This window comes from Dermacentor andersoni, chromosome 10 (assembly GCF_023375885.2).
Source record: "Dermacentor andersoni chromosome 10, qqDerAnde1_hic_scaffold, whole genome shotgun sequence".
NCBI classification, from domain to species: domain Eukaryota; kingdom Metazoa; phylum Arthropoda; class Arachnida; order Ixodida; family Ixodidae; genus Dermacentor; species Dermacentor andersoni.
This window is the reverse complement of record NC_092823.1, coordinates 83,461,726-83,529,335: the sequence shown is the minus strand read 5'-3', so window position 1 is coordinate 83,529,335 and position 67,610 is coordinate 83,461,726. Positions and strand designations below refer to the sequence as shown.

General features: G+C 47.6%; 1 long non-coding RNA gene across 1 annotated transcript; it reads left to right on the top strand.

Annotated features, from left to right (window-relative positions):
* The first annotated feature begins 16,323 nt into the window (after positions 1 to 16,323).
* On the top strand, positions 16,324 to 52,119 carry LOC140213536 (uncharacterized). The gene is made up of 4 exons (XR_011890396.1): positions 16,324 to 16,460; positions 39,575 to 39,651; positions 44,068 to 44,142; positions 51,888 to 52,119. It is a non-coding gene; the product is annotated as an uncharacterized lncRNA (long non-coding RNA).
* The last annotated feature ends 15,491 nt before the right edge of the window (positions 52,120 to 67,610 follow it).

Genomic DNA, 67,610 nt, shown 5'->3' with positions numbered 1-67,610 from the left:
CGTGCTAGGTTAGAACACGTTGGCGGGCTAGTTGGTTAGAATCCATGATAGAATGTGCAATTGCGTCTGCTATACCAACTAGCCCAATCCTCAATCCTAGCTAGTGCACTGAACGAGGATGTAAAAAGAAGCAGATGCACAGATACATCCCTGTCTCTGCGTGTCTGGTTCTTTCTGCGCCCTCTTTCAGTCGCGCTTACACATTCTCTCATGCATCCGTGCTAAGGCCATTTTATTTCTGATATTCATTAAATACATAATAGCCGATATTTCAGTTAAAATGAAATGGTGTGCTGATGATTGTATTATTTACTCGGAGACCAAAAGTGATTGTGACTGACACAAGCTGAATCAGGGCTTCCAGAATTGTATTGAATGGAGCATAATACTGCCAAATGGAAATCAATTTTGAAAATATTTTTGTGACTATTACTCTAAAACATTTAAAATTTAGCTGTTGTACAAATTATGTTCTTCTTGGTGAAACAATTCACTTTAAATACTTAAGGCATTGGATCACAAACACCCTGCATTGGTCAAAGCACATTGACCATGTTCAGCTAAAATCGGAAACTGTTCTTTCTTCGGAGAGCTTTAAAATTATCAATCCCTGTTGTTCGGTTGCCAGTTTACAATTGTCTTAGCACTAGCCGGCCACACTTATATAATTTGGGACCCTTTTACTAAGATTGATATTGGCAAAATTGAGAAAGTAAAAAAAAGAAGAACGTCTGCTTTACATACGACAGTTTTGGACGTTCTTGAATAACAGATCTTTTGACCAAGGGTTATTACCTATCATAATGAACCAGTAGAATCTCTCTTCCCGGCTTAATTTAGGGCGCAGCTCGTCGGCGCCCGTTCCTGCTGCGAGCGTTGGCGTTCCCGGCGTAACCTAGCGAACGAGCACCGTGAAAGATGCGCGCAGGGGGGAGGGGGACGAAAAAAAAAAGCCTGGGCGCAAGAGGAACTGACGCGCTCAATCCCGCGGGCCGTACATTACAGATGACGCCACCGATACCATATATGGAAACAAATCACTGCATGAGTGGAGGTCTGTCTGCGACGGCTGCTGTGAATCGCGCTCACGCGTCACCCACGCGCTGCCTCTCGCGATTTCCCGATCAGCGAACCTGTCGCGCCACACTTTGCTCTGTTTGCAACGTGCCCCACGAGACATGTCCCCGTCAGCCAATATATCGCGAAATGAAAGACGTGTAGATGCGCGTTCAAATTCTTCATTAGAGTATCGTAATGGTCGGTGAATTTTTGTTGTTATTTCTATCGACTTCATCATTTCTAAAGAGTGCACGAGGGACAATTGAGATTTCAACATTATTCAACCTTAAATATAGGTTGTCACGTCACTAATCGCCATTTAAGAGCGTCATTTTCACTCTTTAAGAGGAAGCTTTAGCTTGGGTGCGCCTCTCTAAATACATGTCAAAAGAGAATTCGTTTTTCTCGACAACCATTGCGCCACATTTGACGAGGTTTGTTGCATTTAAAAGACAAACTTAAGATGTAGTGACTGTTGGTTTCGAATTTTTAATTTAGGTTGTCAATCTTTTATTAAAAATTGGCAAAAATCGAAAATTTTCAGATACCAAAGCTATCAAGTTTAGAACTCTGTAACTCAGCAAGGAAAAATGATATCACAATTCTGTGAATTGCATCTAATAGTACATCTAAAGCGGACAAAATTGATATTGCTGCACGCGTTACACATGAATCTCAAAAAATTTAGTAAAATGTAGATATAGCTTCGGCAGAACCCTTGTACACAACGTAAGAAATTCGCGTGAGATATGAACTGACATATCCAATTTGTCCGCTTTGAATGATCTAATGGACGCCGTTTACAGAACTGCGATATCTGTTCTTGATGCAGAGCTGTTAGTTTATAAACTTCGGGCGTCTATCTTTTTCGAACTTGCGAATTCTTTAAAATTCGTTTTAACAAAATTCAGGCGCTAAATCAAAATTCCGCTTGCATCAGTGACTAGAATTTAACTTTCTCTCTCAAATGCAAGAAATTTCATTAAAATCGGTCCAGGGGTTATCTCATAAAAATGTTTTTGCGTTTTACACGTATTTCAATAGGCCGCATCGGAGTTGGGCCCGAGCTAAAGCTTCCTCTTAAGCCTTTATTGAAATGCATGGCTCCACGTACTAACTGCGTGTCGTTCCAATATCCCTGGACTTTGTTTAACTTTCTTCAACAAATCATTCGAACTGTATTTCCGAGCCACCAAAATCAAAACCGGCCTCGTGAAGTTTCACTTTCACACGTGCAAAACCTTCGTGACAAGTTGCGCGAGCTTGCCATTATGTCTTCTTTCAAGTTAGTTTATTGTTTGTAGCAGTTCAGCGTTACTTGGCATTACAAAAGCCGGAAGCAAAATGAAGCACGGCGAAAACACATGATTCGAGGCAAAACAGCAGCGCTTGAAGTATGGCTGGCGAGAAGTTTCGAGTTGGCAGAGAAACCGGTAAATCTTCCGCAACCTAGAAAGATAGGATAACTTGCTAGGTAGTTCAGCTAAGACCGCAAGTAGTTCTTTCTTGCCGGGGAAATCCGAGCACCCCATCGTCAGTAATGCCGAAAGCGATGGCGCGACAAATGCAATTTGTGGTGATGTGAGTCATCAGTTTCTCGGCACGTGAGTAGATTACTAGCATGCAGCAGAAGCTGCAACGATCAGAGGACAACCGTGCAGAGGCGTCAGGATGGCCAATAGATAGTCGATCATAGGATCACTTGTTTACGAGTGCAGCCAAAACAGGAAGCTCTATATTTTCCGTATACATGTGCATTCAGACGTTGTTCAGCAGCAGCGATCTGATGCAATCTGTGGCCTAACGATTCGTTTCCATTGCTTAACAACTAACGGTTCTGTCTTAGCTATAGCTGGTTCATGATTACTGTAGCGCACAGCCGAAAGTTACAAACTGGGCATGTTGTGTGACCTCTTTCATGTCCTGTTTGTAAAATTGGTTTGTGCTATGCTGTAACTATTCCAAAGCCATTCCTCCTCCCTCTGCGTCAAAAATACGAACGGCGCTTCACCGTCGTTATCACTGGGGAGTAGCCCGTCATGAACGGTGGATGGTAAGCAGTACAATAGAGCGCATAATGCATAATTCAAATAAGTAAGTGTAAGTAAGTAATTCAAGTAACCAGCTAATACAGCTTTCCTCTTTAAATGTTTCTTTCCTTTTAAAAGCTTCCCTTTTAAATGTCAGATGTTCCTTTGTGCTGAGAAACGTTTGTGCAGCCGACTGTACAGCTGCACAGATGTTTCCGTTGAGTCAAAAATAAGAGCGAGCAAGAGTGCTGTATCACCTGCGCATTTCAGCTGCTAAGGCCTTGCGATATAGCAATGTAAACAAACATGCACGAAAAGAAAAGTATTCACAATCCTAGTTGCTCCTAAGCGCGCGGATAGTGTCTCCATCGCTGTACAATAGCCATTATCCCTCCAGTGTCGGAACGTGTCGGCTGCTTGCAGAACAATGTGCTACTTCGCTCTTACCTTCTTCCTGGGACTTTACATAGATTTATTTATGGTACAGCCCTGAAACTTGTGGGTCGTTCTTAAGAGTCATGCTCCATTTCATAGTAACCCTTCTGCTGGCACTCCACATCGAAACCTCCGTGCCTCGTCGTACAGATTTAAATGACCTGTATAATGTAAGCTTGCACGCCTTCTCTTTATATCCCATACTTCGTCGCATATGAAGTATCAATATCCCGATCGAACCGTGCTTCAACATGCGCAGAATTGAAGTTACATCTTTTCACGCTTGACGTGGCATACCTCCAACGCCAAAGCATGAACTATCTGCGACCCTATCTCTGCCCATCTTGCTTCTCTGAAAGTTATAAACATTTCTTTAGAAAAGGGTGTCGAACCGAACGCGAACCCGAAACGAAAACCAGAACCGGAACTGTACCCGAATACGAAGTGAACCTGAACCGAAAAAATAAGAACTGTTACCTGTTGGGCACGAAGCGGTTTAAACATATAGGTCGACAACGGGGGCTAAAGAGAGAAGCGATTTTTCGAAAGACAGCTTCAATCGGCGCATCCCGCTACCATATTGTTAAGACCCACGAGTTGCACTGTGTACGGCAACGGGTATAGGCGATAAGGTATCTGTTGGTTACTGTACGGCCACCTTGGCAGAGATGTTTGCGCTGCTGAACTTGGCCATGCTAGTTGTGTTCTGCAGCTAAAACGTTGTTTGAGAGGCTCCACGGAGTTACCGTTCTGGTTGAAATTCCAATTTGAGCCGTTATCTCAGTATAATCCTATTACTAAATAAAACGCGTAGGCCAGGATACACAGAGAAAAAAAAAATTGGCCCCCTCTAGGAGGGAGAAGGAATAAACGTTATATAAAAGAGCACGCGAGCGTACGTAACTCCTCCGCTCTGCAGTAGGCGGTCCCCTCTGTCCAGAGAGAGAAGTCAAGCGGCCCCCGCCTTAGCCATCCTTCTCGCTCGGTTGACCAAGTTGAGCTGGGCCGTCGAGTCGGAGGTGGACAGCGCTGCCTCCCATTGCCGTGCGATGGAGTCTGTTGTGGGTGTGAACACTGGTGTGCTTGCGCAAGCCCATACAACATGGTGAAGCGTTGCACATTGATCGCAGTGTTGACATATATAGGAATACAGCGCAGGGTGTATGTTATGGCAGAGACTTAAAGGTGGATATGTGTTTGTTTGGAGTTTCCGCAATACTATGGCTTCTTCTCGCGTGAGAGCGTTATGAGGCAGTGGTAGGGTTATTCGTGAAAGGCGATAGCGTTCTATATATAGTATGCGCGTGCAGGTTAACGGTATCAGCTCGCGGTGGAACTGCTCGGCGCGTCCCTCTGACGGCTCACGGTGCGCATGCGCCGGGGCACAGGCGTGTGTCTGCTGATTGCCGCCTAAGGACCCATGCCCGGAGTCCACACGATTTGCATGCTTGGCGGCCGCTGGTCCGCTTCACTCGGAATGTGATGTGCGGTCCTGGAACATTTGGCCCGCCAAAAATTTCTGCGTGCCGTCCGAGAGTTAATTAAATTAAATTATGGGGTTTTACGTGCCAAAACCACTTTCTGATTATGAGGCACGCCGTAGTGGAGGACTCCGGAAATTTCGACCACCTGGGGTTCTTTAACGTGCACCGAAATCTAAGTACACGGGTGTTTTCGCATTTCGCCCCCATCGAAATGCGGCCGCCGTGGCCGGGATTCGATCCCGCGACCTCGTGCTCAGCAGCCCAACACCATAGCCACTGAGCAACCACGGCGGGTGCCGTCCGAGACTGAAATCAGAACTATGACGCACTCTCAGTGCGGTCTCGTAGTGATAGTTTCTCTGCCTTCGCAGCGCTCACTCCGGGAACCGACGACGCATTTATTTCGGTCCCGTAATCGCCGACTACACTGGTGACGAATGCGGTGCTACTTGCGGTGCTGGCCGCTTCTACGTGCAAGAAATTGGGGGGAGGAGGGGGGGGTCCTCATACTTCCTCGCGAGTACCTGCGCTCGGGCTTGTCGTCGTCCTATGTGGAAGGTCGGTCGTATGCTCTTGGGAATCGATGAGATTTGCATAATTTCCTGTATTCGTGTGGAGAATTTTGTCGGTGTGCTGGTTTTCCGTACAGAAAATCCAAAGCAATTTAAGGCACAGCGTTCTTCGCGATCATGCATTGTAGCCTTTCCTTCTGGCTTACCAGGTGGGGCACTATGATTTCCTGTGTCTTGTTGTACCCCCTTGTCTCCGCGAGGCGAAAAGTGGCCGTTACGCGTGGGTGTCTGAGCGCTTGCTTATACGCCTTGCGTGTCAGCCGGTCGAGTGTCTCCTCCTCCGCACTGCCGAAATTCAGATGTTTATTTATTTATTTAAAAGAAGTAAAACCAGTTCCACGGAGTCAAAGCTGTCGAAACAGCGAAGCTGGTGGTGGTCGTTTTCTAAAATTTGAACTCACTTTTAGCGCGATTTTCATGAAAGTCTTTTGTTCGTTGGCGTTATTTTGCTAGATTCGAGCTTCAGTTCCCGCTCTTCAGTTGGGTGAGGCTGTCATCAAAACACAATATATCACACACCTTGCAGCTGTGGCAGCACTTACTGTCGAGGAATTCTCGCTTGAGCCGCCCATCGGCACCCTCCGTGGGATGAATCCCTCCGTGTCGACGTCTCTGCTCGGCCTCCTACTCTAAAAGTTGGGGGTTAGGTTGCCTCTGCTGGCGCTTGGCTTGGGTTGCCTTCTCTTGAAAGGGGGGGTTGGCTTGCTTCCTCCGGCGCTTGGCTTGAACTTGCTGTTCTCGATCCTCGGCGGTAGCGGCGTCTCTCCGCTGGCGCTTTGCTTGCGCTTCTCGCTCTCGAAGCTCGGGATTTGCGTGATGTGAGCGCTGCCGCTCTCGTGCGAGCTCCCGCTGCCGCTAGCAAAATCTATGGGGCGAAAGGGCCCGCGCCGGCGAAGCACCTGCTCCTAAACCCATCTCCTCCCCGCTCCAGTAGCGCGCACTCTGATTGGTCCACTCCTACCCCTCCCCGGCGCTCCCTCTGATTGGTCCGCTCTCACCCCGTCAGGGTACGGCTCCTACCCTCGGCGCGCGCTGTGGCGGTGACCAATACGTGCTCGAGACCCGCTTCGCCGTCGCCCGAAATAAATCCAGAGAGTTCACCGTCACGGAACGGGACCTTTTTCGCAAGCTCCGCGGCAACGAAAGCGCACCCATGCCCAAAGACCTGGAAGACTGGGGCGAGCGAATCAAGAGTGACGCTGAGTCGTCCCCTAAGATCGTCATTAAACTGGAGGTAGCGAAGATGGACAGCAGGCTAGCCCATCTGGTCGAGGCCAAGCAGACGCTGCTCCTCCGATGGAAGGGAGAAAAGTTCAACCGAAGATTGAGGAAAAAGATCTCCGAGCTCAACAAGGGCATCGGAGATCACTGTCGGACCATCGGCAAGTAGCAATGGGACGAAGACTGTGACTTGACCGACGAGCAGATGCGTAACGGCAAGTCCTGGAGCATGCTCAAACATCTCCTCAACGAGGGCAGTATCAGATTCCGTCAGAGACACACGCTCGCCAGAGCCCTGCACGAAGCTACATGATCCTGTTCCGGGGACAAGCTGGTTACCAAGCTCATCCTGCCCGTAAAGCACGGAGACGAGGAAGTCCGGTTTCCTGACTACCTCGGCCCGGCCCGTCCGGAGTTGGACGAAGACTTCACCATGGGGGCAATCAAACAAGCCATTTTTGCGCTAAACGGCAAGTCTTCGCCGGTTGCCGACAGCATCACCAACAAGATGCTGCGGAACCTTTATGACCGTTCGATCGAATACCTCACCGAGAAGATCAACGAGACGTGGAAGAACGGCAGCGTCCCAGAGTAATGGAAACCACCAACTTCGTCCTGATCCCTAAACGCCGCAAGGCTCCGAACGTGGACAACCTCCGGCACATCTCTCTCACGACCTGCGTCGGGAAGGTGGCGCAGCACGTCGTCCTCAACGGACTAAGCAGATATCTCGAAGACAACAACGTCTATACTCACAACATGATTGGCTTCTGCGTAGGTCTCTCGTCGCAGGACGCCATGAAGATGATCAAGCATCAAATCAACGATGGGAGTACCAGGGCCACCAAGGCCCTGCTCGGACTCGAGCTGCAGAAGGCGTTTGACAACGTTCTCGCTGAATACATCCTGGCCTTCGTCGCGGACCTCGAGCAGGGCCCCAGAGTGTATAACTACGTCCGTTCGTTCCTGACGGGAAGGAAAGCGAAGCTGTGGATCGGTGACTTTGTCTCTGACGAGGTGCTCCTGGGCTCACGCGGCACGCCACAAGGCTCGGTCATTTCGCCCACTCTCTTCAACATCTGCATGGTCGGCCTCTCGAGGAAGCTGGCCCAAGTTGAAGGCACCAAATACACCATCTACGCCAACGACATCACGATCTGGTGCATTGGCGGCAGCGAAGGGCAAGTGGAAAGCGCCATGCAAAAGACCGTAGACGTCACGGAGCCGTACCTGCTAACCATCGGGCTCAGGTGCTCCCCGACCAAATCTGAGCTTCTGCTTTACAGAAAAGAAAGGGGGGCATACCCAAGGGCTTGAAACTGGCTTGGCAAAGTGACATTCACCTGTTCACTCGGAGCGGCGACCCCAAACTCAGGGTCGACACCATCAGAGTCCCGGGTGTGTTCGTCGAATCGGGTGGTGGCAACGGCACTGTGTTGCACAAGATCATTGCGAAGACCGACAATACTTTTTGCCTCGTGCGGAGGGTCACGAACAGACATTGTGGCCTCGTGGTGGACAACCTGCTACGGCTCATCAACGCCTTTGTGCTGCGTCACTTCACCTACACGGTCGCCATGTACAACAGGCTCAGAGCCGAGCAGGACAAGCTCAATGCCCTCATTATAAAATTCGTCAAGAGAGCCCTCGGGCTGCTCGTCAGAACGCATACCGAGGACCTCCTCCGGTTCGGCATACACAAAACCATGGAAGAGATAGCCAAGGCTCAGGGACGGGCCCAGCTACCTCGGCTGTCCACTACGCCAGCCGGCAGGCGTATCCTCGAGGAGATCGGATTCGCCCCCACCAAGAACTTGGCTGACAACACCCACATCCCCGGAGAAATAGGGGAGAAGATCGTCGTTGCCCCGTTGTCGCGCAGCGTTCATCCCGTTGACAACGCAGGTCGTCGCAAGGCAAGAGCATCGAATATACTGAAGCAAATATACACGGACCAGATCGAAGCAAGCTTCGTGGATGCCGCCGCGTACCGAGGCGGCAAAGTTTTTGTGGTTTCCGTAGTGGAGACGCTGGGAAAAGACATCAACTGTGCCTGGGTCCGAACGACGGACCCCGAGGTGGCCGAGCAAGTGGCTATTGCATGCGAGTGCAATAGCCTTTGGAAATTGCAAATTTCGAATGCAACAGCGATTCGGAAGCGGCCGTCAGGGCATTCCAGAAAGGTCGGGTAGCCCGGCAGACGCGGCGACAGCTCCATACACTCCATCCTTTGGTTCCCTGCCGACATCAGGGCGATGAGGGGGTACCTTTGAACCTCAATGAGTCTGCCACGAGGCTGCGCCTGGCTTTACCGACCGTGCTGCCCTCGGATCGGGTGACTCTCTCCTCGGACACAAAGACATTCCTATTGCGCACAATGAAATCATTGAATTCTTGTACTTAGAGAGATGGATTTTCCAGCGGCCCCATTCCAAGCTAAGCAGGCCGCAGGCGGTCACTCTCACACTTTTGGAAACGCCTACCCAAATCCGACGTCCCTTTAACAACATATATCCTGAGATTTGCCCGGATTGTTCTTGCGTGGCCTGTGGTGAGGCTGCTACTTTGTCTCACATGCTCTGGGAGTGCGGGTTGTTGGGCCCGAAGTTCACCAAGGAAGAGCGGGACGCCCTCCTGCGAAGTCCCGTCCTTGAAGACCAATGCACCATACGTTAGCCACACTGCCTCATTGTTTAGTAAACACCAACTGCTTACACTGTGGAATGTTATAAACAGAAAGATAGCGTTAGCTGGTTACATACAAATGCATTCCTATCGAACCGCTTTTTTCCATCAGTATCTAACGAAAACACACACCTATAACACCGGGCACATATGTTATAATAAGGAAAAAATACGTACGAACTACGGCACCCAAAAACTTAGCTACAGAATTTCCAGTTTTTTAAACGATCACCATCCTGCGGCAATCATTATCCAGGAAAGTAAATCATTAGAAGCTTTCAAAAATAGCATCACTATGTATCTGTTGTCACTGCAGGCATGACCACTCTTTTTGTTTTTTTCTGTTGTTTCTTACAGTATTTTCCCAATTGTACATAAATGTTCAATATGAAATAACTCCACTTTCAATGTTAACCAACCACTCTGTAAATTCATCTCGTTTAGTGTTTATTTTATGCACTGAATGTCTTGTGCTCTCGAATGGGAGCAAGAAGGGTGCAGACCCCTTGTTAGGCATCCACTTGCCTTTAGGTCTGCGCCCTAGGCAACTGTGCCATACGTTGTCTGGCTAAACTCTTTGACTCTTTGACTCTTTGAAATCATGACCGTCCGGCGCGCCCGCGATCGGGCCGACAGGCTAGACCTGTCAGTTTAACAACACCTGCATACGGGCTAGATGGTGCATTGCAGATCTACAGAAAATAAGCTTACTGGAGGACACACACAAAAGGCGAGAAAGAAACAGGACAGGCGCTGTCCTCTCAGTCCCGTCGTGTGTCCTGGCAGTCCCGTCGTGGGATTAGCCGGATGCGCTTTTTATCGCGTTTTGCTGGACCCAATAAAAGTTTATCCCCTCACTCACTCACTCACTCACTCACTCACTCACTCACTCACTCACTCACTCACTCACTCACTCACTCACTCACTCACTCGGGGGCATGCATGACGGTCGCGAGAAAAGAGGAAGTGTAAGGAAGCAGGCGTTCAGGTGGACAGCCGGCTGTCTGCTTTTATTGCAATCTATATATATATATATATATATATATATATATATATATATACGTGTGTGTAGTGAAGAAGAACACTGTAGTGAGCCATCCTCTTCAGCCCTTTCCAGTGGGTAAAGCTCTCCAGCGCTCTCCTACGGGTACGGTACTCTAGCTGAGAGTCCGTGCTGTACCGGACTTGTGTAAGAAAGTCAATGCGGCAATGTCGGAGTCCGACAAAATCAGAAATGTCCTAAAAGGCATATAGGACGATGCTTCCAACATGCTACTTGCCAAAAATCCTCAGTCCATGACAGACATCATCGCTCTATGCCAAAGCTACGAGAAGCTACGCAGGCAGCGCTCGTTGACACGTCGCCCTTCCTTGCGCGACGACCTCATTGTTGGTTTGGCTACCATCTCCGGCCAGTCAGCATTGCTTGCTGAAAAGAAAGCGTTCGTTCGGGAGGAAGTTGCACGCCAGCTCCTTGATATCCTTCGCTCAGCTGCCGCAACTTCAACAGCCTGTATTGAATTATATGCTTCCGCTCCATCTCGCGATCAAGCAGGAGGTCCCCGAGGTCTTGCCAGAACAGAACCAACATCTTCTTGCGGCTGCACCACTAAGCTACGCTGATGTCGTTGTGCCGCCCCAACAGGTCCCGGCGGCTGCACCACTCAACGGCACTGAAGTCGTCGCGGTGGCCCAGCTACTCTCTTGAAGTATGCCTCTTCGTTTCGCCGAGTTCGTGCCTAGGTCCCGACTGCCGCCCGTCGTGCAGTCATCTCAGCAGCCGCCCCGTACAACGCGTCCTGGGACATGGACGGGACCTGTCCTGGCGAGCCGGTGGCGTATTCCCGCCAACCGGCCAATATGCTTTGCATGCGGCTACGCCGGTCAAGTTCACGTTTTCATAATCGTATGCAACCGCCTAGCGCAGCACCACCCGTGACAAGCCAGTCCGACTATCCATATTACGGGCCCCCGTCGGCGATGCCGCCGACATTGCGCCTGACCACAACTACCCGCCGTTCACCTTCTCCACGCCGTCGCTCACTGTCACCGATGCGACCTCGCCCCGTAAGTCTGGTCGAGGAAAACTCGTCGAAATCGTTGAAGAAACGTCGAGGGAAATCGTCTAAGTCCAAGAGGCAAGGGCTACGACAACGTCGAAATGTGAAAGTCCTCACCGCAGTACCTCGAACGTAATCGAAGTGTTTGTTGACGGTGTTCGAGCATCTGCACTAGTGGACACAGGAGCCGCGGTATGTGTTATGAACGCTAAGCTTTGCCGCTTACGTCAGAAAGTCAGACGCCCCTTTCTGGAGCACAGCCAGTGCTCAGCATATTCACCCCTTGGCGGCTTTCACTGCTGGTGTTGTGATTGCCGACATTGTATACGGCGCAGAATTCACCCTCCTTTCCTCGTTCTCTCATGACGTTATCCTCGGCTGGGATTTTCTGTTGCGCCACAATGTCGTTATTCATTGCGCACGGGCCGAAATAGACCTCTCGCCGCTGTAATATTTGCCGCTTACCGGCAGTTCTTTGCTTTCAAGGAACCTACTTGTCCAAGCCGACACCCACATTTCTCCGAACGCCTCAACAGTCGTGCCCATGCCCTGAAGCAGAATCTCAGACGCTGTGTCACTACTGTCTCCATCTGAGCACTTTCTCACTCGGAAAGGTCTGCTGCTGCCTTTTGCAACAGTGGACATCACACAGTGCTACAGTACCATTTCGTTTGCAACCCGTTTCCATACCCTATGTTGCTGTTCCGAGGGGAATGTCTTGGCAATGTAGAAGCGACGTGCCCAATGACAATTACTGCGCTAGATCTAGTGCGCTCAGTGCTGTTTCTACGTGTGACCTGTCGCCCAGTGATGTGTTCGGTTCATCTATTGCCGATACCCTTACACAAATCCAGCAGTCTCAGCTTTTCTGCCTTCTAGAAGAATTTCGTTTTTTTTTAATGTAAGGCAATCTTCCCTGGGCCGGACGCCAACCGTTACACATTGCATCGATACTGGCCCGAAACCGCCATTGCGCAACGTCCGTATCGTGTAGTTCCTGCAGAATATCGTGTAATCAACGAACAAGTCGACGACATGCTTCGCCGCGAAGTGATACGACCTTCCAACAATCCATGAGCATCCCCTGTCGTCATAGTTATGAAGAAAGATGGTTGAGTGTGGTTTTGTGTGGCTACCGCCGTCTAAGCAAGATCATTCGCAAGGGCGCCTTGACAGACGACGCGATTGACAGACTACAAGGCGCAGAATTCCTTTCATCTCTAGATTTGCGCTCAGGGTATTGGTAAGTCCGATCGGCCGAAGACAGGTTTTGTCACACTCGACGGCTTATACGATCTTAACGTAATGCCTTTCAGACTTTGTGGCTTGAAGTGGCACAAGTGCTTCTGCTATCTCGACGACGTTCTTTTTACTCCTGACTTTACCACGCACCGTCAACGGCTCCGATTTTTTTTAACATGTTTAGCAAATGCAGGGCTACAACTAAACCTCAAGAAGTGCCGATTTGCTGCTTAGCAGCTGGCAATTCTAGGTTCCGTCGTATCCAAGGATGGAATTCTCCATGATCCAGCCAAACTTCGGGCCGCCTTCCCTAAGCCAAAGTCGGTGAAAGAATCCCAGAGTTTCATCAGTCTGTGTTCCCACTACAGAGGCTTCATTCGTCATTTCGCCGCCATCATATCGCGTCTGACGAAGCTATTCAGTGGCAACGGGCACCTCACTTCGTGGTCGTCCAAGTGTGACGAGGCCTTCACAAAGCTCTGTCGTTTGCTGACGTCTCCGCCAATTTTGTACCATTAGGACCCGACAAGCCCTACCGAAGGGCTCACAGATGCCAGCCATGTAGGCCTCGGCGCTGTTCTCGCCCAGTGCAAACAGGGGTCTCCTGAATATGTCGCGGCTTATGCAAGTCGTACGCTTACGAAAGCTGAAACCAATTACACTTTGAGAGAAAAAGAATGCCTGGCCATCATCTCGACTCTCACCAAGTTCAGGCCATATTTGTATGGCCGTCCATTTGGTGTAGTCACGTACCACCACGCACTAGGTTGGCTGTCGTTCTTGAAAGATCCCTCAGGCCGTGTTGACTGATGGGCACTTTGCCCGCAGGGCACTTTGCTCGCGATGTTGCCTCCTTCCTGCTTCATTGATTTATGCTGCCTCATGGACCACCTGAGGAAATGCTGAGTGATCGCGGACTCGTTTTCCTATCCGAAGTAGTTGAAGCCACTATTCAAGAGTGCCACGCTGTTCATCGCACAACTACAGCGTACCATCCTCAAACCAATGGCCTTACAGAACAATTAAACCGTACGCTCGGCAACATGCTTGCAATGTACGTCGCCTCCGACCACACAAACTGGGACGTCATTCTACTTTTCGTAAGCTATGCGTACAACACCACTACTCAGAGCACCACCGGCTTTTCACCCTTTTTCTTTCTGTACGGTACGCACCCGTCGCACACCATCGACATTATTCTACCATACCGACCGGATGCATCTGAATGTGCGCCCCTTTTTGCCACGGCAAGACATGCTGAAGAGTGTCGCGATCTCGCACGGGCCTTTACCTCCAATTACCATAAGCGCCAGAAGAGCATTCGCGGTGACACCACCTCTGCACCCACGTCACTTCCTGGAGCGCTTGTGTGGCTTTCCGTTCCTCATGCTGCGCCTGGGCTCTCTTCAAAATTACTCCTCAAGTATGAAGGGCCATACCGTATCCTCGAGCGGGCATCCCCCGTTAATTACGCGATCGAACCCATTGGCCGTGTTCGGACATGCGCCGTCGTGGACGAGACATTGTCAACGTCGAACGCCTCTAGCCGTAGAAGGATCGACATTTGGGCGAGTTGGTACTGGCTGAACATCTTGAAGGGGCAGCGCAAAAAGACGATGACAGAAGGCAGGAACACACAGGACAGCGTCCTGTGTGTTCCTGCCTTCTGTCATCTTCTTTTTGCGCTGCCCCTTCAAGATGTTCAACCAGTACCAACTCACCCAAATTCAGCGCTGTCCTGTGTGTTCCTGCCTTCTGTCATCGTCTTTTTGCGCTGCCCCTTCAAGATGTTCAGCCTCTAGCCGTACTATGATCAATTCATAGTGAGGAGCTGCTGGGTCGCCGGATGGCTCCCTTCGTTCTCGGGGGTGATTGTATAGAAGAAGAGGAATACTATAGTGGCCCAACCTCTCCAACACTGTTCTCGGGGAACGCCGCGCTTGTGCTGAGAGTCCGTGCCCTGCGCTGACGGTCGGCGCAACAGCTGGTGGCTAATAAACACATTTACAATATATATATATATATATATATATATATTCGGTACATCCCGGTGAACTGTCCCCTTGCAGCACACACACCCATAACACAGATGGACGCACATTTTACCTCTACACGATATTCGGGAGAGGCCGACGAAAAAGCCTAGAATATCCGATAAGGAAAGTGGAGGTAACTCGCTAAGACATTGGTTTTAAAACGTCACAAGCGCGCAAACCAGCACTACTTATGCCTAGCAAAAGTAACCATACTTCCCAACAAGTTCCACCGAAACAATATTGCAAGGTCAAGCACTTTCCACCGCGGTGGCTTAGCGGCTATGGCATTGCGGTGGTAAGCACGAGGTCGCGGCATCAACAACCGGTCGCGGCGGCCGCATTTCATTGGCGGTGACTTGCAAGAATGCCCGTGTGCCATGCAAATTGGATGCACGGTAAATATCCCCAAGCGGTCAGCGTTAATCCGGAGTCTTCCACTACGGCGTGCTTTATCACATCGAGGTTTTGGGTACTCAAAAACCGCAGAATTTCATTTCACGTTTAAGGTCAACACCTATATACCCTGAGAAAGTCGATATTTTTTTTTTTTTTTTTTTTTTTGCTGGGTAGCGCTGCCAACGCCTTGTACATGCGGCCACTATTCTTGATCTGGTATGCTTCAGCTTTGAGGCAACCTTTCTATTTCTTCTTCCTGCACAGCCCACGCGGTACATCAATACAGGCATATAGCCACACGCTGAGTAGTCTGATGTCAAATGTGCCAGACATGCGTTCTTTAATCTAGGCGAGTGTCCTTGCGATTTCTTATTAAGGCATCGACCCATTTGGCCAATGCAGAACTTCCCACGGGAAAGCGGGGTCTCCTCAGCCTTGTTGTAGCGGTAGGGTAGAAACGCAGACCTGTGTCAAGCCTCACAAGCACTGTGCGACGCTCAGCTTGACTCCTGTGCGCATGATGGCGTGGCATGGCGTACAACGGACGATTTCCTCAAACTCAAAAAGACTGCCCCTCCCCCCAACCCGGTATTATTTCGCCACACATTTTAGACGATGTGCCAACCTATGCACATAGAGAGTAACTGCTCGACTTTTTCGATCGTTATTATTCACCTTGCCTTCACCTTCGTCGGCCCCCCGCTTTCCGCAGCTTGGTCAACCTCTCAGCCAACACGCTGGTTATTTGCTAAGCATAACATTTTGCATTTAGTCCAATAACTAGTTCATTTGGTTCCTACAGATGGCCTGCTGGCAAGACATGCTTATTGCAGAAGGAAGGCAAGAAAGATATATTGCATTCCCCGATATGCCTACGTCGGCATGTATTTTGCATCAACTGCTTTAACGCGTTTTATCCGGTGTACTGTGACACAAACCTTTGTTTGCATAAACTTTATGTCATGATGTAACTCTATTCTTAACATTGCTTTATTTCTGTCCTAACCTCGAGAATTCCCGTTTTAATGTGAAAAAAACATTCGCGATATTATTGTACTTGTCGAAGTTAACTATTGCACGTTAATTTCTTTTTTCAGATGTTGAACACCTCTAATCCGATATACATAATCCAGCGGACATACGACCAAAATCCAACAGAGCGGAACAATCTGTGTGACTATTACGTGAAAGTTCGACTGAATACGACATACTACGAGTTTAATTTAACAAAGGCTAGTGGGTAAGTACTCTTGCTGTTGCATATAAAACAAGACCGTTTTATACTCACATAAGCACTTTTTGTGAAGCGTTCTTTAGTAGTGTATCCGTAATTAAGACACTTCATTTTGCTTAACCATCTATGGATGGAAACAACCTTATTTTAAATCCGGCAAAGTTTAACGACCCGGGCTCAGGTCTCCAATGAGGGGACTTCGAGGCCTTGCCTCGTCGCCGCCTCTCGGGCCTGCTGGACAGCTCACTCTTGCGTCTTAAGGTTGGAGCTGTGCAGAGCGGCGGCCCACTTCGACGCAAGAGCCTTCGGAGCTACTGCCATTGTAGCTGGTATAACACGACACTCCTACAACATGTGTGAGAGCGTCGCTCTAGTTTCCTGACATAGATTACGAAGAGCACTCGGGTATTGCGCGAGAAAAATGTGCCGCAATCGCACCGGACCGAGGAAGCTTTGTGTCTGCAGTTGTCGCCAGACGACTGCCTGGCGAGGCTTCAGTTTGGGGTGAGGGGGGAGGCAATAACCGCCTGCCTAGCTGGTAGCGCTTGGTGATGTCATTGTGTCGGACCAAGCGTTCTCGCGTGTTTTGAACCAGGAGTTCCGAACTCGAAGAGGCGGTCTCCGATTCTGCGCGGCGGGTCAGTTCTCGCGAAGAGCGGTGTGTTACCTCGTTCAAATTAGGGGGGGGGGGGGGTGCCTCGTCGGTGGGGGTGGCGACGTGCGCTGGGAACCACATGATCGCGGTACTATCGAAGTGCTCTCGACCAGCTTTCCTTAGGATCTGGAGAGCCTCGAAGGAAATGCGCTCCCGCGCGTAGTTACGAACTGCGGATTGTGAGTCGCTAAGTACTACCTCGCAGAGGGGGTCGGTAAGCGCTAGCGCAATAGCTACCTCTTCCGCTGTTTCTGGGTGTTCCGTTGCGACACTACACGCGTGTGTAAGCCGGGAGTTAACGTCTACGACTACCACCGTGAACCGGTGTTCTCGCGTGTATTCTGCGGCGACTACGAAGCGCGTAGTCATCTTCCCGCCCAATGAGAGCAGCAGTGCCTTGGGACGGGCCTGGCTTCGGCCCCGATGGTATTCAGGGTGCATGTTTCGAGGGATAGGGGCGACGATCAGCGTGTCGCTGAGGTCGGGTGGAACGACCTGTTTCTGACCGGGTTGGACGTGACAATTGAAGCCGAGTTTCTGCAGGATGTACCGGCCCGTGGCTGTCAGGGACATGCGTTCGAGGTGCTAGGCTCTTTGCGCATTCACGATTCCCTTAAGCGTGTTGTATACCCCCCGCTGTAGCAGACGAGCAGTGCTTGTGGACTCTGGTAGGCCAAGGGCAATCTTGTAAGTCTTGCGCATAAGGGTGTTGATTTTCTCTTTTTCGGTGACATTGCAGTTGTGGAAGGCAACCACATAGGTAATGTGACTGATTGTGAAAGAGCGTATGAGGCGCATGACGCTGCCCTCCATGCCCGTGTGCTTGTTTGCAATGCGTTTGATCAGGCGGGTAGCCGCTGTAACCTTGCCTTCGATTTTGTCGATAGCTTCTATGTTTGACCCGTTGGCTGCTATATGCATGCCGAGGATGCGTATATTCGGGACTCGGGGGAATACAGGAGCCGTCTTGCGTATAGAGGATTATGTCGTCACATTGGCGCGACTCGCCTGCAGGTTTGGGCCGGCGGCGCGGGTGGTAGAGGAGCAGCTCCAATTTGAGTGGAGATAGTCGGAGACCTGTGTCTTGGAGGTAGGTTTCGACTGCAGAGACCGCTGCTTGTAAGGTGGATTCTATCTGACCGTCACTGCCCTTGTCGACCCACAGGGTGATGTCATCTGCATACAAGGCGTGATGGAGGCCGTCAATCTCGTCGAGGTAGGCCGGGAGACCCAGCATCACGAGGTTGAAAAGGAGCGGGGATATGACAGACCCTTGAGGAGTGCCGGTGCTTCCTAGTGCATGTTCGTCGGATGTCATGCTGTCGACCGCGAGGGTGATTGTGCGGAGTGACAAGAAGTCTCTGATGTAGTTGTAGCTTCGCTCGCCCATGTTGAGCTTGTTTATTCGGCTCAGGATTGCTGCCTGTGCTACGTTGCCAAATGCCTTTTCCGGATGTAGGCAGAGGATCACCCGGTTGCCGCTAGTTGGTTCGTTGATAATCTGGCGGTAGAGCTGGAGCATGATGTCTTGAGTGAAGAGGCGTGACCGGAAGCCCACCATAGTGGGGGGTAGGCTCCAGTGTCCTCTAGGTAGCGGTAAATGCGGGAGAGGAACGCATGCTTCATCACCTTTCCAACGCAGGATGTGAGGGAAATGGGCCGCAAGTGATCGAGGCTGGACGGCTTGCCTGGCTTCGGTATCAGGACTGCCTTAGAGTGTTTCCACGCCTCTGGGATGTAACCTGCTCGCCAGCATTTGTTGATGTATGCCGTAAGCGCGGTTATCGAGGCATCATCGAGGTTTCGTAGAGTCTTGTTCGTAACCTTGTCGGGACCAGGTGCTGATTTGCCATTAAGGTCGTGGAGAGCTGCGCGGATCTCTGACTCATCAAATTCTTCATAGAGTGTCCCATTTGTCTCTCCAGTGTAATCTCCGTGTTGAACATCGGGTCGTTGAGCGAAGTAGTTGTCTAGAAGGCTCAGCTGCTGATCACTCGTGGTAGCCCGTTCCCTGTGCAAAAGGCGTTGCAGGTTTGCTCGCTTAGCAGACCTGCTCTGCTTTTCCCTCAAGAGGTGACAAAGGAGACGCCACGTGCTGCCATTGTGGAGCTGCCCGTCGACTGCGTTGCAGATGTCATACTACTGTTGGCGGCTTAAGGTCTGGCAATGTTCTTGTAGCTGGCGATTGATGTGTGCGATCTTCTTACGAAGCTTTCGGTTGTGCCTTTGCTTCTTCCATCTTGCGTATAGTGATGTCTTGGCTTCCCAGAGGTGGGTTAGTCGGCTGGTGATATTGTCAACCTGGACTTCGGGTGCGACCGTCTGTGTCGCCTTGTTCATGTCGTCATTGAGCGTCTCCATCCATGCCTCGATGTCGTCGATGTTCTCCTCACCTCTGTTCTACTCGCTGCTTTCGGAACACGTCCCAGTCCGTCCATTTGAATAGCTTAGGATGAGGTGGTGTACCCGCCTGAGGAATTCGTGCTTCTATGGTCATGTGGTCACTACCGAGATCTTAAAATGTATTGCACCACGTTGCTTGAGGGATGCTTCGGACCACCGTCAGGTCCGGTGTCGTGTCCCGCGCCGTTGATATGCCCGTGCGGGTCGGCGCCGTGGGATCGGTAATAAGAGTTAATTCGGCATCATGCAGGTTCGGCCACAGGCGTCGACCTTTGGCTGTAGTGTAGCCATAGCCCCAGGCCTCGTTCGGGGCGTTAGTCTCCCCCCATCAGAAACGGATTTGGGCCCGCCAAGGCAAGCGCGCCTCGAAACAGAGAGAGGAAACGAACCCGCGAGTGACCCATTGTCAGGCCGTATGAAAAGTATGGAACTTCGAAAGTCTGTATGCTGAGATTGTTTGTTACCGCAGGCGGTCGCAGATTTCTTCAGGAAGGAGGAAAACATGTTGCGAGACCGGTTAGGCAAGTTATTTTCGTTTTACTTGTAAGCAGTGCCACTTACTAAAATGAACGCCAATGAGCCATTTCTCAGTGGCGCGCCGACAGTGGCTACACGGACGCCTGCTGTGAAGCACAGCAGGCGTCCGATCGAGCTAGAGAGCACGTTAATACGTCGCGATGTCCTACGGCCAGTCACCTTCTGAGAAACAAAAGCTGTACTGATTGTAGAAGAGCTATTAAGTTTTTCAGTACGCTCCTAGACATTCCAGTTTTTTCTCGGGGGTTTAGAGGCTTAGGGCCTTCATTTAACGCAAAAGAAGAGGAGTCAGGAATATTATGTAAGTACTAGCTCCATCAACGGTTAGTACGTTCACAATTTTATTTCTTGATTTTCTGCGTTAGTACAGTGTCGTTATAAATGTTCCGGACGGGCTGGTCGCGTTTTGGTGAGCCCAGGTTCGTTTGTTCCTAGTACACAAAGCGATGAAAACTTTTACATGTCACTCATGATGACGTTACCATCCCACTACGGTCGAGCTCTCTTGCGCCCGTGATATGTGACATACCGAGCTACTCCAACGGTGTCGCAGAACAAATTCCACCATTGCTATTAAGCCATGGTATTTTCACTGCAAGAGGCGTCGTTAGCATAAATTGCACACACGCACAAGTCCTGCTGACAAACTCCAACCCTGAGTGCCGTCATGTTAGCAGAGGCATGACAGTCGCGTACGTTGGAGAGTTCATTCAGGTAATAAACTGTTTCGCCGACGAAGAAAATGGTTCAACGGTGAAGCCTGCCACCAGTGTCCGTACCCGTCGACAGCTTGCTGCCTGCCGAGAAACAAAGCCTCCTTGAGACTATGCAACAGCCTCAGGACTGCTTCTCTTCGACGTCACAAGTTTGTGAATTTAATAATTAGCGATAGAAAAACGGCCATCGGGAATTTTGGAAAGGGTAGAATCTCGCCGGAAGCTGCAAGGGCTCTGGTCAGTAGACGGCTAAACAGAAAAATTAGCCTAATTGGACCCCCGCACACACGTCTGTTCCTGGCAACGAGGCGGCCCACGAGTTAGCGCGAGCGCTCTACTTCCGGGTGGCTGTAGAACCGCCCGACTGCCGCAACATGGACGAGCGTCTGCAAAATTATACGGAGATTGTCGAAAATTGTCGCCTACGCAGGAGACTGGTGCCACCACCGGATAAAAGTCTAAACAATAGACAGGCAGTCGCATGGCGGCGCCTGCAAGCTGGGAGCTTCGTAAACCCGGTCTGGGCATACCATGTTATACATAATAGAAAAAAAAAATGATAAGTGCAAATACTGTGGGGCGAGAGGGACCCTCGACCACATAATCTGGGAATGCGTTAGCTCCCCAGGGGCTAAAGCAAGCATAAATTGCCTGGGAGGCCTGGCAATTTGTGCTAGAGAGGCCTGGGAAGCCCTGCTGCGGAGTGAGGACCCTACTTCACAGCAACACGTCATCCGCCTGGCGGAAGAAGTCGCGAGGAGTCAAGACATCTTTGCCTGCTTCTAATCGCGGAGGTCCCGTCCCCCTTCCCCAAGGCCTGTGTGCCGGGGACGGGGAGTGGGGAGCCTCCTTATCTGCCGGTACAATAAAGCTGCTATCATCATCATCCTCATAATTATCATCATCAAACGCCGTTGAGAAAACATTGAATAGCTACAGACGAGACGGCGAAGCCCATACGACAGAAATCGTACCGAGTGACTCCTAGGACAGCGAATCCATGCAAACTCCCGTACAAAAAGTGCTTCAGGGCAACGTTATTCACCGCAGAAGAGTCTTTAGAGCAAATGAGAGAGACAAGGAGACGGTATTCCAGCACTGGAGCTTAAACTCAACTGAACTTTTATATCTTCAGTTCCCAGCCAATTCAGCTCCCGCGCCGCTCGTGGCATCGCCTGACCACGTCTGCTTACCTGGGGCGATGGTGTCGATCTCGCTGGCGCTGCATAGATCCTCCTCTAGAGAGCAGCATGATCTGCGAACGATATCGGCACGTCCATGAAACTCGGTGGACTGAAAGGACGTGACCACCGACCGGAATGTTAACGTCCGTGGCGGAATTGAGGGATGCGACTGTGGGAGTCGCCTCGCAGTAGGCTGGCTTCAGCAGGTCAAGTGCGAGGGTGTCAGGTTTGACGTGAATATCCATGATGCATGTGGACTCACGTCTCTCCAGTACGGCAAAGGGTCCGAGGTAGCGTGGATAGAGAGTAGGCCGAACAGGCCCGTAGCGCACGAAGACGTGGGTTGCGTTTGCAAGGTCCGTTGAAACGTAACGTGAGCGTGCTAGAACTGGACGCGGCGGACAGTTTCTTTATATCCCAGAAGAGGCCGTGAAGAAGGTGCACATATTCGTGAGTAAACAGAGCAGCGGAATGTGGTTGTGGTGAAAAGAAGTCGCTGGGCAGACGGAGCGTAGTACCGTAGATGAGCTCCGCGCTCGAGCACCTGATCTCCGACACCAAAACGCATCGGACAACCAGAAGAGCCGTTGGTAGACGTTGAACCCATTGCGATGGCATACCATGAGCAATCAGCGCTGACTTGAGATGCCGATGAAAGCGTTGCACGAGGCCACTGGTTTGGGGATGGTAGGCGTCCGTGCGCAGGCGATTCGCGCAAAGCAAGCGCAGGAGCTCATTAAAAAGAACGGACTCGAATTGCTGTCCTCTGTCAGCAACAATTTTGGTAAGGCTTCCGAAGCGGGTAACCAATGTTGGGAAAAAAGCTGCCACGACCGTTGCAACAGATCTGTGTTGAAGCGCCGTTGCCTCTGGCCAACGGGTAACGCTGTCGATAGAGGTGAGTAGTTAGCGAAATTTGTGACACGGTAGTAGTGGTACAACTTTTACAATGTGCACAACGTCGAAACGATAATCAGGTTTGAGAAACTGGCGGGCTGGTGAACAGGATACCTATGAACTTTTGCACGTTGGCAGGATGCACATGCACGAACCCAGTCGCGTAAATCGGCGTTCATCCGGGGCCATACGCAGTGCAGTGAGATAAGGCATTGTGTGGCACGAACACCGAGGTGAGCGAGCTGGTGCAATGTATCTGAAAGGTGCTCGCTTAATGTGCTGGGGACAAATGGTCTCAGTGTGCCTGTAGAAGCGTCGCAGATGACTGTCATACCATCAAGCAGGATGTCGACCAACCGCATTGCTGCTTTCGATAAGCGAGTGTCTGCCCATCCAACGGCGCAGGACAAACAGGTAGTGTCACTGCATTCACACGGCTAAATGTGTTAGCAGGTACATTCTGGTCGCCGCTGATGTGTCGGATGTCCGTGGAGAATTTTGGTATAAACGACAGATGACAAATTTCTCGTGGCGTATGTATCGACGTCACTCTGGAAGAAGGTAAAGGGTAGGCCCTCGACGAAATGGCGGAAGTGACGGATGAGGAGGTAAATTCCAATCAACTCTCGACCGAAAATACTGTACCGAGCATCGGTTGGAGTGAGTTTCTTGGAGAAAAAGGCTAGGGGTTGCCATGAATTACAGATGGGCTGTTCGGGAACCGCTCCCACGGCTGTTCTGGATGCGTCCGCAATGAGGCCCAGTGATGCCGTGGTGTTAGGATGTGCAAGAAGTGCGGCATTTGCGAGTGCGCGCTTGATCTTGATGAAGGCGGCTTGATCTTGATGAATGCAGCAAGGACGTCTTATTTCGTTGGTAAAATGGTGATCGAGAGCGGCTACTATGGCAGCACAGTTGCTGATGAATCGGCGGTAAAGATTAACTATGCCGGGGTACTGTCGCAGCTTCGTGATCGTTGTGGGCTTGATAAGCTCGCTACTACCTCGGTTTTTGATGAAAGTGGGCGAACGCCATTGGAATTGAGGTGATGTCCTAGAAACTCCAAGTTGGCAACACCGAGCCCGAATGGCGTTTTAATTGCCGTCGTAGGTATGTCTTGCTCAGCCACAGGAATTTGGTGGTAGGCGCGGACAACGTAAATCTTTGAAAAGATGTTTTGATTGTTAGACAGTTACCTTCTTTTTAAACATTGATCACTTCTCCTCGACAGTGCGCTCATAAAAGCTGGGCATGCAGCCTTCCAAAAGGCTGTTAGTCAACCATTATTGACTGAACAATCTGCCTTCTTATAATGTCTGATGAATTTTGGTTCACTGGTGGGACGTTTAACGGTTGCTTTAATTGAAAAGTTGATAACACAGTGGTCGCTTTGTCCTGGTAAAAAAACAAGTGAATCCACAAGATGAGCTGTTAGAATAAGATCAAGTACAGTAGCTCTGCCCGAAGTAGTTCTCGTTGGAGTAGTGATTAGTTGAGTGCAGTTGAAGTCACAGCATAACTTCACGAAGGCGGAACTTTCACTTGAGGACTCTTTCAGAACAGGAAAAGGACCAGACCAATCAATGTTAGGGACAGTAAAGTCACCTAAAATAAATATGGGTGAATGAGAGAACCTAACGATAATAGCATTTCAATCAGAATAAAAATTACGCCCAGCGTAAGGTGGCTGATAGCAAACGCAAAAAAATTATATCGCAGTGGTTAATGCGCACGCATGCGCAAACAATTCTAAAGGTGCCTCAGTGGGAACGTGATAAGAGACAATCCGATCGGAAACAGTTATCAGAACGCCTCCTCCTGACCTAGAGCTACGATCAAAGCGGTCAAATTGGGACATCTTTTTTCCCAAAATATTTCGCCATCACGCACTTTGGACAATAACCATGTCTCTGTAAGCACGACAATATCAGTAATACACGTGTCAATTAGATCAGAAAGGTCATCGCACTTGTTAACAACACTACGAGCATTTCAAAAAAGAAAATTAACGTCACTAGATAAACTTCTTGGCCTAGATGATAGCTATGACAAACGATTGCTACTTGAAGCAGGTGTGAACACATCATGGCTCTGCGCAACTGGTGAACCACTGTCCTTCAGGAACCTTTGTGAGGTGGGTTTAATTCCGCTTAGCATCAGATAAATTTGAGGGATCTGTCTCGCCATTTTCGAGCGGCACATTTCAACGTGGCACATACCTATTTACCCAAGCCGGCGCCGAAGACTTTCATTGAAGAAAGGCAGATACCGAGTGCACTTGTGCCACAGTAGGCAAATGCACCGGGTTGCTGTCCCTGAGGCACCATTGTAACGTGGCATTGATTCTGCTCAGCGTCAAAGAAATTTAAAGCATCTGCTTCCTGATATTAGAGCGACACATTCACAGTGGCAGATACCTAGTTACCCAAGCTGGCGTCGAAGACTTTCATTGAAAAGCAGCAGATACACAGTGAACTTTTGGGAAAGCCTGCAAATGCGGAGGGTTGCTGTCCTTGAGGAACCCTTGAGACGTGGCTTGGATTCGGCTCAGTATCGGAGAAATTTAAAAGAACTTTTTCGTCATTTTAGAGCAGTACATTTCCAGTGCACGAACCTAGTTACCGAAGCTGGCGTCGAAGACTTTCATTGATGAGCGGCAGATAGCCAGTGAACTTGTGTGGCAGCCTGGAAATCCGCAGGGTTGCAGTCATTGAGGAACCCTTGTGGCGTAAGTTTAATGCCACTTAGCTTCACAGAAATTTGATGGATCTGTCGTGTCATTTTAGAGTGACACATTGCCATGGGCACATACCTAAGTATGTGCCCATGGTTAACCAAGTTATAGTTACCCAAGTTCGTTGAAGAGCTCATTTAGGACCTTTATTGAAGAACGGCACAGACCTACTGGCCGATACCCAGATAACCAATTTTTCATTGAACACGTTCGTTGGAGACCAGCACAGAACGGGCGGCGCATAGCCTGTGCTCCAAGTTGGCGTCAAAGAGTTTCTTCGAACAGCGGTACCTACCCAGTCCCGCGTCCACAGTGGTCCCTGTCGGCATGTAAGAGTTGCGTTGAAGAGCCACACATAAGTAAAGAATGCCACATCCTCAGTGGTGCAAGTTGGTACCCTGGTTTGGTTTCAAACCCTGTTACCTGACCACATCAGCCCGATGTGCTACCCATCCGACCACGAACAACCCATTGACCCAGGTGAGCGGGAAAGCAGATAGATAGATAGCCATCGAAAAGTGCGTGAAGTATACAAATAATGCTAATGCATTAAGATGGTTGCAACTTTGCCAGCAAGTGTATAAGAATGTGTGCGTATAATTATAATACGAAGGTAAAAGCTGGCTGAGTTTCAATTTTCAGTTGAATTTTAATCTTAATTTCAAAGAAACAAAGAACAAGAAAGGAACAATTAAATCAGCCCACTAGACTTTATTGCTAAGCACAGAGTAAGTACCCTACGTAGCAAGGTCACTTACAAAATTTCTGTTAAAAAAGCGATGCCACAAATAAAAATTGTACTTACTACAGTCGGTATATTTAAACATTTTCGTTTTAAGTGGAGTAACCGTAATAAATTTTGATGCCACCGATTCCGGAAGAACATTTCCTGTGCTCATTTCTCGAACATTCTATGCATTTTTTCGTGTGCATGCGTCAACAATAAAAAGGTGAGATTGGGCCGATCATGGAGGTGTTGCAATACCGGGCCTACGCGCGGCGGACGTGAAACAGGCTTCAAACATTCCTGCCGTAATATTAATAATGGTAACAGTATAATAAATATTAATGAATGAAATACATAAATCAAGATGAATTGTTTCCAGTCATTGGGCATGCTGGAATTGTTTGTGAACAGTACATGGAATCGCATGCAGGAGGCCTTGCAATATACCAAAAGGACAAAGTGTATGCACAACCAAACACCCATGGCTCACAAGTGGACAATGCCACCGACTAAGGGGATGTCTGCGCCGTACAAAGGAAAAACAGAATTGTGATATCCAGTGTGTATATCTCCAGGCAAACACATGTAGGATATCAAGAACTTCATGTCCAGCACTTTGCATGGGTTAGCCGTGATGACACTACCCCTTGATCATCCTTGGAGACTTCAATGTCGATATTCCAAAACCAGGCAAGAAATGGCTCACTGAGTCTGTGCTAGAATAGTTTGGTGTGAAGTGCCATGCCAATCCAAGTCGCTCAACTACTCCACAACGGTGGTGCATAGATTAATTTTGGTCAAGATGAAGTCTAAGGTTGTAACCGAACCAATGAATGTATATCGCAGTGCTCTCAAATCTATAGTCATTACGATTACGAAATCATTAGAATAAATAGATGTACCCTTGTATAACCCTGTCTCATGTGCTACAACTACGCTCGTCATCCAGCTTCACAGAGTGGAACGGCTCCTCACTTTTTTTATTCCACGAACTACCGCATATTTTACCAGATTAAAAAAAAATCCCGTGCGTGGTTGATCTCTTCGATTCATTCAAACTTTTCAAATAAAGACGTCTGATGTGAAAAGAACCCTTTCCCTCAGACCCCGTATGAAAGGTAAAAGCGCGATTACCTGATCAGATTGAAACAAAACAAATCGAAACCATCGACGCACACGTTCACTTGCCGAAACGCAGAATGAGTTGACGTTGTATACTGTTGATTTGGCATACTACAGCGGCAGTGATATATTGCCGGCCCTTGAGCAAATAAAAACTGATTTATAATGAAGCGCGTCGCTTCAGGCTTATGTTCTAATGTCCTTTGTCCTTCCTTCATTGCTGCCTTAGAATGTCTACACTCAAATGTGCGACGTGAACCGAATTGACGACTGTGGCTCATCTTTGGCGATATATGTACAAACAGGCATACTAAAGCTCGCACTTGGTAGCTAATGAGTTAAAGAGATGACCCCAGTACGCAAAAGGAGGCTTGCGAAGTCTGAGTTTAACTGCACTGTCACTGCACTAGCTTGGAGTCGGCCTCAGCTTTAATCAAGCTTCTACTAATAGAGAAGCCCTAGCATAAATGCACGAAACCAAGACATTGTAGACTGTTATAAGTTTTTTCCGAGGTATGAAAGCCCTGCGCAAGTTCTTTTCCTTTGTTCCTTTTTTTCATTCGTCCGGGAGCCCAGTGACTGATTTTCCGGTCCTGACCACAACGTCGAGGATTCGATCGTAGCTGTGGCGGCCGCGTTTCGATGGCGGCGAAATTCAGAAAAGCTTGCGTAATTAGATTTAGGTGCACGCTAAAGAACTCCAGCTGGTGGGAATTACACCCGGAGTCGGCGTGCCTCATAATTTGATCGTGCTTCTGACTTGCATTATTGGTAAATGTGACGCCAAGGTTATTTTTTTCCTAATGTTATAGAGCCTCATTCCTGCACATTGTAGAAGAAAGAAAAAAAATGCGGCAGGACCCATCCTACGACGACATTCGATGGTAATGCGCTAGCATTGAATCAATTTAGCGACAAAACGCGTTGCCATCGTCGGAACGAGTTATGTCTGAGCGGGCTCTTTCGGGTTTCGCTAGAACACATGGCGTCCTCTAGCACTGCCACCGTGAAATCGGCGCGTCACCTCCAAAATGGACAAAAAACAACAAAGTAAGAGCGTACCCAGATACATACATAGCACCTGTAAAGTTCATTTGCGGAACCACCACAAAGATTGCGTTTGAAACGTTTACGCACAAACTCGCTGGTGCTGGCGGGGCTTGGGAGAACCAGCGATCTAAATTATTTTGCTGTTGTGTTTGGCGTTGCATCTCGAACAGCAAGTCATGAAGGCGCATTTTTTCTCAACAGAAACTTTGTTGTTTGCGCGGCACTAAACCCTTAACACCTATTCCCTCCCCAAGTCTCTCCTACCCAAATGCCACGCACGTTGTTCTGTCGAGATTCGACTCTGCAGCCGGAATTGAAGTGACGCCGCGTCGAACAGCCTCCACTGTTATCAATAACATCCTGGGCTAGTTCGCCGTGCGGCTAATTATACACTCCACGCAGATGCGCGAAGTACAGCTGCACGCAGTCACGGCTTCACCGGTAGTCGGTCCACAATAAACACCACAAGGTGTTGAGACCCGCCACCTTCCATCTTCGTAGGAACAAGCGTTCATCACGTCTTGTCACGAAGCTGGTGATCACTTGATAGTTTGTGGAGGTATATATGTCTGTCGATGGCGTCAAGCGTCAGGACCAGCTTAACAGAGCGTGTTCTACATTCTCCCACGAATGGCCACACGTGCAACAATAGCATAGCTGAACGACGTATACGGTGCAAAAAGCTACCTGCATACGCCACTACAAACCTCATATGATGAATTAGGGAGTCTGTGTCACAGCCAACACCGATAGAGATCGGAAAGCTTAGATGGGGGTCAAGTTTGTACAGAAGACTGATCATAGAATTGGAGTCAAATCGATAAAGTTACCTTATAGACTTGCATAATTGTTTTATGGTAATGTTAGCGTCAGCTCTCGTGAATTGATTTAGTGGGACTGGAGCGGAATGGTGTGCTTCTGTAGCCACTTTGTCAGCTTCACGGTTTCCTGCTACACCGACAGGTCCAGGAGTCCTTTGCAGGTCCGTTTGATGTTGTGACGACGCAGCTGTAGCTAATTTAGGAAATCTGATAAATTATTATTATACTCGGATCAAGAGGAGAAAAGCGTCGCAAGTATAGAAGAGCCGACTATGACTCAGTGCGAATAGAGCACACAGTAGGCTTCTCCTGTTCCTGAATGAATTCAGCGGCCAATAGTATTGCATGAAGCTGTGCTACAATTGACGATTTCCCATGTGAAAGACAACAACTTCGACCTATTCCGAGCGAACGAATTACAAATGCGGATGTTGGCCCCGATGATGTTGTTGAACCATCAGTGTAAATGCATATGTTTCCTATGGGAAAATCATCTAGGTGACTGCGAGGTAATATTTTTTACAAGGGTGGTGCAAACAGCACTTTTCTTCTCCAGTCGCGCAATTTTGGCATTTATCTGCATTAGAGGAAAAAGCCCAAGTGGCGGATGTGAATGCACGATCAACGGCGCCTGGTCTGGAACTCAGAACGCAAGACTGCCAAGCAAGCTGTAGCAGCGGCTCTGACGTCTTGTAAATTCATGTGGTGGTGCACCCGCAGAAAAGAATTCGCAGGTTAATTAAAAATAAATGACTGCACGCTTGTTTTTCTCCAAGCGCAGCTACTGAAGGATCATGTGTTTCGGCTATCACAAGGGTGCTTGATGCTACAGCTGGCTGTACTAAGCAAATCCTCAGACTGCAAACAAGAATGAACTCAATTCGCGTTTATTGAATGGAGGCCATATTATTGAGCACTGGTTTACCGTAAGCCATGCACTGCCTCACGGGATTCGCATGCACCCGAAGAAGAGCATCTTGTTGGCCGCCCCACCGTAGGCCCCACAGCGCCTTAAAGCCGGAACATCGCAAAGTATGGCATCGTAAATCATTCCGCTTTTTCCTTGGCTATGTCCAAATGTCCTTTCCGGGAGAGCGACGCTTCATATACCATACCAACAAATTTATGGTGATTCACACGCTCAATGCTCTTTCGATCTAATGAAAGTGCGAAACTTCTTGATGGTTTGCAAGTAAGTGGCACATAGACCTACTGTTCTGGTGATAAATTCCTACTTGAAGCTCTCAGCAACTCGTCCGCAACATCAATGACAGACTGTAATCGGTGGTCAGGCATTGTCAACCATGGTCAACTTGCCATAATAAATTTGGTTTATATCAGCAGGGCATAACGTCATACCTGGGCAATGGCGTAGTTATAACCACGCAAATAGGTTGCGTAACACTCACTAGTCAAACAAAGTTTGTATCTGTCGACAAATGGTTTAAAACGAATACCCCGCCGATCAGTGTGATGATTTTCCCAATGTGTGTTGTGAATGTTAAAGTCTCTTCAAACTACTAAAGCAAGAAGCACACCTTCCAATACAGGATCTGGTGGCACCTATGGTATTAACGTTGTGGGTTGAGTGTGTACACTTACAACACTCAGGGACAGTGATCCAGAACATGCACTGTGCACGACATGCTCCAGAACCGTGAATCGCGAAGATGACAGATACGTAGATACGATGTCTTTCATCGCACGCAACCTAGCATGGCTGGGTCTGCAAGGACTGCACGAGTTAAACAAGACGTACTGGAGATCCGGAAGTGAGCTGGAACGTTATGTTCTGATACGGCTAGTATTAGAATAAGTTAGTGCTGAAGAAACAGACATACTCTGCCCATTTAGAGCGTAAGCCATTAGCATCCCACTTAAGAATAAAAGCGGTGCTATAGGAATGAAGCATCTTGAACCTCTGGGCGAAGGCTGATTTGTGAGGAAAATAATAACGGTTCAAGCGTCAGCCTAGCTTTGACCTCAGGAAGATCCGATGCCTGAGGCAGTGCGTGAATGGATGCATGGCTTATCGTAGAAAGCACCATGGGAAGCTCGAGTTGGTCAATCTTGCCTGTAGATCCGTGGACGTGGAGTTGATCTGGTTGAGTGGTCACCGGTGATTGTCCTCGTGATTGTTTCTGTGAGCGTGGAGCCAGAGTTGGAAAAATTTTGAGGGCACTTAAGCTTCGCGTTTAAGAGTGGAACGCGATAGCATTCTAAGACTCCTGACTGCTTTTCATGCTTCCCGGCGACTGCAGCTTATGTAACCGTAACGTTTACCGGGAAACCCTGGCGGCGAACGCTATGCACGAAGGCAAGCTTTCTGGTAAAAACACGGCCTCTGGCGTGGGTCTATCTCTTGTTATTGCTTCGTACTTTTATTATTTCAGTCTGGGAAGAGCTAACATAAAAGATATGCACTGTCTGTGTTCTTTTTTTTTTCATTACATTTGTTCCTCGGCTGTCGTTCTCAATACACCGAGAAATAACTTTGTAAAGAATGAAAGACAAGGTATGAGCAACTTCGGTAGTAGAAGAGTGGTTGGGTATGCGTGGTTCTGAATTTCGTTCGAAATTCTTCTTGTCAAAGCGACGTCCGATGCGACACGGTGCCCTTAACGCTCTCGCATTAATATTCACACTGGTCGCGGTGGTAGCGCAGGCTGGGATTAACACAGCTTCAGAAGACGTCTGGGCGTGGTGCTTAGGTGCACTTCTCTCGGCGGCCTGAGAACAAGAACGTAGCCTTCACTGCTCCGTAGTGGCTTCTGACAATTGAACAACATCTGAGTTTATGATACCCTGGTATTTGGCAATATTATTACAGTTTTCAAGTGATTTATTGACGTCTAGACTTCAAAGAACGACGAGGAAGGTCGAAGGTGAGCTTCAAGAAACGGCGGGCGTGAAGCGGCCAAAATCCGGGCCAACGCAAGCTCGGGTCGCGTGGCTACCACCAACACTGTGGCTTGCTTGCATGGATGCTTCGTCACCATCTTGTCTTCTTTATTACATTGGCCCCCGGGGAATAGCGTAGCCATCCTGGCGACTTAAGGCGTTGACAGTATAGCGGGGTCATAATAGGGCTTGAGGCAACTCACATGGACGATTTCACGGCCACGACCACGTAAATCTTCGGACAGTGTTAAAGGCTCAACCTCATAATTGGCTGGATATGTCCGAGCGAGGATGCGGTACAGCCCATGATATCGGGCCAGTAATGTAGAGGAAAGCCCAGAAGAAGAAGCACTCGGGGGAATCCAAAGTCAAACGAGGGCACCGGTCGCGAAAGTAAGGAGAGGTCGGTAAAGGTCGACCATTGGAACTTGCAAATAACCCGAGCGGAAGTCCAAAGACGATAAATACTCTGCCCCTTGCATACAATCGAGAGCATCATCGATGCGCGGCAACGGGTATATATTCTTTTGAGTTATCTTATTGAGGCGGCGATAGTTTACACAGAATATCACAGATTCATCCTTTTTGCGCAAAAGTACAACAGCAGAAGACCACGGGCTCGGGGACGGCTGATTGACATCACGCTTAAGCATATCATCGACGTGTTCGTTGATAACACGCCATTCTGCCGCTGAAAATCGATATGGTCGTGGGCGTAATGGCTCATGACAGCCGGTGTCAATGTGGTGTGCCGCGCTCATTGTACGACCAAAAGATTGTTGGGCGCAATTGAAGGAGGAATGGAAGGATAGAAGAAGGGCCTGGAGTTCGCTACAATGTGTTGACGATAGATCGGCGGCAGTAGAAGGGTGGAAACCGTATGGAGCTGATGGTATCGGAACAGGTGTAGTCATGGCCTTCAGTTCAAGATTGGGTCGCTCTTCAGCAAACTCCACGGAGCGCAGGGGGTCAACATCTTGTATGTGGCCTAAAGATTCCTCACCAAGTAAAGTAATGGAGGATGTGAGCCAGTTGGAAACGAACATGGTTCCAGCACTCGATTCAACCATAAGTACTGCAATCGGCAGTCGTAGGCCACTGCGACGGAGTACTTCTGACGGAGTAAAAAGAAGGGTTCCGTCTGGGGTGGCCGTACAGGACAGGAGTACAAGGGTCGACGTTTTCGGGGCGATATCTGTGTCCGCAACAATGAAAAGTTGAATGAAACAAGAGAGTCGGGAAGAGGAGCCAATGATATAGAGGTTTGCAGTGGCGTAAAGGCCACTTCTGCACGGGCGCAGTCTATGATGGCGCGATGACGTGAAAGGAAGTCCCGTCCTAGAATAACATCGTGGGAGCATGACGGCAGCACTAAGAACAGTATGACATAAAGTGCACCTTGAATAAAGACACAAGTGGTGCACGCAGCTGAAGGTGCAATGTACAATGAGCTAGCAGTGTTGAACACCAGTCCCGAGAACGACGTGGTGGCTTTTTTATGTTGCGGCATAGATTGTCGCGGATGACGGAAACGGCGGCCCCATTTTCAATAAGCGCTCGCGCTGTGGTTGTTTCAACACCGACGTCGATAACGCCTTGCGGGGAAATAGATGGAAACCTCGGACAGTTCGACTCGCATGCCTCCGGAACTGCAGCAATCAGTTTCCTTCTTATGTAGTAGGTCGGTGACGCATGGGTGACAGTGAACGTCGTCGCGCAGATGGTGACCGGTGGTTGGCATAAGGTGGCTGATCGTCAGGGGTGTACGTCGGTGTACAATACTCGGTGTACAATACTTAGCCACATGACGACCATTTAAAACATTAGACTGAAGGACCAAAGGACTTCTCCATGGGGCAGCTCATTATGTCACCCCATTGAGAGTAGACGTCACATAGCGCGCCGTATTTGTGCGAGCAGCCTGGAGAAGAGGAGTAGAGGAGAACTCTTGCGAGAATAGGACGACCTGGACAAAATGTACCAATGGACTTTGAGAGGGGAGGGGCTCACTGACACTTTCACTGTTATTCGCACAGGACACTTGTCGATTTACAGAGGTAACTCCCAACTCCTTGAGAAACTCTAGGAGTTCCATTTATAAGTACTCGAGTGGAACGTATTTAACCTTGCCAAAGTTCTTGGCGTAGGACTGAGGAACACTTGCCACAATCTCGGTGCCTGTCACAATATTTAGAGCAAGCAGTTTATGAGTGGCAGGGAGTGACGCCGCACAAACCGGCAAGCTGTCATCGTTACTGATTTTGTTAGTCGCAAGTTTTCTGCGCGTTACCGCTAGCAGCTCGTTTATAATAATGTTAGGGCTGATTTGCCAAAATGATCCATTGTGAGAGATGGCCTAAATATCACTTGTATACCAGCTGGCCCGTTCATTTTGTACGCCACTTGAAGAAAAGGGGTTTTCTCTGCAGCATCCTCGTTGTTGACAATGCCGTTGTATCCCTCGGCAAGGTTACACTCTTTCCTCTTTAAGGGAGGGTGCCTCATTTCCGCTAAGACCATTTAATTCTCACGTGACGTTTTGACGATGATTGAGTGTTGCAAGACTTGTAGGAACCTGGCCACCGTATGGTAACACGAGTCTCTCTATGTACGAGAAGCCGCATGTAGACAAGTGCAGCATTTTGACTCTAAAGTGCGCAGGGATGACATTGTGCTCCATCTAATACCTGTGCGCCTGCAATAATATCAGCGCTTTATTAAACGTCTGAAATTTGACTGTCCTGTGTCTGTTGAATAAGCTCTTGAAAAGAAGGTGGCTGTGGCGGTTTTATTCCCGTCCCTTTCGCAGAGATTAAGGGCACTTGCCTGAAACGTAGCAGTTGGCGCAGGGGGTTTGCCATTTGTCACGTAGTCTCCATTCCTGAGATCCTCGTGGGACAATACGGGAACCAGAGGACGAAGAGGGTAATGACCTCACTTGGATGTCTGGTCATCTGGATACGGACATAAGCGATTTCTGTTTAGTAAAACTAAGTGTTTGAGAAAGCGCTTATCGACGCACAAGCACCGGTAATTTTTGTTTCTACTCGGTGCAACAATTTGCTGGTGACTTTCGCCGAACATTATACCCAAGTTGCTTTATCGGGCAATAATTATTTTTTTTTCATGATTGCGAAGCAATATGCAACTGCTGATGCAGAGTTTCTAGGTCACCTTAGTGCATACTGCATTTCTTACATCACATCCCACAAAATAATACGCCTACTTGAAAGTCATGTTTACGTCCAGGTTTCATAGCATTGCTAAAGCCAGCCATATACTTGGCCAGAGCGTGCTGATATTTTGTTCTTGGAAAATAAATCTTTGTCCTTTTGCACGGGAGGCAAAGGTGGCTACGTAGAATATCTTCCTGATAGATCGCGGTTAATTTATTGGCCATTGTACAGAATTTGAAACGGAAATATTTTACCTAGTCGCATGAACACGCGACGAAGACGTTTTCTCAAAAAGCTATAGTTTCTGTGATTCCGCGTTACATGCCGAAGAATGCCTACATAACTGCCGGAAGCAAAACAGACCGACTAGTCTCTGAACCACGTCTTTAACGGTTGACTCAAAATGGAGTGGTACAATTACAGGTCTAGAAGGATTTGCTGCAGGAAGAAGTTAAAGTTACTTCACGCACTATATGGAGCCATTTTCAGGGTTTCCAGGCAAGAGTAATTTTTAATTCACATGCAACAGCGTTCAGATGTTGAGATGATCGTTTGTTTTTCACATGCCTCTCAAGGCAAAATTTTCCGTTTATAATGTCGACTGGCTTCAGGGCTTGTGTTTTATTTTAGTTTGAGGTTTATTGAGCTCACTATGGCCACAGCATTGTCAATGCGAACCGTGACACCGAACAAAATTTCCATGAAAGATGTTTTTCCAATGCAGCTGGCAGGGGCATAATAGAACATGTTGAGCGCGCACACAATAGAGCGTTGTGTTTCTCTGAATGCTGTTTCGTTCGTGCTGAACATGTCTCGTCATGACAGTTACCACCAACCCCAACTCTACGTCTTACTGAAAACCTCGAAAAAGCTGGGTGAGTTTTCAGACGTGTGGCTGGGCTTCAGGGTGGGTGTGCTACGAGCGCTTTTCTAGCTTCCATCTACTAGAAACTGCTGAGCCCTCGCCAAGGTTGCAGGTGGCGCGATGCAGGTGGCGCTGTCGCCTGTCGGCAAAAGTCAGTGCCGTGCACTGACCACCTCCTGCACTTCGAATAGAAGATTTCTTGATGACAGGGCAAGGGAGCAGCAGCATCCCGCAGTGACCATGTACCCAGACACGCTCACAGCATAACCACTTTGACGATCGATAACTCACGTGCCCAACTAGCATCTTCAGGCTTTTCTGCTCCTCTCAGTAGCGTTGGAAAGCTTGTGGATAAGAAAGTCATTCGGCGTTTATATTATTTGGGACACAATGAACTGAAACGTACACCCCGGAAGTTGTCTGGGTTTTTTAAGGGCCGCGGATGGCGAATACTGTCATTGAGCTTGCCTACTCTATTAGGTGCGAAAGTGTTATTCACTATAACACCATCACGGTGTTTCTTGACATATAAAAGGAGCAAGTGACAACGTCAGCATGAGAGATCTTCATGCTATTTCCAACTTCATCCTGCTATTCAGCAGTAGATACCTCACTAGTGTAGTAGGACAAACCGGTTCCGCAATAGTAAAGTAGATGGCCGGGATACAGTCGGTGACATTGTATGATTAAGGCACCTAGAGGACCTGACACAAGCGAAATCAAATATACACAGAGGTGTACAATGCAATCGTAAACATTTATGAACACGGTATATTGTTGCGCCAGTATCGACGGGTGCGGCCAGCATAAGTTTGCACGAGGACGACAGTTAATAAACGCTATTTTATGCTCTCTTAATAGTCTTCACCACAATTGTGTTTTATATGCCGCGCTATTTGTCATTTGGGCCACATTTACACGAGCATCTCAGTTTCTTTTTATTTAGATCTGCAAGCATGACAAGGTAGGCTATTTATTCCTTTACGCATAATATCATCACATGCATTCAAAAGGCAATGAATCCAGGAAATGAATGGGTGAAAATAACTGTTGCTTTTAATTGAAATGTAGCAGTAACGGGAGAAGGCGAAAGTGGACGAAATGAAAACTCGGCCTTGCATGGCACTGGCTAACGTCCGCAGGACTATGCCACTAGCACGCACTGTGACCTAGCAAACGTGCACAAATACCCAAGAAAGCGCACGAAAGGACGTCCACCGCAGTAGCGCAGTGGGGAGCTTCGCACGCGTAATGAGGAAAATATGCTTTCCAATTCCAACTGCAGCAAGTCGTCATTTTGTCCACTCTCGTTTCCGCGTTCTGTATTATTCGTACATTTCAACTTTAGTCGCACGCAAACGAGAAAAAAAAACAAATAAATTGAGCGGTATTAATAGAGTACTCGTCCGGAATGCTAAAAGAAACCCACTCTTGCCATGAGAAGCGGCTTGATAAGTCAGAATAGAGGAAAAGGGGATAAACAGGAGGCGACTTTGCCCTGCAATTCCCGTAGCAGCCATTGTGACGTCATGAACTTTGAGAGCGTTTTCTCGTGCCTAGGTAATGCTTTACCGGTAAAGAGCGACCTAGTTTTATTCTCAATAAACAAACAAATCAACTTGGCAAGTTTCGAGAACTTTTGCTATACCGAAACAACCCAAATAGGAGAAAGCAAATTGAATATGGTATCTTAAATAGAACTAAAAAGATAGGGACAGACATAAGAACGACAAAACACGGTATCAATACAAGGCGACAACACACAGCGTTTTCGAAGTACAGAGGGATGAAATATCGTTAGGTCAAGAAGAATCACGGCAAAAAAAAATGAAAATACAGCCGCTTACCAAGGTGATAAGCTATATAAGAGACTTACTTGAAAAACGTGACCTTACTGCCACCCCAAAAGAGAAATAAGCGAAGCGTTCCACAAACAAAATGTTGGGCGCGCAAACATGTGTGAGTGAAGCTTCGGTCCCTATCGATGATAAAGAACTTCAATTTTTTAAGTTATCATGCTAATCAAGTGTTGTTGCCCTTGTCGGGAAGGTGTGTGACTTGGCTTATGTTACGTGTATATCTTTTGTTGATATTTCACTATAAACCTTGTTATTGTTTTTGGGTGTATACGCATGCGTGGCGGAGATTTGTAGAATGTATTCCCAATAAACTTCAGTTGTAAGTCCAGCGTTGTCCTGTCCGTTTCTTCTTACTTGTGCTCGCGTTCGTACTTGCTGGAACCCCTTATACGTTCACCATGCACCAAAAGGCCCAGCGAACCACACTACTATACTAAAACAGAATTTTGAAAGTATATCAGTTTAAACAAATTTAGTGCTTCTGGCTAATGTGCCTTTAAATGCTAGACAGCTTATTTCTCTGACTACTTTTTCCTTGTTTGATGGTCTGTTGGCTTCATGCGATTGTAACCGAAAATCCATTCCTTATCCCTCCCATTCCATTTACGCTTTTGGTTACAGCGCTCTGGCCCAACAGACATGCAGTGCCAGTAACTTTGGCATCGCGGTACCTAGGATGATCCAAAGTCGAAATGGGGGCCGACAGACGTAAACACACTGCGGGATGAAAGCTGGTTGAACAGGGGTTATGTGCCCAGACAGGCTGGCCAATGTTTCGTTAGGTAGACCCATCTACGTCACAGGCGGCCTCATCAGACTTGGCGTGATAATTTACAAGGTTAGTGGAGTGACGTCACATGGTGTGGCTGTTGGTGGCTATAAGCAAAAGGAAGAAAGTTTTGTCTTAGTATAGTGCCGTCACGTACTGTTGCTGTCAGTGGCGGCTATTTTGAACGAAAGAAACTTATTCTTTTGCAGATGGCCCCCACCGACAACAACATCGCGTGACGTCTCTCTGCTAACCCGTTAAAACTAACATACCATGGATGACAAGGCCGCCTTGGAGAAAGATAGGTCCACCTATCGAAATGGCGGCCAGTCTGTTCGAGGCAATTTAGTGCTGTTCATTCAACTTTCATCACGCTGCCTTGTATTGTTACATGATGTTACTTGTATTGCTCATGAAGAGTTCATTGCTGTAGCGTGATCAAACTGTCATGTCTCACAATTTGCAACACTCCGAGTGGGAGGAAACCCATCCTTGTGAGTAATTTCGCAGGCAACGTAATTCCAGACTGATACCCGAAATCAGAATGGAGAGGCCCTGATCTTTTGTCAATATATTGTGCAGACAGCAAAAGGGCATACGTGTGTATGTACTTCGTATACATGCGGAAATAAACGGCACTGCGTAAATTTTCTTTGCACTCTCTCACTCTCATTTCTGTTTCTGTTTTTCTTTCTTATTTACAGAAAAACCAGGAATTTACAAGCAACTATAACAGAACAATTGAAAACACCGGCCTTGATAATTCACAGGGGTGCAAATGGTATGAGACGATCCAGTGCTCCAGCACATCTAATTTCAAGATGTTGACAGAGCATTTGCACTCAGTGCAACAAATTATATAGCACGTAAAAGTAATACCAATATCCTTCGATCTCTCGGAGGAGACCCAGAAAGTTCACGCGGGATTTTAATCGTAATAATTTTATTTCCAGTGTGCTGCTTGTAAGAAAATGGGGTGAGAACGTTTCCCACGTTTGGAGTAACGTACATTCTTACAAGTTTTCTTTTTCGTGTCGACTGCTACAAACGCCAAAATGCCTCGGTGAAAGTGACCTTATTTGACAATGCTATGTTCAAAACACAACTTTAATTATAGTTATGATGGTTCGGGCACATGCAGAACTTTATTATGTGGCTTGTTATTGCCACTTGTTTATTTGTGCTTTACTCATATGTGTTCATGCAAACATAGGAGATAATAGCCATAATCATTTTTATTCGTTTCCCTACATTTTATAACTATTGCGATATGTTATAATTTGTTTATGTGACAATACATTCCCTAGAAAAACATTATTCGGTGTGCGCACTAGTGCTTGCGTCGACGTACGAGGGCGAATCAGTCTTTGCGCCTATTTTTCATTCGCCAAAGCAAGATACACGCAGGTAAATACAAATATATGCACTATTCCACGTATCTTACACTATTTTTCCACACAGTCCCCACGCCGGTTAAGACATATGTACCATCGCAGCACCAAATCTGAGATGCACCTGTGGTATAGTTTGTCCCGCTGACTGGAATCACCATCAGACTGCGGTGTTAGCTTCATCGTTGCACATGAGTCGCTGTCCAGCCAGGAACTTCTTCAGCGGACCGAAACGTCTTTCCCCATTCGTGGGTTACATTCCCCGGTGGATTTCGATGGGCGCTCGCCCCCTTGCTGCATAGAAAACAAACCACACTTGGTTGTTCGTTTTCCGTAGACGTGTGAAGCACAACCGCCATCTTCAACAACTGACAGCAGCGCCGTGCCGCGGAGCTACCGGCAGATAAGGCCGGACCACTCCAAGAAAGCTCCACCGCTGGAATGTATATGTTAACTTCGCATGTACAGCCATAATGTGACTAAAAAAAGATAGGGGCAAAGACTTTATGATTCGCCCTCGTATTAGTATGTTAAGTGTGCGCTCGTCGCCACATTTTAGTGGTATGTGGCCCTTCGTTCTTTGTACTCTCTATCTTTTCATGCGTCTTGATAGGGATGCTGTGTCTATAGGCTACTGACCGTGAATAGTTCATGAGTGTTACGGTTATTGACATATGCCGATTTTTCTGGCCCTGTGCTATTAAATAAATGCCTGCCTTGTAGAGTCCATCGTAGTGGAAATTATTGATGCCTGCTGCGAATACTTGCGAAGGAGCTCTGCTGTGTCATGTTAGCCAATGTTCGTAATGAGCATCGTGATTGCGGAGGTTAGTTAATCAATGGCGATTAATGTGACTTGCACATTAAGGCATGCCTTAATCGGTTCCGCAGATTGCTTTAATGATTGCAGCCTTATGCTTTTAGCGAATCCCTAAATCTGAGCATAAGAATCTCATCATTGCCCTTGGTTCTATTAAATACTCTGCGCGGCGTGTGCAGCGCCTGCTAACCTTGGTTGCGGATATGCGGCATGGTTTGCTGCCACTCCTCCATCTTCTTTTAGAGCGCAACTCTCCCGTTACTGCGGGGAGCATTGGCGTCGGCTCGGCTTCAGCGTAACCGAGCAAACGAGCGCAACGAAAGACGAAAGCGAACGCGGAGCCCAAAGGGGGGATGAAAGACGCGAGGAGGAAAGCGCAGAGGAGGGTGCAGTGCAACAAAGAGGTGGAAAGCGGAGTAGGGTATGGAGAAGAACGTGAGGAGGAAAGCGCAGTGCCGGCACGACGAGGCTTGTGGCCAGCGCGGAAACAAAGCGATCGCGTAGGACTCTGAACCACTGTGCATGCGTTACTTCGCACGCGGCCCCACCACCGTTAGAAAATGCGCTCCGCTCGAGCCACGCGTTCCCGTGTTCACTCTTTCTTTCTGAACAAGGAGCGACGCAAACGGCGGAAATGCTTCGTCTGCCCGCTGCTGCTCAACGAGCTTCCCGAGCAGAGGCTGAGCGCCGCCGCCGAGATCACCTCTTCCTTCAGGATCAAATTTTTTGCCATAGCATATCGCCAATTAAAAACACCTCAACAGGTGCGCTCGTAATTCTTGTAAGGGAGTATCGTAATCGCCGGTTAAAATTTTCTTTCTTTTTTGTATGTGTAGGCCTAGTACAGTAAATTATAAGTAAGCCAAAAAAGGTTCATAGAAAAATGGATACTTTCACTGATAGCCTGTGAACAATGGCAGCCTCGTTTCTTAGCCTGTGTTTCGATAAGTGGACTCGTCTTGTACAGGGCAATATGGGATGTGTTAAAATTCTGGCCAACACTGAAGAATGTCTACTTTGACGGCTAAGAAGGCAGCTTAAAGTGCAGGCAATGTAACGCATTTAGAAGATGTCACCGCGGCTTGACGTCGCGTCGCGTCGAAAAGAAACAGCTAAGAGAAGCAACCCGTAGTCAACGTATTTTCACCGTTCGCGTATGCGTGCCTATGAAAAAAGTCAGTGCGCGCACCTCACATTAGGAGGCACCAGAAAGCGTTGCTACGTTCGTTTGTGTGCAGATGACCGCCCCGTTGAGTGTTCCTGCAGGCTGCTAAGCCGCCATCTTGTTTAGGCAGCAAAGTAGCCTACTTCGTTATTTTTTTTTTCAGTACTATCTTCGCGAAGTTGTCGTCCTTTCGGTTTCCTTAAACTTAAAATACCCTTAAGATTGCCGCTGAACACTTAACTGCCTTTATAGACGTCTACAGAGAGTATTGGAACGCCGCCTTGGTTTCTGGCGCAATGATATTCTTGTCTAAATGTTCGGGCCCCTCCGAGGCGTCCCATCTTCGCCCATTTTCTGTCGGTCACGTCATAATATCCCCATTTGTTCTAGTCGCGTCACGGTGCTCGGTCGGTACTAAGGGAACTCCGACTGCAGGGAACTCCGATGGCTGAAGAATATCCTTGTCGCATTGTAAAATTTAGGTGTCCACCTCAAGCGATAAAGTTACGGTGCTCACTGAAGCAAGCGTGCCCTTTCCAATACTTAGCGAGCCCATTTAATGCGACTAGCATTTCTAGGGTACTTCGCGCACTTTCTGGGGTCACAGGTATGCAACATTGCGGATGCACCTATCATCGCTTAAGCAGTTTCACGCCAACTTGTCTTTACTAAGCATGTGCCACTACTTATGTGCTGCTCTTCGACGAGCCTCTTTCACCCTATCTTCGATCACTGAGTATATGAATGTTGGTATGGGTCGTCCTACAATGAACAAGCTTATGGGATTTTGGTTAACCGGGTACGTGCAACTGAGTATGTACCGCTCTTCCATGAACCTCTTGAGCACCAACTTGAGTCATTGGGTATGTGTGCCAGGGTATCTGCCTCAAGGTATGTGCCGCTCTTCAACAAACTTGTTTTACGCAAACTTCGGCCATAGCGTATATGTCACTCTTCAGTTAAAGTTCTTTTACGCCGACTTAGGACCCTAGCTATGTCTAACCGAATATACGACGCTCACCAATCACCGAAAAATCATTAAAAATTATCCAGGGCTGGGCGGTGTCGAACCCATGTCATTCATACAATCGCCACGCGGGTACCTCGCTGCGGCGTCGCTAGATGACGCGTCGTGTCCCTAGGTAAATACGAGCGAGGAACTCGGCTGCATGCACGTCTCATACATGACGCATTTCTACAGTCTAAATATGCTGTACAGACGCATTGCTTCAATGCTAATCGTGTTAACGTCAACATCTATCGTAAGAAGAGTTCTGTCGGATTTTTTCGAGCTGCGTCTACTTCGACGGCCGCTTCACTTGGTATTCGAAAACTAAGAAGGACTGCACTACTTCATGCTCCCTAGTGTAGTCAGAGCAAGTATCGAACCTTTAGAGCGCAAATTAAGCTTTCGGAGACCGTAATTACAGAGCTACTGCACCGGTGGAGGTTACTATGTGATCTGTAAGTGTTCGGTCCACACAGTTCTCGCCTGAGATGCCCACCCGTAAATCTAAGCATCAAGCCTAATGTTACCTAATTTTAGGCTAGATTTTCGTGTATATCTCCGAATTAAATTTCGAAAGGTATTTCATGCATCACCGGGAGTGTTGCCTTAACACAAATATTCAAAACAATAACTTGGGTGCCACTGGGTGGCCTGTGAGAGAAGGAATGATCCATTTCACGACCTGGCGTCAGTTGTCATTACACGAGCAGTATACTTTCGCAGAGTCGATTCCTAATCGGTCGTATTATTTTGCACCAGAAACACGCTACGTGATGTCATTTCTGAATATTGCGCTACAAATTGTTTTCCAGGGACTAAACAAACCGTAAAAAGCTTAATTTATTGGGACAGAGATGAATATTGTGGAGTATTTACACTGCGAAAAGGTAAGTACAAAACCATCCTCATAGCCTTGCTATGCGCGTCGTGGTTTAACTAACAATTCTGTGAGCTTTAGCGCAAGAAGCCTGCAACATCGAGCGAACTGTTTGAATAGCTTGCGAAGCATTATGAAGAGAACAGTGTACTGCGAAGTGCGGTAGTATGGATAGCAATGCGTGTGATACTGTGCATAGTTGTAGTCTGCATTAAACTTCCTTGCCTATGCGACGCTTCTGTCTACTTGTTATGACACAAATATACAAAAAAAATTAGTGACGTTTCACTCCGTGAACGCGAGTTGCGAGCAAGCCTGTGAATCCTGTTCTGTTTTTGTGTTTTGCGCCTAGAATGTTTTAAAATTGCTTTGATCGTGTCTAAGAGTGCGGGATTTTTTTTTCAAGGCTTAGTTTTTATTTTGCATGTCTTATATCCATTTTCGATATTTATAAAGTGTGGAGTGCCCTTAGCGAAGATGGTAAGCCACTTTATTATTTAGCCCCCAATCTTTATTACTTCACGCAGCTTGGTAATGGGCTACTCATACCATTCATTTTCCCCTTCTTCTGGAGTCTCCTGAGCACGCCAAGGCCGTGCCGTTTGCCGGACTTGTTCAGCTCGTGCCCGGCGCTTGGCGATGAGTGCGGGACCGATCAACTCGCGCTCAGCCTGCCGCTTGCGTCGCTGCTCCATCCTTTTCGCTCGGCGTTCGCCCGCGCGATCACGAGACGAACCCGGTACGTCCATAGCGCAGGCAGAACCCGTAGCAACTGCCAGTACGCCTCCGCCTACCCTCCTCCATCGCGAAGATTCGCCTTCTTTCCGCTTCCCCGCTTCGCTTAACGCCACCAGGCCTTTGGTGTAGGTGGCGTTGCTTTGCCGTGCGTTCTGGTATCTGTACAGGAAAAACATTGATTCAGAGTGGAGGGAAAGAACTAGGAAGCTTACCAGCAAGTATGTGGCCTGTAGGGTGGGCAACACAGCAACAAAGACTGTCAAGCGGAAAGTCAGAGAGGCTGAAATAATCTCATGGGTGGCGGCAATGGAAAGGAAACCTGCCATGAGTAACTACTTAAGAGGAAAAAACGAAATAAGGAAAGGAACAATTTATGATAACTCAAAGGGAAGCTCATTACTTTTCGAAGCGAGATCAGGAGGCCTTAGAACACGCACCTATAAAGCGAGATATAAGAAGGAACAAGAAGCATGTGCTTGCTGCGGTAAAGCTAGGGAAACTATGGAGCATGTTTTATTAGAATGTGAATACGTCTACCCAGCGGGCGATTTAGGCACCACTGGCCTCCTTGAAGCCCTTTGGTTCAGCGGGAGCAGTGGAAAAGTAAACATGTCCGCAGTAGGCATTAGTAAGAGGCGATTGGAGGATTGGTGGACGAAAAGTAGGGAAACGGCAAAAAATGGAGACGTACAAAAGCACAATTAGCAATAGGGGATCAGAAAATTTGGGTGTGAGAGTTCATAGTGTGTATTTTTTATTTTTTATTGTTTAACTTAGGTAGCACCTTAGGCAGTATAATAGGAAGAGCTTGGTGGCACAACCCACCACCCTGTTCCAAAGGGGACGCTCATAACATCTATCCATCCATCCATCCATCCATCCATTCTGAAGCCCCTTAAACTTCGTGAAGTAGCGAGACTCTCCTCCTCCGCCTTCACTTCTCCTCGTTTCTCCTCTCTTTCACGTTCCCTCCTCGACGGTGACGCTGCACGCTGCCTACACTGCTCGAGCGTAGCAACGGCGCCAACATGCGCTCCTCGCCTCTCCGTAGACGCTTCTCGAGCAAAAATGGCACCGATGCACAGCTCGAGGGCCCACGTGATACTATTAGGCCAATAGCGACGCGGCGTCGGCCTACCCCTGAGCGCGCGAGGAGGCGGCATTCTTCAAAGCGTGGCAGTACTTTACGAAGTTTAAGGGACTTTAGTGGGTTCAGCGCACTATCTAGCACTTTCCCCGGCGCAACATTCTCTTCCCCACCTCCAGGCGCCTTCCTTCTGCGGTGCTCGCTTTGCTGGCGGCGACACACATAACCTCGCTGATTTTACTGACGGGTCTCGTACGCTTACGCGGAAAAACATATCCTGTACCGCTCAGCAGGTGTAATTGTGTTCGTTCTGAAAGTTGCCACTCTCTTCTGAAGGCGAATCATTGAAAGTGGTAGTAGTGCTGAAGGCGTCTCAGAAGACTGGCGTGATGAGAGGAGCACTGCTGACGGCGCTGCAGGCGTCAAAGCTCCGTGGCGTACGAGACAAGATTGAAGAGAAAGCATTGGCGTTTGTCAGCGCAGTAAGACCGATTTGCCTTAGTGGTTACTGTGTGTTCCGCTCAGACTATGCAGTGTATGCACCACGGTATTTGCGCAGTTCTGCTCAGCAGGAGCGCTGATTTGTGTGTGCACAGCGCTTCGTGCCAGCTGCGGAAGCCAGAATGCTGCCCTGCTTCCGGCAGAGCCGACTGAGCGGAGCGCGATGGTGCGTCCACTTGGTTTCGTCGCTTTTGCGGCGAAACTCACTGCGCGTCTCTAAAGACCTCCGAAACTTACAAGCTAGGGCCACGCACGCGTGTCGATGCCGGGACAGCCCGACAGCGGCAGCAGTGGCGCCGACGGCCACTTTCACGGCTGCGACGGCGCAAACGCGTCTCGAGCACCAGTATAATTCTCAATAAAGTGAACAACGCGGTTCACTGCATGTTTACTTCAGTGAACCATGAAGTTGCGCAAACGTAACTGTGGAGTTATTTATTTAATTATAACATTTCATCGAGAACATGTTATTGCAAATAGTAGCACTCATGAATGCTTCTACCGGCGTTCACAGAGGCATAGCTGGGCAGTACTTTTTCCATCCGAATGGGAGAGATCTCACTCAGGCCATAGTAGACATCACACATCAAACTAAACCCTGTGGTCATCAGGAGTTAAGAGATATACAGGTGCGCAATTTCTTGCAGGCGTTTCCCGCCTTCTCGGTTATGGTGCCCCCACGTTCGACGCGCAAGGTACAGAAATAGCGAGAAGTGATTCGGGCACCAGCACAGAGCGATGCCAATTCGGTGCCACCACATTTTACCACGGTGGGCCCACTACGAATAGGGAGCGAGCACTAATGCCAGATTACACTGTAGGACTCCTACAAGACGTGTCTTAATCATGTAAGCTTTCTAGTACGTCCATAGATGTCATGCACTTCGGTATGGTTGTGTAGAGGAGGAAAGGAGTCATTACTCGGTTATGTATGCGTCACGCCTGCTTATAGTGCCATTGTAGCTCAATTTGAGCTAAATTGAACCTTTCATACGGTGTTCATAGAAGCGTAGCTCGGTAGTACGCTTGTCCATCCGAGCGGGAATTGTCGCGTTTGAGTGAGCACATTATGCCATTGTAGGATTACCTGCCCACTCACACGATTTCTCACGGAGACTCCCGAATTTCGACCAATCCTCCCTATTGTACGAACTTGGCCATAAACCTCTCGAAAACCTACCTCAACCCCACAGCAAAAAGAAAATATATATATATATATATACAACGAGGTGTCCTGCTCCACAGCCCTTTCCTAATTATCATTATGCGCTAGGGAGCTAGCCACAGTCTCATTTATGTCCAAATCATTAGTGTATAGGCAGTACGCCTAACTCAGTTTTATTCATGTCGAGTCATCTAAATGTGCTCTTGCGGCTAAGGTCTAATATGCTTTGCATATTAGACCTCAGACCGAAACACTAATACCTGTACTGGCAGTCATTAAAAGCTGTTTTATTGTGATATACGGACGCCACAGGTGCATTTTTGCCGTGGCCGTCGCCGTGATGCTCTGTACAATTTCCAAGGTCGATAACACCGTCGCGGCACGCCATATACTGTTTGTGCGAGGGTTAGCCAACGATCGCGGCTCAATCTCACGTGCACAAGGGAAGAAAGCGCGGAGGAAACGCGCCGCCTTCCGTGGCGCGCAAGAAACCAGAAGCAGGGGAGGTAGGGGAGGCGCTGTACTTCAGCAGTATGTCTCAGCCGCACGCGGTCGCGCGGGCTTTATCTTCAAAGCAATCTGCTTTGGGGGAAAAGTCTAGGTGGGCCGACGGCTCGTAGCTTTGCGTGGGCTGTGTTCTCGCCCCTCAGATTGCGTTGAAGTCATAGACAGCACGAAGGTCGCTTCGCTCGCTGCTGCTGCTGCGCTTCCTGACGTAATCATTTTCACAGGGAGTGGCGCGGTCATCGAGTGTGATGTGTGTGTGTTTGCCTGTGGGCGCCGACACCATGTTTGTGAATTTAGTTATTAGGTGAGTGTTAACAAGTTTGTACGGCTGATAAAACTACTATCCTTATTTATTTACTTCGCACTGCGGCTCGTTATGTCTTGCAAGAAGTCTGACCCCTCCGATCGTATAACTTAAAAAACGCAAAGTGCCTCGAGCGGCCAGTCGTGGGACAATTTTGCGAGCATCTACTGGCTTCTTTTACTCCGGGAAAAACACTTTTATGTAGCACGTACTGAACAACAGAAAGCTCTATCACGAATTTTTCATGTCGCGCTACAATTTTCTCATTGACACTTTTCATCTAATTATAATATTTGATAAGTTGATGAAGACTAATTATCTAATTAGGTGGAATGAAAAAATAATTTGAGAACTTCTAAGCGACGGCAAACTACACTACTTTTGTTCTGTCTAGCTACGTGGCATTGGCATATTTTTAAACTCTGGCTAAAGTTAGCTGGAACACCTTGTATACCTGTCACCTTGCTACAGCGTGCCTCATTATGAGATCATTGGTACGCATATAAAACCATAGATTTCATTATTTTACTACGTAGAGAGTTTCACATCTGCGTGTCCTTTTCCCGGTAGTGATGGGCGGAGAAGTTAAATTGATGATTAAAAAAAAATTGCGGCAGAACCCATCTTACGACGACTGTCGGCGGCAGTGGGTTTAGCATAGAATCAATGTGGCGACACAACGTATCTTCACCGTCGAAACGAGTTATGTATGAGGCGTTTACTGCCGCGGGATTCCTGTTTCACGCTTCTCTGAGAACGCTCGGCGCCATCTAGCGCCGCCTTCACGAAGCCTGGGCGTGGCCTCCGAAATTCATGGCGCGGAGGCGCGTGCGAACGCTCGGAATTGTTCCTCGCTTGCCGCACACTCAGTGGGACATACTCAGTGACCCAAGTTGTCATGAGCTTTATTTAATAGTCGCACATACCCAGTGCACTCATGGCACAGCTCGCTACATCGTTTGCGGGAAAGTTCTTTGTTCTATCTCGTTCTATCTCGTTCTATATCGTTCTTTGTAGAGCGGCACATACCCAGTACATTTGTGGTACAGCCTGGTAATGCGCCGGGTTGCTCTCCCTGAGGAGCCCTTGTGACGTAGTTTCGATTCCGCTCAACATCGGAGGAAATGAAGGTATCTCTCCTTATTGTAGAGTGGCACATTCCCAGTGGCACATAGGTACTTACCTAATTTGGCGTCAAAGAGATTGATTGGAGAGCGGCACTCATCTAGTGGCACATACTAAGTGACCCAAATTCGCATCAAAATGGTTCAGTGAACACCCGCACAGAGCAAATGGTGCATACCCTGTGCTAGAAGTCGGCGTTAGTTTGTTCGGACAGCGATACCTACGCAGTACCATACCTACGGTGACCCACCTGTATGTCGATGTGAAAGAGGTTCCTTGAAGAGCGGTGCAAATGCACACATTACCACATACTCAGGGACCCAAGTCGGCCCGACGGTTGCTTTCGAACCCTGTTCCCTCATCACAGCACCCAAAGCTCTGCCCATTAGACAACGGACTATCCAGTAACGCAGGTAGGCGGGAAACGGGTTAGATGCAAACAGAAACATAGCCGTCGGAATGTGCGTGAAGTGCCCGAAGAAGGCAAACGCAAGAAAGTGCGGCTACAAGTTGTAGTTATCGCTGACTGAAACAGCAATGTTGGCATTACGCACTAGGGCATCGTAGTTCCAATAACACGTTCCATATTAACCCGATATCCAAGACTCGGTAATGGGGTTGTATGGTTGGTTGCATGGACTCGGTACGGCTTTCATAGAGTATGAAAAGGCATTTGATCCAGTAGATATACCAGCAGTCAAAGAGGAATTGCGTAATCTAGGTGTACAGGAGGCATACGTGAATATTTTGGGAAATATCTACAAAGATTCCATAGCTGCTTTCGCTCTCCACAAGAAATGTATAAAACTACATTTCTTGAATATGTTTGCTTGGCACCCAGATACGTATCGAGTGCTTTATCACTGGCATCAGGACTGATTCCTAAGGTTCGCACTCTACTAAGTGCTTATTCTTAGTGCTTATTAGGAATAGACTATACTTATGAAGAAAAGGCTCAGGCAAAGAAACAATTTCTTCAATGCTCTTCACTGCGTGCTTAGAAGTATTCGATCTATTAGACTGGGTATGCTTTGGAGTGAGGATCAACGGCCAATGTCTAAGCAACCTTTGATTTGTAGATGACATTGTCCTGTTCAGCGACACTAGAGATGAACTGCAAGAAATGAGCAAGGACCTTAACGGCAAAAGTGCTAGAATGGCGTTGAAGATTAATGTACAGAACACAAAGGCAATGTTCTCTAGCCCGGCAAGAGAACGAGAATTCAGGATCGCCAGTAAGCCTCCAGAGTATGTACAGAAGTATGTTTATCTAGGTTAGTTACTCAGAGGGGACCCTGATCATGAGAAGGAAATTTACAGAAGAAGAAATATGAGTTGGTGTGCATGCAGCAGGCCTTACCACATCCTGACTACGAGCTTACCGTCATTGAAAACTAAAGTGCGTTATAAATGTATTCTACCGGTGCTAACATATGGGAACCCGCTGTGGTTGCTCAGTGGCTATGGTGTTTGGCTGCTGAGCACGAGGTCGCGGGATCGAATCCCGGCCACGGCGGCCCTATTTCGTTGGGGGCGAAATGCGAAAACACCGTAGTGCTTAGATTTAGGTGCACGTTAAAGAACCCCAGGTAGTCGAAATTTTCGGAGTCCTCCACTACTACACCGTGCCTCATAATGTGAAAGTGGTTTTGGCACGTAAAACCGCGTAATTTTTAGAGTAACATATGGGGCAGGAACTTTGAGGTCGACAAAAAAGCTTGAGAACGAGGACCGTGCAGGCGTAACGTTAATAGACAGGAAGACAGCAGGGTGGATCAGAGAGCAAGCGGGAATAGCCGATATTTTAGTTGACATTATGAGAAAGAAAACGGAGCTGGGCAGGCCATGTAATGCGTAGGTTAGATAACCGGCAGACTATTAGAGTTACAGAGTGGGTGCCAAGGGAACGGAAGCGCAGTCGCAGATGGCAGATAATTAAGCGGAGTGAAGAAATTAGGAAACATGCAGGGGCACATTGCAATCAGCTATCGCAACACAGGGGTAATTGGAGATGGTAATTGGAGCTGCCTTCATCCTGCAGTGGAAATAAAAATAGGCTGATGATGATAATGAATCGGATTGCCTACGCGGTATTAGCGTCTCTTGCTGTTTCCACAACCTCAGAGACTTTTGAGCCACTCGAGTGTTTCTACAGTTTATAGGTTGCATTCTACAATCTTAATGTACCTTCTGTTAGTGAATGTGCGTATGCAAATATTGGGATGTTGGTTCTCTTGATGCCCACGACTGAAGTGCTCGTTTAAATGCTAATAGTTGCACTACTTCTATTTTGCTTTCGCCTGAATTTGAGATATCTTCTCGTTCCAGGGGACAAACTTCATTGTGAGCTTCACGCTTGGAATGAGACACTTCATGGATATTTTTCAGTTTTTTGGAATTTTTATAGCATCTGCATAGAAAAGTACGAGGAAGCTTGTCGGCACCAGAAAACGCATGTAGTTTCACTTCCTTTGGTCCCCTGCCTACAGGAAGTGAAAAATGGATTTGGGTAAAACATCGATGAGCAATACGGACGCGGAAATAAAATTGTAATGCAAGACCCCAAACGAGCTTCTTGATTATTAGTGTTCAAGCGAATAAGACCGCGGAGGCGCATATTAGATGTTGCACACAGCAGTAGCCCTTTCGCCAAGCTCCTCTTGCTTTTGTTAGTAGTTATCCTGGTCGCATTACTCAACAGAAAGTGAGAGAGGTTAAAAGGCGAGATTCGCCGAACTGCACGCACCATTAATGTATCAGACTTGGAAAAGGGAAGCCGAGTTAAAATTTAAAGAAATGGCAGAGTGCCATGTAAATACTTTTGAAAATAAATCAAAAGCAATCTAGAAAGCAAAGAAAAATATAATGATAGAGGATGGTGAGGGAACGGGAAGAAGACGCTGGAGGGAGCGGATGCACATCACGTCGGCTCCGTATTCCACGAATGTTCTTGTAGCGCAAATCGCCAAAAAGCCACCCGCTATTGCACGCCAACGGACTAAGCTCGTTCCCAGGAACAAGTGGATACCGAAAACCAGGTGGGATTTCCATTTTTCAAGCCTCTACGACAATATTTTGGCCGGACCACGTGGCTGGAGAGCCGCGAGGCCACGCGCCGGAGCCGGCTTCCTCAACAATTGCCGATCATTTTCTCAATGATGGAAGTCACCGTAGAGGGGCGCAGCATATCCCAGGAAGAAATGGATACATGCAAGGGATGGAAGGAGGTCAGACACAGAAGATCAAACCGGCGAACCTCCCAACATCGCGAGAGTACCTTGTCGCCGACGCGGCTCGACAAGCGCAACAATAACCCATGGAAAGGCAGGCTAGAGCAAATACGCAAGGCAAGCAGAATGCCACATTTGCCAAGAGAGGTTTACAAGATTGTGATCAGACCGCGTGGAGGACTCAAAATATCCGAGCACGGTATAGTTCACCTCACAGCTGCGGCACAAGATGCGGCAGGCATTCCTCGAGACGAAAGGGAGGATGACATTGTCTGTCCCAACAATTATCAAAATATCCTCACCGTCAGTACATCGGATCAAGAGCGTGCAAACAAATGTCAGGAAGTAGCACGTATCAAAATTCAAGACACATTTTACGAGACCAATGCTTACGAGACAGCGCCTGACATGACGGCGAAAGGAGTCATCAGAGGAATCCCACTCGACGAGGGCCCAAGAGACATCACAGCAGTGGTGGTTGCGAGTAAAAACCCAACGGCGATAGCAGCAAAGAGACTGAGTAATACTACCACAGGGATTGTGCTCTTTGAAGGACACAAAGTGCCCACGTACGTCCGATACAGGGCAGCGCTACTCCCTTGCTCCCTCTACAGGAAACAAGTGGATTTCTGTCACCAATGCAACAGACTTGGACACAGAGGATATGTATGTCCCAACTCTGACAACAAGATTTGTACGGGATGTGGAACACCAAACCCAGATAAAGACCACAGGTGCCAACCTAAATGTCAGTTATGCGGCGGGGACCATCCGACCGCAGACAAGACGTGCAAAGCCAAATTCAAAAAGCCCTTCATCGTTAAACAGAGACAATGGCACAGACTGCAACGAGAAACACAAGAAGAACATGAAGACGCTATCTCAAGAGAAGACAGGGCAGAGTCTCGCGGAACGCCTGGCCTCCCAAACGCCAGGGAACGACGCTCCAGATCGAGAACAAGGTCTCCATCCACCACCAGATCCATATCCCGGTCCGGCTCCAGGACACCGGGGACACGATCCAGATCCAGGTCCACAACTAGGTCATCCTCTTCAGCAAACCAGACAAACACGGTGAGCTGTGCAGACGTGGTCGATGGCGTGCGCCCGGAGGCTGGTGGGGAGACTGCCATTAATAACGAGATCAAGCAACTAAAACACGAGAACGCGCAGTTGAGAATTTTGCTAGCACGTATGAGCGATGAAATAAAAATTCTAAAGGAAGGAAAAAACCAAATAAATCAGGTAACTCCCGCTCCACACGCGAGCACGAAAGAGCCATCTGAAATCCCGGACAATAAGATGGACGAAGGGGATGGCCCCCCTCCACTCAAACGCAAGGCCCAAGCCATCAGTGATAAACAAGATAGCGCAGTGGTAGATAAAGCATTAGCCGATATTCAAAAGACCCTAGCAGAGATACAAAAGTCAAATGAAAAACGGGACGAAATGATTAATCAAATGGCCAAGGCAATAGTAGCAATTAGGAGCAGATTAGACATCCTAGAGGCAAACCAGTCACCAGGTAATGGGCTCCCCTCCGTTGCGTCAGAAGCACCACAATCCTTACCCACTTCACAACCACATAATTATATAAGATCAGCTTCTCTCCAACCTCCCATCTGCCTCCCATGGTTGGTCGCACCCGAAATGAGGCGCGCTAAAAAAGGGTTCAGGATATCGCAGCGGAATTGTAGAAGTTACGAAAACAAAAAGTCAGTTTTGCAGCAGTATTTAAAAGACAAGGATACACCGGACGTCATAATTCTGCAGGAAACACACGGGATTGCAAAGTTAGCAGGATACAGATGTTTTGGCTATGCCGAAGGGGACACCAGGGAATTAACTACGCTGGTAAAAAGAAACATAACTTGCGTGCAGCACAACACAGGCATAACGCACATTGACAATATTCTATTAGAATTCATCTCACAAAAAAAGACAGGACGTAGCTTATTTATTCTCAACATTTATAGCAACCCCATGCTACATAAACACAAATTCAAGAACCTATTCCAGAAAACATTCAGACTTGCTGGAGAAAATCCGGTAGTTACCGGAGTAGACTTTAATGCCCCACACACCACGTGGGGATACTTATATACCAGAGCAAAAGAAAGGGACTTATGGAACGACTCGCAAGAATTAGGCCTCACGCTCGTCACAGACCCCGCCACTCCAACCAGAGTAGGCACGACGCTAAACAGGGACGCAACCCCAGACCTAACCTTTACCAAGAATATTGAAAAGGCAACGTGGCACAACACATTGGAAGGTTTGGGTAGTGACCACCGCATATTGGAGTTACACGTCAGAGAAGGGCCGAATAGACCCAAGGAACGACAGATAAAATTAGTAGACTGGGAACTATTTCGTAGAACGCGAGAGACGAAACAGCAACGATCAATCGCAGACATAGAACAATGGACTAAGGAGCTCAGTGATGACGTCAAAGCTGCCACAAAAATAGCACCACCTGAATCTAACTTGGATAAATGCGACAGCAGACTTCTCCACATGTGGGAAGCTAAGTAGTCGCTTCAGAATAGACTTAGCGGTCAGAAGCATAACAGAAAGTTGAGAAAGCGCATAGCGCTCCTCAACAAAAAAATAGAAGAACATGCTAAGCAATTGACCAAACAACAATGGGACGAGATATGTAATTCCATGGACGGACAATTAAGCACCGGCAAAACCTGGCACATGCTCAGGTTCCTGTTTGACCATGACAATAACAAGAAAAATCACATGCAAGCCATTAATAAGTTAGTACACGCATATGAGGGCACAGAATAGGAATTTATCAATGAATTACAGCAGAAATACTTAACACAGGCACCCCCTTGCAACTATCCTAGCTACAACGGGAATACAAACGCAAAATTAGACGAGGAACTCACGGAGGCAGAAATCCGCGCGGCCCTACAAAAGTTAAACACCAAATCCGCCCCAGGCCCGGACAGAATAACCAACAAGACTTTCAAGAACCTCGATGATGAATCGATAGCCAAACTAACAAAATACATAAACGAGTGTTGGGTAAAGGGAGAAGTGCCAGCTCAATGGAAGAAAGCGACGATAACGCTCATTCCAAAACCTGGTAAGAAGCTTGAGATCGACAACCTCAGACCAATCTCTCTAACATCCTGCGTCGGGAAATTATTGGAGCATGTAATTTTAAACAGAGTAGATAACTTCTTAGAGGATAATAACATATACCCAGATACAATGATAGGATTTCGCAAAAATCTTTCGACACAATGTACGATGCTCCAACTGAAGCATCATATAATCGATTATAAAACGCGCTCTACAAGGGCCTTCTTGGGCCTTGATCTTAAAAAAGCTTTCGATAATGCCAACCACGCAACCATATTGGAAAACATCGAATAGGACTAGGGCAACGGACGTATAACTACATCAAGAGCTTCCTATCAGATAGGAAAGCAGTCATCTCCGTCGGAGGGCTCAAGTCGCCCGAGATCGACATAGGGGGGGCCGGCACGCCGCAAGGCGCTGTCATCTCGCCGATGCTGTTTAATCTCGTCTTGATGGGACTCCCGGAAAAAGTAGATCACATAGAGTCCCTGAATCACACAATCTACGCGGACGATATTACTATCTGGACCTGTGATGGCAGCGACGGATCAATAGAACAACGACTCCAGGCTGCAATTAACACAGTAGAGGAACACCTCATAGGAACAGACCTCACATGCTCTGCAGAGAAATCTGAACTTCTATTGTGCCGCCCCACACTTACAGGCAGGCCTCCCAAAGGATACGACAGAAACAAGGCTCATGAGGTAATCAAGCTACACACCAAGAACGGGCGGAATATCCCAATAGTCAACCAGCTCAAGGTGCTGGGTCTGGTAATCGAGAACAAAGGCACAAATAGGGAAACCATAAAGAAGTTAGACACAAAAGTAACAAATACCATGAGATTAATCAAACGAATTACTAACAAGCACCAAGGTATGAAGGAAGAAAGTATCATACGGCTGATACAATCATTCGTAATCAGGCAGATCACATACATAGCAGCCTTCCACAATTGGTTTGCAGCTGAAAAGCGTAAAATTAACAACCTGATAAAAAAGCATAGAAACTAGCGCTAGGGATTCTCATCAGTACGAGCACGGATCTCTTGCTAAAGTTAGGACTCCACAACACACTGGACGAACTCATAGAAGCACAAGAAACATCTCAAGCAGAGCGACTAACCAAAACCAAAACGGGACGGCATATACTAAGGAAACTAGGAATGAATTACCAGAATCTATACGGGGAAAAGAGGACGATAACGAGAGAAATTCGTGACAAACTCCTAGTACCAAATATACCCAAGAACATGCATCCAGGTTACAACGACGGCAGACGCAAGAGTAGAGCAGAGAAAATTATCCGAAGCTTTGGGTCAGACGACAGAGCAACCTTCGTAGACGCGGCTGAATACCCAGACAGAAATAGCTATGTAGCAGTAATCGTCGATCACACCCAAAAACCCCTTAGAAGCGTATCAGTTAATACCAAACATTCCTAGACAGCAGAAGAGGTAGCCATTGCACTACCATTGTTCTCAACGAATGCTCAGTACATCATTAGCGATTCTCAAGCGGCCATTAGAAATTATGCAAAAGTTAGGATCTCTCCTGAGGCATGGCACATCATCAGAGTCAATGAAGCAAAATTCTCCAATGCAGAGAATAACGGCAGGCTCTGGTTCCCAGCGCATACGACTCCTGACATTCCCGCTGTCAACCTCAACGAGGTAGCACACCGCGAAGCTCGAGGTCTTACTCGCCGAGCTGAGCAAAGAGTGACTTCCATCGGTCAGGAGAATGCGGAGGAGGAAATCTGGAGAGAAAAATATATATTAACAAGATTTAGCGATATTACCATATTCTATCAAAATCGAAGGCGAGTATTACCACCGCCTCACCCTAAACTGAACAGAGCTGAGTCCGTTACTTGGAGGCGGCTACAAACAGAAACATATACGAGTCCCGTGCAACTAAACACTTTCTACCCCGATATATACGAGAGCGATATGTGCAAGCTATGCAAGTCTGTTAGAGCCACCCTTCAACACATCTTGTGGGGATGTGAAATATACCAAAATAAAATGGCAGTCTCCCCAGAAAATCTGCGGGCGCGGTGGTCGGCCGTGCTGCTCCGCTCAGAACTCCAAGACCAACTTTGGGCCGTCCAGCGAGCCAAGGAAGCCGCACGGGACCAGCAGCTCCGAGTGGCCATCTAGGCGGCCCCAGGCCCGGGCCTCCCAATCACCGGATTCCAAATAAAGTTATCACATCAGGGTGGTGAAGGTTGTGTGATTTGATAGAGGTATAGGTAGAGATGAAAGGAAAGCTGAGGTTTCTATCCCCATCAGCGACCGCGGCCAACGGAACGGCCTAGTGGTGGGTTTTTATTGATATCTTAAGTTTTACCTTTTAACATAATACAGAATAAATCCTAAAATTCCTCTTTACTAACAATTCAAATATCTTCTATGCACGCTGCCCTTGTTGCTGACGTAATTTCTTCGTCTTGTCTTCTGTTGCCTTGACTTGGTTGATCTTGTCTTGCCATGCCCTCGCTTCATTTAACTAGGATTGGTATGTGTTCGCTTCTTTTCAGTTGACTTATCTTGGCCGAGTTTTCTTGTTACAGGGAATGCTGGAACACCGCTATCGCCTAATTATAACCGGGGATTTCAATGCAAAGCACAACACGTGGGGCTACTCAAAAGCAGACACCAAGGGCATCAAGCTCCTAGAAGCCATAGAGCGCCACGAATACACTCTAATTACTGTACCAGGTACGCCTACTCGAATAGGAAACAGCGCCAGCAGGGACACGACCCCTGATCTCACCATCACCAACGATACCTTGGGAACAAGCTGGAGGGTCCTAGACGACTCGCTGGGTAGTGATCTTTACATTATCGAAATCACCAGCGCCTCGACCAAACTACGCCGACCCCTAGGGAAGGCCAAAATTACAAATTGGCCTAAATTTGGCGAGAGGGAACAGTCCGACTCAGGTACAAGTCCGCCCTTCGCCGAACATCAAGGCCGCTTAACCACGATCAAGGAGTGGGCCCAACGCATCAAAGAACTATATGACGCCAACACTAAAGTGTACCAAACCGACACCGACACGCCGGCAATCGACAACCATCTAACACACTTATGGGAAGCATGCAGAGGCCTCACAAAAAGATGGCACAAACAGAAGTTAAACCGCAACCTTAGACTTAGGATTTCAAGCGTCACTAAACAGGCTAGCAATTATGCCCTGAAGGTACACAGGGACAATTGGCGCACGTTCTGTGATTCGCTTAAAGGCACGCTAAGCATCAAAAAGACGTGGAACATACTCCGCAGCATCATCGATCCTTCAAGTACCAAAACAGAAACAAACACAACCCTACAGTAAATCGTTGGCGAATATCCGGGAATCCAGAATGAACTCATACAGGAACTCCAGCAAATATACACAGGAATCCGGACTGGGCATCCGAGACCATACCCTCAATATACGGGACCTCAGAACGAGACACTTGATGCACCTATCACGTATGCGGAGGTATACGCGGCAGCACAGAGCTTCAAGAAAAACACGGCACCGGGCCCCGACGGGATCACCAGCGCTATTTTGAGAAACATAAGTGAGGAAACCCTCAGAGCCTTTACACAGCAGCTGAACAAAGAAATATGGACACCGGGCGGAACATTACCCGAGGAATGGACTACCGCTCACATAGTCCTTATACCCAAACCTGGAAAACAGCGCAGGCTCGATTAGTTAGGACCGACCTCGCTCACGTCTTGCCTGGGCAAACTTCTTGAACGAATTGTACTCACTCGAATAGAACAGCACATGGAGGAACATAGACTACACCCCAATTGCATGTATGGATTCCGGAAAGGCATGTCAGCACAGGATATATTCCTCCTCCTCAAGGAAGGAGTCCTCAACCCACAACCGGGCAGCAACAACAACATACTCCTAGCCCTCGACGTGGAAAAAGCATTTGATAATATAGCACACGAAACCATCCTAGATGGCCTCGCCGCCATAGGATGCGGAAAGCGAGTATATCAGTATACCGTGGCTTTTCTCAGTCACCGCAAAGCCCGCATCGGCATAGCATGCATACAATCAGACATATATGATCTACCGCAGAAGGGTACTCCGCAAGAATCAATAATATCTCCTTTTCTCTTCAACATCGGGCTTAGAAAACTAGCATTACAACTGGAAAACATCCCAAAACTCGGATGTGCCTTCTATGCCGACGATATCAGCCTATGGGCAACAGAGGGTTCATACGGCGACCGAGAAAACACATTACTCACAGCTATCGCAAACGTCGAGTCATACCTAACCAAAGTAGCGGGGGTATTCTGTAAGAGTCCACCTAGTGGACTGTCCATTTCGGCCGCCGCTGATTGGCTAGGGCCGCTCCTCTTCTCCTCTCTCGTACAGCTGCATCCAATCAGCAACGGCCGAAATGGACAGTTCACTAGGTGGACTCTTACAGAATACCCCCCCCCCCCCCAGGAATGAGATGTGCCCCACACAAGTAGGAGTACCTTCAAGTCCGACCCAAGCAAACAAAGAAACATCGAGCCCCGCCAATACATCTCGAGATAGCCGGGCAACCTATAAAGCGCGTCCCGACGACACGCTTACTAGGTATGCACGTCCAGGAGAACAACGGCATAAAGCTAGCCTCAGAGAAATTAAATCACGGTATCAGAAGCATCGCATCACTCATCACCAGAGTAGCGTGCAGCAAATGTGGTTTCACAGAGGACGAAACCTTAAGACTGCTACAAGCCCTCGTCATCAGCCGTGTCACGTACGCACTCCCGTATCAAGTCAAGCGCAGAAGCGAGACCGAGCGCATGGACACTCTTATAACGGCGTCCAAAACGGCCTTACAGCTACCATCAAGCACAAGCACAAATAAATTACTAGCGCTAGGGGTATACAACACCTTTGAGGAGCTAGCAAGTGCCACCCTCATAGCGCAGAGGGAGCGCCTCAACAAAACACAACAGGGAAGGCACCTTCTTCAACGGCTAGGGTACCCGCTGACACCCCAGTAATGCAAGGAAGAAACACAACTCCTGCCTAACCACATTAGAGAGAACATTCTAGTAGACCCTATCCCCAAGAACATGCAACCCACCCACAATCAAGAGAGGAGAGCAGCGCGTGCCAGTACGTTGCACAAGCGCTGTTTCAGAGACCCAGATACATACTACACGGACGCTAGCCCGTATCCCTCGTGGTCACGTCGTGGGCCCAAATACACAATCGCCGTCGTCAGGTAGCCTCTGCCTCCATCCGCGCCACATGCAGCGCAGCAGCAGAAGCAGCAGCGATCGCTCTCGCACTTCGCGACGCCGAGAGCAAGCGAAGGTCCGCCCGCGTTGTTACGGACTCACAAGCGGCGTGTCGCTTATACATGAATGGAACACTCCCTATACAAGGCATTCGAATCCTGGGCCGCTCAGTAGAATGGACCCACGGTATCGTCTGGTGCCCCGAGCACAAAGGCCTGCGGGGCAACGAAGAGGCAGACTGCGGAGCTCGGTCTCACTAGCCGAGCGGCATACCACACCGTTCTTCAGCCCCGACAGACCGACGAGCGACCCACGAGTTAACCACAAGTGAACAAATACTGCAGGGCCAACGCCTCAAAAGACGACAATACGCTCCTCCACACAAAGCTCTCAATAAACTCCAGGCAAGGGACTGGCGCCGCCTGCAAACGAACACATACCCACACTTGTCTCGTCTACACGCAATCGGCCCAGACAGATATACGTCCCGGACATGTCCCTGGTGTAGCAACCGCACAGCGACACTCGCGCACATAACACACGAATGCACCGACCGTCCGGGCGACGCAATTTCGCCACGTGTCGGGGCACACGCACTCACTACGTGGTCTTGGGAGGCGAGACCCTCCGAACTGGACCTGGGAATCCAACTGGCGACCCTCGACCAGGCCCGGCGAGACGCGATCGCCAGTGGAGCCCTGTCAGAGGGAAACACCCGGGAATAAACCACGGAATGATTTCTGCAATAATAAAGTTGCTCCTCCTCCTCCTTGTCATCTTGAATTCCTTGGCTTTGTCGTTTTCCTGATATAGTTGTACAAAGTAATTGAAGCTGAAAATAGTAAATTTATACTATGGATTATAGCTTATTAAAGGTAAGTGAGTAAGTAACTCTGACGAGTTAGAATTGAACGGAAAGGGAGAGTGTAGTAGTTTTGCTCATTCATTCTTGATTGCTTCTCTATTTCTTGTAATTGCTTGAACTAGTTATTCGCGCGCTTTTTTTAAGACGTGTTTGCCGCGGTCGAGTTACAGGGGATGCTTCTTCCACAATGCACATTCTACCCTCGACAGGATGCAAACATAAGAAAGAGTTGTGTTTCTCTGATGTAATTAATGTGTGGGATGTGTACACTATATAGACGTTAAGTTAGAGAGTTCTTCTGATACCTGTAAAATATTTTCATTATATTTTTTAACAAACTGATATAATGATTCTCTGGTTGTGCACTTAATGATTATATCTGGTTTTCTTTTCGAGTATGCTTTGCCAAGAAGGTGTTCTAATTCAATTCTCTCTTTTCGTACTATCGGGCAGACATCAAGGCAGTGATCAAAATTATACAATTCCTCTTCAGATTCACAATTTCGCGTTGCTTTGATATTAAAACGCGCCATATAAAGTAGGAACCTGCCACGTCCTGTAACTGCTTGCGAAGCGTAGTAACTGGCGACGAAATATTCCGGAATAGATTTGCAATTCTTAACCCAATGGAATGCATAACTCTCCTTCCCTTCTTGCTATAGCAGCTTGTTCCATTTGTCTTTTAGTGAGTTGTTGAGTTGTTTTTATAAACTCTCTGGTGAGTGGTAAGTGTATTGGTTCTCCTTTGTCACTTGCCTCTTTTCCTCATAAGTCTGCCACGTCATTTATTTTATTATTACTATAGGCTTTCGCCTATCGAAATCTTATAAAGTTTTCTGAGGCATTGTTTAATCACGCCATGACGATGACTGGTTTGCTATTTTTAGAGCTTCTGAGGGCTTCTAAACAAAAAAGGCTGTCGGGAAGAACTTGACATGTGCTCTGTTTTGTTTGGATTAATTTATTGATGGATTGATCTTGTTTTAGGCGCAAGGGCCCGAAATGGCCAAAGAGCGTCATGACACTTGGTGATGAATGGCAATGAGAAGATGAGTTGTAAATTGTGTATGCGAGATAGCTGCATATCGGCCTAAAAGTATTCGCTGCAACTTGCGGAAAATACTTATGTATTTATTCAAATAATGTCAATCAACAGCGACTGCTATGGCTATAAAAGTACGTTATGAAGGATTAGTCACTAATACGTGTTAATAATAGTATCTCTAGTGCCTCAGCAGAGCCCTTCATTGGAAGGGCGGCGAGGCATGTGCTCTTCAGCCTCCAACAAGAGTCTGCTACAAAGAGCCCGGCCAAATGATTTCTATCGTATTCGCTTTTGTTAAGACGTTCACTAGAGTTTTAAAACTATGTAGAGAATGACTGCTTAAAAAGAACGCTGGGATATAGGTATATTTTGATGGTTTAGGAAAGGGAAGTACTTTTTTCACTCCTGTTCCATTAATGGGCACTGAACGAGAAGATGAAGTACTGTAAGTCACTGTACTGTATTGCCACACCTACTACACGTCGGACGGTCCGTTCCATTTAGAAGATAGGCGCGAGTACTGTAGGTAGGCCTAATTCTTCATCTGCCAAGCAGTACTTCCTGGTGTCTTCTTCAGAGATTCAGTTCCCTCTTTTTGGTTTGATTAAGTATAGGTTGTTGGATACGTGTGTGTCCCACTGCCTCTGCCAATATTTCTGTACCTCATGTTGTAAAAATGGCTTAAGGTCTCTGTGCAGTACAGGTATAGTAATGTCTGCATCACAAAAAGCTACAGACGCAGCCGTTTCGTCTGTAGCAACGTTGCCCTCTAGGCCTCTGTCGCCAGACACCCAACAAAGAACAATTTATTTGGTTGGGCATGTACGTTGAGCACAGAAGATTGTAGACTACATTGAGAATAGAATTTTTGTGTTTTCGTAGGCTCAATAGGCCATTAAGAACGCTCAATGAGTCTGTGAATATGACAGCCTTTATTATACCAGTTTGCCTTATATGTTTAAGAGCAGAGAGTACCGCATATGCCTCCGCTGTGAAGACGCTCGTTTTTTTTGTTTTGTTTTTTATACTGCAGACCTAGAACAGGTCCAAGCAGGGTGGTTAAACACAACAATATTACAATACATTATTCAATCAAGTAGGGTGGTAAGACACAACCGTAGTACAATGAGTCAATCAATTTAAACAGGCAATAACGATTTATTCCAGTCTGTTATAGTTCGGGGGAAAAAGAATACTTGAATACATCCGTCCGTGCAAAATAAGGTGTTAGTGAATTCGGATGATGGTTTCGACTAAGCCTAGACGTTGTACTGGACAGATACGATGTAGGATTAATTGATAAGTCTCCATTAATAAGCATAGAAAGAAATCGAATTCTTAAGTGTTGCCTTCGCTGCTCAAGGACTTCGTTGCCATTATCACGCATTATTTGTGAGGGGGAATCATAGCGAGAAAATTTGGAATATATGAATCGCACGGATTTTTTCTGTACCCTTTCGAGACATTTATTATTTTGTTGAGTAAACGGGTCCCAAACAATACAGGCATATACAAGTTTCGGTCTAATTAATGAATAATAAACAAGCAGTTTTACGTTAGGTGGGGAATTTCTGAGTTTATGTCACAAAAAATATAATTTACGCAAGGCTGAAGAATAGCACACAGTCGTCCGCAAACAACCTAATTTGCACCCTGGGATGGATTGAAGTAGTAATATCATTTATATAGAGTAAAAAGAGCAGTGGTCCTAGGAAACTTCCTTGAGGAACTCCCGAGGTGACCGGAAGACAGCCAGACTGTTGCTTATTAATTTCCACGAACTGGCGGCGATTTGTTAGGTAGTTTGTTATCCATGCGATTAATATTTCAGGGAGCTCAAGATGTCTAAGTTTTAGTATTAATTTGTCATGTGGAACTGTATCAAAGGCTTTGTTAAAATCAAGAAATACAGCATCAGTATGACCATTTTTATCGAGACATGAGGCGAGCGAATGAATTACGATGGCAAGCTGTGTAACTGTTGAATAGCCTTTTCTAAATCCGTGTTGAAAATTAGACAGTATTGAATGTTTATCTAGAAATTCGTTAATCTGATTGGCAACAATATGTTCAATTAGTTTGCAACATGAGGATGTCAACGATATCGGCCGGTAATATTCTAACAATGAGCAGTCGCCCTTCTTGAATACGGGTACAACTCTGGCTGCCCTCCAGTCATCCGGTAATTTTCCAGCAAGCAACGAAGCATGAAATATAATAAGAAGGAACCTTGCAATAGTTTCAGCATAACGTTTCAAAAAAAATGTTCGGAAGGTTGTCAGGACCGCAAGAAGATTTAGTCTTTAAGTTAACTAGCATCGAAACCTACCCACGGTATGAAATAAAATTTCCTTCTGATGGGTGAAACGTTTTGTCTTTAGATGAACTAATGCCAGAATTAGAAAATACACTATGGAAATAATAATTGAAGTGACTGGCAATTTCCCTGTGATCGGTAATGATCGAACCATCGATGCAGATTTGTGCTACGGGCTTCTTTTTTTCGCTCAAGTAATTCCAGAACTTTTCGGGCTGTTCAACAATAAAGTTTGGTAGTACTATATTGAAATAGTGTTTGAAAGTTTGGTAGTAGTATATTTAAATAGTGTTAAATTTCTTTAACTCGATCAGGTTGTAATCGTGTTTTCTTTAACCTTTTTATCTTGCGGGTCATGTGGATAATATCACGTGTCATCCACGGTTTTTGTTTGCGGACTAGTTTGTATTTATCAGGCACAAATTTATCAATACAGAAGTTACACATGTTTTTAAAACGGTGCCAGAGGGCTGTCACATCACTGTCGTTAAAGTCGGTGAGACATGTTTCCATATGTTCTATTATGGCTGCATCATTTGCGCGTGAGTAGTCCTTGAAGGAACGCTTCACAGGTTTTTCAGATGGGGTGGAAGAGACTATGGATATAGCGATACTGACCAGTAGGTGATCAGATATACCTTGAATATACCTTGAATCAGAATGCACCGGACGTTGAAAAAGGGGGTCCGAGAGCTGCATAAGCTAACTCATAGGTAGACTTTGAAGCATCTGCCTAAAATTCAGCGCAGGAGTACTTCGCCTGGAGTTCCAGAAAGTGTGAATGTATACGCGTCTCCGGCGAATGTTTTGATATTGCGACAAAAGACATGCCACACTGGATATTCTGCCAGTCCCAAGGTGGTGCAAGAGGAGTGGGAGTCATTAGAACTGTTTCTTGATGGGGAATGCCAGTTTCATTAGCCACTTCTTCTAAACGCACTGACAGAGGAGCGCGAACAGAAGGGCGGTTGCGGTTAAGTATGCAGAAGACAAGTACAGCACAGTTGAGTGACACGAATGTGTGTTATCTGACTTGCACTTAAGAAAGTACGAGAAGCTATAGTGTGTCCTGCTTAAGTGTAAGGACCATTCGTTTGCCTCAACGTACGGGCTTTCTACGGGGCTTGTTCTGAAAGCGCCCGTTGTCAGAGGTATACCGAGGTTGTGGACTGGGTCAAGAATTTTGAGGGCACTCTTTGTTGCGGAATGGTACACCACGGCCCCATAGTCGAGGCGCAAGCCTACGAGACTCTTATACAGGCTTAGCAGACACCTCTTTTTACTGCCACAGGTTGTTCGAGGCAGCAGCTTAAGCAAGTTCATAGTCTTCAGGCACTTCGCTTTGAGATATTTCCAGGGGGGAATGAATTCAAGTTTTGTGTACAAGATAATACAAGATAGAAATTTCTGTTCAAACCTGACCAACAATCTTTCTCTACTATTGTCGATAACGGGCTCCGGTAATATACCTTTCTTCTTTGAGAACACATCTACTTTTTTGAGGGTTTAATTTAGACCCATTTTCATCCGCCCACTTTGGGATTTTGTTCAGGCCAAGCTGTAGCTGTCTCTTGCAGATGCTGAGGTTGCAAGACTTGAAAACTATCTGTACATCGTCCACATATACCAAGTAAAATAGTGTGCGAGGTGTGACACTATTTAAGGAGTTCATTCTTACAATAAAAAGCGTACAGCTCAGTACACCACCTAGTGGTACCCCTGTCTTTTGTATGTATGGTCGAGACTAAACCTTATCAACTGTAACAGGAAACGTCCTGCTGTACAGGTAACTGTCAATACTGCTAAGAAAGTTGCTGCGAACATTAATTAAAGAAAGATCCCGAAGGATGCCAAAGCGCCACGTAGTATCATATACCTTCTCCTTACCAAGGAATACTGATAAGACGAGCTGTTTGTGAATAAAGGCATCCCGGATGTACGTTTCTATGCAAAGAAGCTGGTCTGTCGTCGATCTGCCTTCCCTGAAACCGCATTGGCATGTGTCTAATATGTCACTAACTTGAAGAAAGTGGAGCAGGTGCCTTTTCACCATCTTCTCAAAATGTTTGCATACGCAACTCGTCTACGCTATAGGTTTATAGCTGTTTGTCAAGAAGGGTCTTACACTGTTTCAAAATGGGAATTATAATGGCCCCTTTTGAAAGAGAAGGAATCTGGCCGGAAGACCATATAGTATTGTAGAAAAAGAAAGAAAGTTTTGTTATTGTGTT